The sequence below is a fragment of the Chanos chanos genome, chromosome 10 (genome assembly GCF_902362185.1).
Source record: "Chanos chanos chromosome 10, fChaCha1.1, whole genome shotgun sequence".
In the NCBI taxonomy this organism is placed as follows: domain Eukaryota; kingdom Metazoa; phylum Chordata; class Actinopteri; order Gonorynchiformes; family Chanidae; genus Chanos; species Chanos chanos.
This window is the reverse complement of record NC_044504.1, coordinates 909,844-980,850: the sequence shown is the minus strand read 5'-3', so window position 1 is coordinate 980,850 and position 71,007 is coordinate 909,844. Positions and strand designations below refer to the sequence as shown.

General features: G+C 44.5%; 3 protein-coding genes across 3 annotated transcripts; 1 reads left to right on the top strand and 2 right to left on the bottom strand.

The window, feature by feature from the left end:
* The first annotated feature begins 12,577 nt into the window (after window positions 1-12,577).
* Window positions 12,578-43,221, top strand: ppp1r9ala (protein phosphatase 1 regulatory subunit 9A-like A). Its single transcript, XM_030786516.1, has 20 exons — window positions 12,578-12,689; window positions 13,165-15,192; window positions 29,548-29,680; window positions 29,770-29,890; window positions 30,316-30,420; window positions 30,822-30,948; window positions 32,600-32,758; window positions 33,552-33,605; window positions 34,109-34,338; window positions 34,505-34,601; window positions 34,744-35,164; window positions 36,949-37,100; window positions 37,566-37,887; window positions 38,014-38,071; window positions 38,158-38,229; window positions 39,184-39,382; window positions 40,609-40,653; window positions 41,349-41,459; window positions 42,289-42,477; window positions 42,861-43,221. Exons 2-20 carry the CDS (start codon window positions 13,342-13,344, stop codon window positions 43,017-43,019), a joined length of 4,605 nt encoding a protein of 1,534 aa, XP_030642376.1. The 5' UTR covers window positions 12,578-12,689; window positions 13,165-13,341; the 3' UTR covers window positions 43,020-43,221.
* A 2,857-nt stretch (window positions 43,222-46,078) lies between these two features.
* On the bottom strand, window positions 46,079-51,273 carry pdk1 (pyruvate dehydrogenase kinase, isozyme 1). Its single transcript, XM_030785752.1, has 11 exons — window positions 51,083-51,273; window positions 50,807-50,948; window positions 50,622-50,693; window positions 50,026-50,210; window positions 49,460-49,555; window positions 49,273-49,350; window positions 49,109-49,185; window positions 48,913-49,011; window positions 48,108-48,218; window positions 46,671-46,784; window positions 46,079-46,543 (listed from the first exon to the last, which is right to left on the bottom strand). The coding sequence occupies exons 1-11, from the start codon at window positions 51,189-51,191 to the stop codon at window positions 46,403-46,405; spliced, it is 1,224 nt and encodes a 407-aa protein (XP_030641612.1). The 5' UTR covers window positions 51,192-51,273; the 3' UTR covers window positions 46,079-46,402.
* A 2,227-nt stretch (window positions 51,274-53,500) lies between these two features.
* Window positions 53,501-68,891, bottom strand: itga6a (integrin, alpha 6a). Its single transcript, XM_030786556.1, has 23 exons — window positions 68,832-68,891; window positions 67,679-67,925; window positions 63,987-64,118; window positions 62,871-63,084; window positions 62,407-62,600; window positions 61,968-62,062; window positions 60,305-60,432; window positions 60,135-60,224; window positions 59,984-60,045; window positions 59,727-59,896; window positions 58,863-59,006; window positions 57,615-57,739; window positions 57,168-57,327; window positions 56,997-57,080; window positions 56,782-56,861; window positions 56,431-56,508; window positions 56,173-56,275; window positions 55,826-56,002; window positions 55,612-55,713; window positions 55,384-55,494; window positions 55,189-55,287; window positions 54,872-54,997; window positions 53,501-53,665 (listed from the first exon to the last, which is right to left on the bottom strand). The coding sequence occupies exons 1-23, from the start codon at window positions 68,874-68,876 to the stop codon at window positions 53,501-53,503; spliced, it is 2,931 nt and encodes a 976-aa protein (XP_030642416.1). The 5' UTR covers window positions 68,877-68,891.
* Window positions 68,892-71,007: the final 2,116 nt, after the last annotated feature.

Here is a 71,007-nt window from a genome sequence, read left to right as displayed (position 1 = left end):
GAAGTGAAGGGAAAACTGTGATTGGAAGACAGTAAAGTGAAGGGAAAACTGTGATAGGGAGACAGTGAAGTGAAGGGAAAACTGTGATTGGAAGACAGTAAAGTGAAGGGAAAACTGTGATAGGGAGACAGTGAAGTGAAGGGAAAACTGTGTTAGGGAGACAGTGAAGTGAACGGAAAACTGTGGTAGGGAGACAGTAAAGTGAAGGGAAAACTGTGATAGGGAGACAGTTGGGGAAGGGAAAACTGTGTTAGGGAGACAGTGAAGTGAAGGGAAAACTGTGATAGGGAGACAGTTGGGGAAGGGAAAACTGTGGTAGGGAGACAGTGAAGTGAAGGGAAAACTGTGGTAGGGAGACAGTGAAGTGAAGGGAAAACTGTGTTAGGGAGACAGTGAAGTGAACGGAAAACTGTGTGAAGGGAAAACTGTGGTAGGGAGACAGTGAAATGAACGGAAAACTGTGGTAGGGAGACAGTGAAGTGAAGGGAAAACTGTGATAGGGAGACAGTTGGGGAAGGGAAAACTGTGGTAGGGAGACAGTAAAGTGAAGGGAAAACTGTGTTAGGGAGACAGTGAAGTGAAGGGAAAACTGTGGTAGGGAGACAGTAAAGTGAAGGGAAAACTGTGATTGGGAGACAGTTGGGGAAGGGAAAACTGTGATTGGGAGACAGTAAAGTGAAGGGAAAACTGTGATTGGGAGAGTAAAGTGAAGGGAAAACTGTGTTAGGGAGACAGTAAAGTGAAGGGAAAACTGTGTGAAGGGAAAACTGTGGTAGGGAGACAGTTGGGGAAGGGAAAACTGTGGTAGGGAGACAGTAAAGTGAAGGGAAAACTGGTAAGGAGACAGTAAAGTGAAGGGAAAACTGTGATAGGGAGACAGTAAAGTGAAGGGAAAACTGTGTGAAGGGAAAACTGTGGTAGGGAGACAGTGAAGTGAAGGGAAAACTGTGTTAGGGAGACAGTAAAATGAAGGGAAAACTGTGGTAGGGAGACAGTTGGGGAAGGGAAAACTGTGGTAGGGAGACAGTGAAGTGAAGGGAAAACTGTGATAGGGAGACAGTTGGGGAAGGGAAAACTGTGGTAGGGAGACAGTAAAGTGAAGGGAAAACTGTGTTAGGGAGACAGTGAAGTGAAGGGAAAACTGTGGTAGGGAGACAGTAAAGTGAAGGGAAAACTGTGATTGGGAGACAGTTGGGGAAGGGAAAACTGTGATTGGGAGACAGTAAAGTGAAGGGAAAACTGTGATTGGGAGAGTAAAGTGAAGGGAAAACTGTGTTAGGGAGACAGTAAAGTGAAGGGAAAACTGTGTTAGGGAGACAGTTGGGAAGGGAAAACTGTGGTAGGGAGACAGTAAAGTGAAGGGAAAACTGGTAGGGAGACAGTAAAGTGAAGGGAAAGCTGTGTTAGGGAGACAGTGAAGTGAACGGAAAACTGTGATAGGGAGACAGTGAAGTGAAGGGAAAACTGTGGTAGGGAGACAGTGAAGTGAAGGGAAAACTGTGTTAGGAAGACAGTGAAGTGAAGGGAAAACTGTGTTAGGGAGACAGTTGGGGAAGGGAAAACTGTGATAGGGTGACAGTGAAGTGAAGGGAAAACTGTGTTAGGGAGACAGTTGGGGAAGGGAAAACTGTGATAGGGAGACAGTGAAGTGAAGGGAAAACTGTGGTAGGGAGACAGTGAAGTGAACGGAAAACTGTGGTGGGAAGACAGTAAAGTGAAGGGAAAACTGTAGTAGAGAGACAGTAAAGTGAAGGGAAAACTGTGGTAGGGAGACAGTAAAGTGAAGGGAAAACTGTGATTGGGAGACAGTAAAGTGAAGGGAAAACTGTGGTAGGGAGACAGTTGGGGAAGTAAAAACTGTGGTAGGGAGACAGTAAAGTGAAGGGAAAACTGTGTTAGGGAGACAGTAAAGTGAAGGGAAAACTGTGGTGGGAAGACAGTAAAGTGAAGGGAAAACTGTAGTAGAGAGACAGTGAAGTGAACGGAAAACTGTGGTGGGAAGACAGTAAAGTGAAGGGAAAACTGTAGTAGAGAGACAGTGAAGTGAACGGAAAACTGTGGTGGGAAGACAGTAAAGTGAAGGGAAAACTGTAGTAGAGAGACAGTGAAGTGAAGGGAAAACTGTGGTAGGGAGACAGTAAAGTGAAGGGAAAACTGTGATTGGGAGACAGTAAAGTGAAGGGAAAACTGTGGTAGGGAGACAGTTGGGGAAGTAAAAACTGTGGTAGGGAGACAGTAAAGTGAAGGGAAAACTGTGTTAGGGAGACAGTAAAGTGAAGGGAAAACTGTGTTAGGAAGACAGTAAAGTGAAGGGAAAACTGTGGTAGGGAGACAGTAAAGTGAAGGGAAAACTGTGGTAGGAAGACAGTTGGGGAAGGGAAAACTGTGGTAGGGTGACAGTGAAGTGAAGGGAAAACTGTGATAGGGAGACAGTAAAGTGAAGGGAAAACTGTGGTAGGGAGACAGTTGGGGAAGGGAAAACTGTGGTAGGGAGACAGTTGGGGAAGGGAAAACTGTGGTAGGGAGACAGTAAAGTGAAGGGAAAACTGTGGTAGGGAGACAGTTGGGGAAGGGAAAACTGTGGTAGGGAGATAGTAAAGTGAAGGGAAAACTGTGATAGGGAGACAGTAAAGTGAAGGGAAAACTGTGTTAGGGAGACAGTGAAGTGAAGGGAAAACTGTGTTAGGAAGACAGTAAAGTGAAGGGAAAACTGTGATTTGGAGACAGTAAAGTGAAGGGAAAACTGTGGTAGGGAGACAGTGAAGTGAAGGGAAAACTGTGATTGGAAGACAGTAAAGTGAAGGGAAAACTGTGATAGGGAGACAGTTGAGGAAGGGAAAACTGTGGTAGGGAGACAGTTGGGGAAGGGAAAACTGTGGTAGGGAGACAGTAAAGTGAAGGGAAAACTGTGGTAGGGAGACAGTGAAGTGAAGGGAAAACTGTGGTAGGGAGACAGTAAAGTGAAGGGAAAACTGTGGTAGGGAGACAGTGAAGTGAAGGGAAAACTGTGTTAGGGAGACAGTAAAGTGAAGGGAAAACTGTGGTAGGGAGACAGTAAAGTGAAGGGAAAACTGTGATTGGGAGACAGTAAAGTGAAGGGAAAACTGTGGTAGGGAGACAGTTGGGGAAGTAAAAACTGTGGTAGGGAGACAGTAAAGTGAAGGGAAAACTGTGGTGGGAAGACAGTAAAGTGAAGGGAAAACTGTGGTAGGGAGACAGTAAAGTGAAGGGAAAACTGTGGTAGGGAGACAGTTGGGGAAGGGAAAACTGTGGTAGGGTGACAGTGAAGTGAAGGGAAAACTGTGATAGGGAGACAGTAAAGTGAAGGGAAAACTGTGGTAGGGAGACAGTTGGGGAAGGGAAAACTGTGGTAGGGAGACAGTTGGGGAAGGGAAAACTGTGGTAGGGAGACAGTAAAGTGAAGGGAAAACTGTGGTAGGGAGACAGTTGGGGAAGGGAAAACTGTGGTAGGGAGATAGTAAAGTGAAGGGAAAACTGTGATAGGGAGACAGTAAAGTGAAGGGAAAACTGTGTTAGGGAGACAGTGAAGTGAAGGGAAAACTGTGTTAGGAAGACAGTAAAGTGAAGGGAAAACTGTGATTTGGAGACAGTAAAGTGAAGGGAAAACTGTGGTAGGGAGACAGTGAAGTGAAGGGAAAACTGTGTTAGGAAGACAGTAAAGTGAAGGGAAAACTGTGGTAGGGAGACAGTAAGGGGGAGGCAGAGTTCTGGAGGGTTCTGTCAGTGGAACGCAGTGATGTGTGTAATGAACAAAATGTCCACGCAGCAGTCCAGAGGAGCTCAGGACGACCCAAAGTGCAGACAGAAAAAGACTGAGAGATATTGGGTGTCTTAGAAGAGCTGAGTACATCAGTACAACCAGTCCTGTGGAGCTGGGCTTGAAACCCGACCCTGTGACCCACAGTCAAGGTTGAATATTGGAAGGGATTTCAGAGAGCTGGAGAACCCTGCTGACATTATGCTTATTTCAGTATTAAAGAACAGTTAAAGAGTGTGGAGACAATCATCAACCTCCGACCATAAAATGAAAATATATAAAAATGTAGAAGTATAGAAGCCACACTGAGACAGAATTTAATACGCACAATATCTCTCTCTGCACCAGAAGACCTTTAACAGAGGAAGGATAAATCATCCCGGAGCGCAGAGGTGGTGTGAGTCCCTTTGCTGTTGGAAACGTTATCAGATGTCTGGAGAATACAGAAATGAGAGTGATGAGGGCAGCCAGGCCAGAACAATAGTGGTGAAATATGTATCCTTTTCTTTGCTTTTACCGTTGCCTTGGTGACCGGCCATAAACGGGTACTACCACTCGCTCTCGTCTTGTGTTGCAGGTTCGCTCTGAAGAGATACGGTCTGCATTCATTAACTTACCATAGTCATTTGTGTTCAAATACAGTTTCATAAACGATCGACCAAAGAATTACTGATCTGTGTTTCCGGTTCACTGACCATATCGATAAGCATTACCTACAATTATATTTTCTCCCAAAAATGAATCTGTTTTAATTCTTAAGATACAGTCGTGTTAAATATTTGTCCAGTCCTGGTCAAACCGTGTGTCTCAGAGCGTCAGGCTGTTAACAGACACTCTACAGCGTACCATCATGGTAAAGATGCTGTAGTTTTGCACATTTAAAAATGTAATCCTCTTTTTTTACATATTTGAAATAATGACAACTGATTATTATATATCATGACAAAATTTGGGCACTGCGTCAGGTGGGTAGTAAGTAATATAATCAGAACCACTTCCCAGTGTTTCCTGCTGCTGGCGTTTTTGCCTCTCTCCCTCCAGACTCATACATCCAGACGAATTCCCAGGTTTCTCTGCATGTGGCGTGTGTTTGAAATGGCTCACGGATATTTATTAGCATTACGTCTGGGGACTGCGGCAACCATCTCAGAACCCTGTTTGCTCCTGTATGTGCCGCGAGATTCGTTTTGAAGTTTCAGTTCACTGTGGTTTCAGATGGCTGTCTTGCATTTAGGGTTTGTTGATATCTGTTTCAGTTCATTCTGCTACTCAGCTGCATTATTAAACCAAAAATCCTGGTTCCAGAAAGCTTCAGAATTCTCGCGGCTTTCTTCTGCTCAGGGCAGGGTCTCCCTCTCACTCCTCGGCTGATCACTGGACTGGTGTGTGTGCGTGGACTGGTGTATGTGAGGACTGGTGTGTGTGAGGACTGGTGTGTGTGTCGACTGGTCTGAGTGTGGACTGGTCTGTGTGATCACTGGTGTATGTGTGTGGACTGGTGTGTGTGCGTGGACTAGTGTGTGTGAGGACTGGTGTGTGTGTCAACTGGTCTGTGTGTAGACTGGTGTGTGTGTGGATTGGTCTGAGTGTAGACTTATGTGTGTGCGTGGACTGGTGTGTGTGAGGACTGGTGTGTGTGTCAACTGGTCTGTGTGTAGACTGGTGTGTGTGTGGATTGGTCTGAGTGTAGACTGGTGTGTGTGCGTGGACTGCTGTGTGTGTGGACTGGTCTGTGTGATCACTGGTGTATGTGTGATCACTGGTGTATGTGTGTGGACTGGTCTGAGTGTAGACTGGTGTGTGTGCGTGGACTGGAGTGTGTGAGGACTGGTCTGAGTGTGGACTGGTCTGTGTGATCACTGGTGTATGTGTGATCACTGGTGTATGTGTGTGGACTGGTGTGTGCGTGGACTGGTGTGTGTGTGGGCTGGTCTGTGTGATCACTGGTCTGAGTGTGGACTGGTGTGTGCGTGGACCAATGTGTGTGTGTAGACTAGTGTGTGTGATTACTGGTGTGTGTGAGGACTGGTGTGTGTGAGGACTGGTGTGTGTGAGGACTGGTGTGTGTATGAGGACTGGTGTGTGTGTAGACTGGTGTGTGTGTGTGTAGACTGGTGTGTGTGTGTAGACTGGTGTGTGTGTGTAGACTGGTGTGTGTGAGGATTGGTGTGTGTGTGAGGACTGGTGTGTGTGTGAGGACTGGTGTGTGTGTGTAGACTGGTGTGTGTGTGTAGACTGGTGTGTGTGTGTGTAGACTGGTGTGTGTGTGTAGACTGGTGTGTGTGAGGATTGGTGTGTGTGTGTAGACTGGTGTGTGTGTGTAGACTGGTGTGTGTGAGGACTGGTGTGTGCGTGTAGACTGGTGTGTGTGAGGATTGGTGTGTGTCAGGACTGGTGTGTGTGTGTAGACTGGTGTGTGTGAGGATTGGTGTGTGTGAGGACTGGTCTGTGTGTAGACTGGTGTGTGTGAGGACTTTTTCAGTGATCTGTAAATTCTGTTTTACAGATCTGACCAGGTTTTACAGATCAGGTCCAGCAAGGGTTTAATTTTGTCCTCCAGATCCTGGCTTGTCTTTAACTTCGATAAAACTTGGAAATAGGAACTGATTATGGAGATACTTACTGTGTTCTCCAGCTTTTCCAAATTATCTTTCCATTATGTTTCCAGGACTTTATTACAAAATCGTATTTATTCTTCCAAACATCACAGTAGGAATTTTGTTTATCAGTTTTGCTTGGTATTTTCACACATTGAGGAATGAAACTCTATTAGTCACCAGCAGATGGCAGCACTGAGGGCGGACACGTGTGTACCGTCGTCTGACCAAAGCACAGCTGTGTGTCATGAACCGCTGACAGCACTACTCTGTAATACAAACACCTGGGTTTAAATCTTTATTGTTTAACTGCACCTCAGAACATAACAATGAAATTTACATTACAGATATGTAAGTGCACTGTGTATAAACAGTGTCGGAGCGGCTGATAGTTCATGTTATAATTCAGATAGTGTACCTAATAGGAACAGGATGAAGGGTGGAAGCTGTATTATAAAACTTTACAGTTGTTTTGCTATGATGATTAGTCTCATGTTGCACCCAGGCTACAGCAGCACTGCTGGCCCCTGTGTCTGTGGGCGGAGCCCTTCTGTGTGCAGGTACAGGCCATGCACCCAGGGCAATACGACACCAACACGGTCAGGAAATGGCTCATTTTCCCACTGCATCAGGACGCCAACCCACAACCCTCTGACAGCAACTCTGTCTCCCTAAACTCCACAGCACGCATGTCTCAGTTAAAACTCAGAGTGTGTAAGGTCAGGTCCAGTGACTGGAGACAGCTCAGAGAGCAGCTATGCATTGGAGCGAATGGTCACCAGCACAAATGGATGGAACAAATTCCGTGGTATGAAACAGCTCTGAACACGGGCGTAGTTCCCTCCCTCTGTCTGAGACAGGATCGGCAGAGTGCCAGGGGTCAGTCTGTCAGCCCTGCTCTGCTTTTCACGTCTCAGCCGACGATGTGAGGTCACTCTTCACATTCCATCAGCCATGTTCTCCCGCCACCACACAGAGGAGCCCGCCGCGCACACGCACACACTCACACAAACACACACACACACACACACACACACAGGAGACAACCACACAAACACACACACACACACACACACACAGAGGAGCCCGCCGCGCACACGCACACACTCACACACACACACACACACACAGAGGAGACAATGACACAAGCAAACATGTACACACAAGAGACTACCACACAAACACACACACAGGAGGCAAACACACACACTCATAGGAGACCTGAGCACCTTTAACACAGTTAACTACATTCGACCCAAACAACATTACAAACAGCAGGAGGAATATACTCTTAAAGGGGAAGCTGGCCTTTCTCACATCCGGGTCCATCTTACTCTCACACAGTGATTCAGTGCAACTGCTCTGATACTGTATTTCAGTTTACTCATTTTTACTCTCCATGACTCTGTTTTAAAATTAAAAGTGTTCAGCTATTCTATACCACAGCATCAACTGGTCAGAGTTTATTCACGGTTTGTTCAATTTGTTGCATTTGAGTATATATTAGGCCATGATGGAAAATGAGAAGTTTAGGTGTATGTATAGGGTTGGTGATAGTGAGAGAGGCCTAGATGTGAGACAGGGTTATCCGATGTGTATGTATAGGGTTGGTGATAGTGACAGAGGCCTAGATGTGAGACAGGGTTAACTGATCTGTATGTATAGGGTTAGAGTTAGGGTTAGAAGAAGGAAGAAGGGATAAAACATGAAGTTCGGTGAAATAACAGAACTTTGGAACCTTTTTTTTTTTTTAACATTGAAAGGTTCTTCCAAAGAACAGAGAAATTTCCAGACTCTGAGCCAGGAATGGGAATGTGGTCTGTGAGGTTTTACTGACCGGAGAGAGAGCAGAAAACACAATATCTGTTCCTAAGGAATTGGTACAAAAATATGTCAGATGTAAAACAGGATCTTTGACCAATGAAGAATTAAAGTGTTTTGCAGGAAACCAGTATAAACACCAATGTTGCTATTTTATGACATGAAGTCATTCACCACAGTCATTTGGTGTTCTCAAAATCAGATTTAATATTCTGTGTATGTGGGGTGGGGGTGGGGACTGGGGCTGGGGGTGTCTTTTGTGAAGAGCTAGCCTGAGCACATAGCTCTGATGTAAGACTACATCTGGAAACCAACCAAAAATGTGAAAATGTGTGCGCATCTCTAGACTGGGATAAAAAATAAACAAATGAATGGGTATGAATCCTTAATTAAAAAAAAAAAAAAAGATAATAAGCATGTGGTTAGAAGCACCTTTTTTTAAAAACTCTGTCATAATATACTTTAAGTGTGTAGAACATGACTCTGTCCTCACATGGTCCATCCATCAAATTCTATATTCGACAGTGGCGACACTAAAGATACAGTGTTTAAACAGAGCCAAAATCCACTGAGGTTTTGCTTAAGAGCAATGCACAATGGCTTTATGGGCACTTGTGTGAGAAACAATGTGAGGCAGGGTTAGCCAGTCTGGGTAAACACCAGGCTGTTCTGGCTTTGTGATGTTGAAGATTTACCACAGTGTGTGACTGTGTGAGGGGAGGAGCCCTGAGCGAACATGCCCGTGCGTCTCAGTTATGGTGTTAAGATCACTCACTGCACTGTGCTTTAAGGAGAGACTGTTTTTTTGTGATCATGTGAGTGCTGGGATTTTGTCTGAGTTTATGACATGATGTGTCCACAGGGTGGACGTTATCAGGCAGGTTCGTTTCTGTACAGAGAAACAGTGGGGGAAAAAATCAAAGGCAACTTAAATGTCCCCTTGTCTTCCCTCGCGCCCAAGGACAACCTCTCAGAGAAGGCAAAGAGGGATCATTTTTTGGGCATTGCCACGGTAACAGTGGAGGGAAAATGGGCCTGCACTCTAAGGGCAGGAAGGAGAGAGGTGGCCCAGTGATTGCCTGACTGCATTTCAGCCCCTGTGTGGTGGTTGCTAGGTGACAGCTGAACAAACCTGCTTTAGCGAATCCACGCTCGGTCTTACGGTGACGCTCAAAGTCACCACATACACCTAATGAAAAGTGTCATATCTGCATCTTGTCGACATGACGACCAGAGCGCCTCAGTTAAGACACTACAGCACAGCTGTTCAGAGAACACAGGACACAGTCCACCGTGTTTACACTACTTTTCTCATATAAACACCACTTATTATCCCATGAAACCAGTAAGCCCTCCCAAATTGAGTGCGTGTTTTAGTGGGTCAGACTATGAGTGTGTGAGTGTGTGTATAATTGGAGGAAATGATGATCGCATAGTGCATGTGAGGAGGTCTCTGATACACCCACCCTCAGTTCGATGGCCGAGAGAGATAACGCCAGGAAATGCCGAAGAACCAGATCTGGTTTAAGTGACGTCTGATGGCACGGACCACAGCCTTTCCTGTGGCAGTCGTAAGGACAGCACTGATACTGCTGTGCTGTATGAAGCTAAAACAGAAATCTGCCAGACGCTCTCCTGGAACAGTGACATGGTGACCATGTTTAGTTACTGCTGATTTTTAACGTAAGGGTCTGTGTAAGGGGGTGAGAAAGACAGTGTGGGCTGTGTATGTGTGTGTGTATGTGTGTGTGTGGAGGGGAGGGGTAATCACTTGTTGAAATAAAGCAGTGTTGCCAGGTCCTCTGAACTCACACTCTCTCTCACGGTAACAAGGGTTCATTTTCTATGTTTCACATAATGAAGTGTGTGCGTTGTGTTTTTCAAGGAGCAGTTCAGACTCAGAAACCCTTGCATACATGAGTGAGCAGAATAGACCTCCATCTGCTTGAGTTTCTCCAGCCAAGCTGCACTCACAACTCCTCCACTCCAGAACACAACTCCAGCATTCGACTGTCAGTTGTATCAAAGTGAACCTTTGGAAAAGTCAAAATTACATATGAGACCATTTTGTAGGTGATCACTTTATAGTGACAGCCCTGGGCATGCAGATGCTAAAGGCCATTTGTTGATCCTGAAATGACTCATCAGTTGAACTGACAATACTCATGAATGGGTATGTGACTAAAATCTTTTCTTTACATTAAACAATCTGGCTAACACACAGCGCGGTCGGCTACAGCTTTTACAGCATAGCACATGGCTACACGCTAACGTCTTCAAAACCCTGCCAATATACTCCACGCCACTATGAGGGGAGGTCGAGCAAAGTGAATTCTGCTATTAGTGCTTAAATGACTGTATTTACAGTTGAATATGTTGTTGAACGTGTGAATATTTAAGATCATTGCTGTATGTAGCCTACATATCATCCCAACATCATCCCAAAAGCGAGAGTCAGAAGTGGAAGATCACTGTGATAAAGTCGTCTTAACCACAGACAGCTCGGAGACAAAAGGTGGAGGATGGGTGGGTGGAAAGGCAAAGTGTGGATGTGTTCTATATTAAATACACTGTTTTGCTACCGAGTATTACTTCATTTGAGTTTACCTGATCTTATTTGCGCTTATGGACAAAAAGTACTCATTACAAGGTATTTCTGTCAAAACTGTATCTGTTCAAAACTCTCAGCTGAGTAACATCAAATGTATTCTTTCTTTCTTTCTTTCCTCTGTGTTTTTCCTGGGAGTGAAGGGAACTCACAGATGTCTTTTGTTTGTAAATACAGCTGGCAAACGACTGGGGGACAAAAGGCCATGGGGAGAGTTAAGGGATGACTGGACATTTTTCTCTGGCACCACAACCAACCTAAATTTTCATTTTTACCAATCAATAGATGTTTCTCCCAAAGCTGTGGCCAGATCCATGTGATTCGCCTCAGCCTGTTTTACAAATATTTCCCAAGGGAAAATAACGTCTGTCTTACTGCAAGACTGCTACATTTTAGTGTGTGGGGGAAAAAAAAAAAAACACATTCAATTCCTCTTCTCAGAAACCGCAAGTCTAATTAATGTGTGATTTTCAGTATTAGAACCTAAGCACTTTCACATTGACTGGCACAGGAATGTTGCCCCACCATAAAACTGCAAATGAATGTTTAAAGTAGAAAAGAGACGGATTGTAAAACTATATATATATATATATTAGTCTGTGTTTGATGTGTTAGTGTTCCGTGTAAGATCTGGCATATGTGTTTGGTAGTTGCGACTTTAGCTGTATTTACACTGAGGCGTTGATATGCAGTTCAGAGATTTTGCCCAAATCTGATTAGTTGACCTTTTCGATCAGATACACTCTCCACACTGAACCATATCACATGCCAACGTTTATAATTCACTACACTGTAAAACTGCTAACATTCTCAACTGACTAGCACTCAGCACATGCACACTCTGTTCCATCCTTGGGTTTTTTTTATTCTTGTCGCTGTGAACAGTATGGGAGATGACTGAACGTTTCCACGCCTCTTCTGAGGTCACTTTAAAAACCCTGCTCTTGTCGGAGATCTCTGTCCTTTGGAGCAAAATGACGATTGAAAAAAAAAAAGTCTGACAGTATCACATTGTAAGCAACGTCGTTTTCCAATGAACGTATTAATCTGTGAATTTATACAATGACATCAACGCCAAATGTTTTCCCGCGTTTTCTGAGGCGTTTACACCATACGCCATTTAAAAATACTGTAAAGCGCAACGTTTCAAATAAGGGTTTACACTTTCTTTGAAAAATGTTTTTATAAAACAGAATCTATATCACTATCCTCAGTCATTTGAAGCGTTGCTGCGGCAGATGTATTCGTCTGTGTCGAATGTGAACCCCTTTTAAAGGTAGTTTTAGATTGTGTAAGTGCGCTACTGAGCGATAAAACACACTAATCGGACCAAGTCCGGTTGAAATGAAAGTCGGCTAACTGCGATCATCGGTTTCTGTTTTTCTGGTCCTTCCATCGTTAATGCGCTTCTTGTTTCATCAAAAGGACTCGGTACCACTACAGAGAGGGGAAGACCATACGGAGAAAGGAGGCGTTCCTGTTGAAATTTTGATCCGTCGCCTAGCTGAGTTTTTAATATAGTATGGATAGCAGCAGCTGAAAATTTTCCCCAAAGTTATGAACTTTTCCCATGCCATTCCGGTCTCCCTGTGGCGTGCCTGCGCAGTCGTGCAGGCAGGAAGGGGGTTGGGGCTACAAGCCCTGGAATGTGTTCATGTGCGCGTTCCCGACCTTGTCTGATCTTACTGCGCGCCAGATAGCCGCGGTAGCGCGCTGTGGTAAGACAGGTTTCTGTGTTTGGAGTGGGCACTGAGAAGGGAGAAAAGTGCTGCAGAGGGAAGAATGATGGCGGTCAGGAAATGACAAGTTTTGGAAGTGTAAATCGCGGACAGATCACTACGAGGGAGCACGGATCCAGTGCTCAGGCGGTAGAACTTGAGTAAAGGTAAGTTAACGACAACTTTCATTGTTGAACACTCTGTGGAAATTTCTCAGGTTCGACTCGATCTCTGAAACTTTTTGGCTAATTGCTCTAATGAAATGATCACCCATTGAGACATCGCCTTTCAGAAATAGCTTATGCTATCGAGTAGGTATTCTGCCGTTGGACACGACAGTTCTCGGTTTTACGAACCCTAATCTTGTTCAAACCACACTTTATTACTAACCGCTGAACAGTACCATTCGTTGACTCGCGCTTTGTGTGTAGAAACATTGTACATTGAAAAGGATGAGATCACGGATACAACTCTTAAAGATGAATCACTTTGAAGTTTCTCACGAATAAGTGGCTTGGCTGGGGGGACGGTTTTAATACTCCTTGTGACAGCTGCAGTTAACCACGTCTGACTAATTCGAAGAAGCACAGATTGATATTTTAGCATTGTTGGCTGTAACATATATCTGCTATTCTTTTGTAGATGACCGCCATCTGCCTTATTTGATGTAAATGGTAGAGAGCACCTCGTCAGGATCCATGCCATTGTATGATAAACGGACAAAAAGACCACTGTAACAGCTCGCGCCGATCGGGAAATACAGTTTTGTGGTTAAATCCAGTCAGATTGTGCAGCACTGTACCTGATTAGTACGTAAAAATGATTAAGACCGAGGGCAAAGGAGAGAGAGCGCTGAGGAGTGCGTCTCCCCACAGAAATGCTTACAAGTCCGATTTCCACGCTATCAAGTGCTCCTTTGATGGGACGAAGACGGACAGCGCCCCCAAGTCCTACGCGAACGGTTCTAGTGACACCCGAGAGGAGACGCGGGGCAGACCGTTTGGCAACCGGGTGAACAAAATAAAAAACATTTTCCTGCAAATGGACAGTCAGCAACAGGACAATCAGGAGACAAAGCCGGTTATAAAAACAGATGGATCTCAGAGCACACAGTCAAAACTTGGTGTAAGTGCGCAAAGATCTAGCGTGAGCAGTGCTGCAAGCCTGAACACTGCGGCAAGTCCAGAACCACAGGGGTCGGATAGAACCCCAAAAGGAGAGGATGGGGAGATCGACAAAGCCGCTTTGGCAGAGAAATTCTCAGTGACAAGAAAGCTCTTTGAGAGGGGTATCAAAGAGCAGTCCAGTTCTGTGGAGAAGCAGCCAAGGGGCAGGATGTCTGGACGGCACGGGAGTGCGTCAGAGGAATGCAAAGGTGGGAGGAGATCCATCGGGTCATCAGAAAGCAGCACCAGCGGTGTCAAAACCGAGCGAAGTCCAGTTTCTCCTCTCAGAGCCGGGTCAGATGGGAACATGGAGAGTGACGAGGTTAAACAGACTCAGAAGTTGTCACTGAATGCAGGTCCCATTTCCAGGAGGCTGGAGAACTTTATGGCAGAGAATGACTGTGGAGAATCCATAAGAACTACCTGCAAAGGTCCAGAGTCACCCTCTACATCACAGTCACTCAGCTCCACTGAGGGCCCCACGCCCACATCACCTTTAAGAGAAAAACCCACTTCTCCTTTAAGAGAAAAGAGTGCATCTCCTTTGAGAGACAAACCCACTCCAGGTAGCAACTTACCTTGGAAACCCACATCTCCAGTCACCAATGTGCCTTACAAAACAACCTCCACAATTAGTGGTTCATCTTCCAAACATCCAACCCCAGCTTCTGCATTGTTTTACAAACCAACACCCCCATCTCGTGGAAGCGCTAGTGAGCCCCTCTCTCCGACAGACCACAGCTTGCCCCACCTGTCCTCCTCAGCAAGCGATGGCTGTATCACAGCAAAGGCAAGCAGTGATGGGGTGAAACTCACCAGTCAGCCCCTGAGGGACCCAAAGCAACCTTCACTATTCACCACAGGGGTTTCCAACCAGGCTAAGACCTCAGAGGTTGCCAAGAAAGGGGGAGAAGGCCAAAATTTGGCCAAAACTGTACCCCAGGATAATTCACCCGACAGCACCCCCCCAAAGTTGGATGGTGTATCCGCGGGTATGGTGCGGGCAGAGCTGGTGGTGGTTCAGAACGAATCCTCAGAAAGTGAAGAAAACGAAGATGAGCGGCTCGACGACGCCGTTTTTGAGGAGTCAAAGGTCGAGGAGGACATCTGTGACGAGGAACCGGACAAAGTTCTTCTGAACAAGGAAGAAAAGGTCACAGAACAAGAGGAGGATGAAGGTGGGATGCAAGAGATGAAACACAGATGGATTGAGCCTTTAAGGGGCGAGACCAAGCCGTTGAAAAAAAGTGGATGTTATGATGAGGAAGAGGAGGAGAGTGAACAGGAACATCAGGGTGGTAGAAGACAGGCCTCTCCACTTTTCCATGGGATAGAAAATGCCGCATTTATAGACGATAAGGACACAGACCACCAGCAAGCTGAGGAAGAGGATGAGCATGGTGAAGATCAGCTCGAGGAAGACTACATGGAATTACCTGGTCTGTCTGAGGAGGACGAATCAGCACCCAGAGGGAAGGTCCGCTTCTCTACTGCACCAATACAGGTAAGTCGCACTGACCATAACCTCTAGTACTGGTAAACAGTGGATGAATCACCCTCCTAGCGCTACAGTAGGGTTTGGAGTTTCTGGGGGGGGGTTGTTGGTTTTGGGAATAATAAACCAAAAGGCACTGTTAAAATCTGCATATTAATGACTTCATAAGGGCTGCAGGGTCTTCAGCTGAAACATTGTAAGTCTTAATTGACTGACACAAGACCTCTCTGCTCCAGCGCAGACTTGTGGCATATTTTGCCCCAACTGGAAAAATGATGTTAGTATTTCTAAGCTGTTTTTCTGTTTCACTAATCACGCTGGTGTTATGCTCTTCAAATCCAGGCTCAGTTCCAAACTCTTGTTTGTGGGTTTTCACGTGTTTTGAGGTGGTGTGACTGTCTTCGCTGATGGAAACTTGGGGTTGGTTATTTTGGTGATGTGTGCACGAGATACAAAGCTGATGAAGACCAGCAGAGGGTAAAACATTGCTGTTCTGTAGCCGACACAGTCTCTGATGGCTCTACATAGTCTCAGATGGTTCCACACTGTCTCTGTGTCTAACAGACGCAGTTTCTGATGGTTCCACACTGTCTCTGTGTCTAACAGACGCAGTTTCTGATGGTTCCACACTGTCTCTGTGTCTAACAGACGCAGTTTCTGATGGTTCCACACTGTCTCTGTGTCTAACAGATGCAGTTTCTGATGGTTCTACACCGTCTCTGTGTCTAACAGACGCAGTTTCTGATGGTTCTACACCGTCTCTGTGTCTAACAGACGCAGTTTCTGATGGTACCACACTGTCTCTGTGTCTAACAGACGCAGTTTCTGATGGTTCTACACCGTCTCTGTGTCTAGCAGACGCAGTTTCTGATGGTTCCACACTGTCTCTGTGTCTTGTGACATTATTGTTGCTTTAGAACACTTCATTTTGAGATCTCAACACCCAATACAAACTCTATGCCAAGACAATCGGACATGTTTCTCTGTCTAACCCAGCCTGTTGCTGCAGAACCCCTCACACACACGTCTACACAGCGTTAATGATCCACACAAGTCTACATGCATTCAGCTGTAGAAAGTCTGAAAAGGCAGAACAACATTCATCACTGCCTTGCCTTGTGTTTGTGTTTGTTTCTCTCATCAGGTTTAACGCTCATGTCCAGTGCAGGACACTGGGAGAAACCCAGCCCTGCTGTCCTCTGTAGTTCTGCAGATGTGTTAAGGATCTATGAATGGAATGGGATTGATTGTCACGATGAGCACCGAGAGAGGACATAGAAACTAATCTAGGGTCAGGTGCAGAAAAGTTGCAGTCTCTGAAAACTAAAAGGCTTAAATGGTGGATCAGAATATAATTAGCCTAAATTAATCTCTGTTAATCTCAGTGTCAGGCCTTGAGGCAGGATTGCCAACTTAGTGAATCACTAATAAATCCATTTGGATACACTAATCAATTTGTCGGCAAGTTCTCCTTAGAAACGGAAAGTGTGCTGCTTTTGTTTGTGTGTGTTTGTGCTGGTTGATAATCAGGGACAGGAGCACAAGTTCAAGCGGCCCAGAGCGCTGATGCAACCCATCTGCCGCGCTAGCGTGTCGGAGCGCCTCTGACTGGGAAACAGTCTCCTTCAACCGCTGCTCCTGTCCCAGCAAGAGCTTCACACCGTGTGTGTGTGTGTGTGTGTGTGTGTGGTTTCTGCGTATACATTGTTTTTCATGCTTTGAATTTTTTCTGGTGAGCTGAAAGTGGAAGAGTCATGCTTGGAACCGATGCTGGTGATGGTATGACGTCTGAGGTCATGTTTCGCTCGCTCTCTGTTTGTATGCAAAGCATTTTGGTAAATATTTTGAACTATCATTTCCATTTATACCAGCAGAACAGAAAACATTTCAAAGACAGCTAAGATGCTGGCATGTCTGGAATTTGTCCATGTCTAGCATGTGGAGTGGATGGGAGCAGAGACACTGAGGATGGTATTTATCCAGAGGAGGAGTCAGTGTGGAAACGAAAGCCTGACATGAAATGACAAAGGAACATAAACAGATATTCACCTATGAACAGGTTCTAACCTGACATTTACTCAACCCACAAAACCTACAGCAACACACAAAAACACGGAGCAATGTTTGGTCTTGCAGTCCCCTCCTACACACAGAAACACACACACACTCTCTCTCTTTCTCTGACACACACACACACACACACACACACACACACACTCTCTCTTTCTCTGACACACACACACTCACACACACACACACACACTCTCTCTTTCTCTGACACACACACACTCACACACACACACACACACACACACATGCACAAGAGGGTAAATTAGCACACCCTCTCTTTCCCTTGCGCTCTCTCTCTCTCTCCCCCTCTCTCTCTGTTTCTCACTCTCTTGCGTACACGCACGTACACACACACGTACACACACACATGCACCATCGAGGAGGGTAAATCAGCAGACGCTCACTCGCTGTTCTCACAGGATAAACGGTGTTCATCTCCATTTTCTGTTGTCTGTTTTCTCCCCTGTCACCTTTCATGCCTTTCATCTGTCCAGCTCCCGTGATTCTCCTGCCTTTACATACGTGTTACGCTGCAGGTTCACACTGGCTGTGTTGGTGGCAGTGCCTGAGCATCGTATTGAGCTGATTGACATGCTTTTCAGGGTTTTCTGTGGTCACTTTACAGACTGTGTCCTGCCTCACTTACACACCACCCTTCACTGACTGGGTTCTCAGAACAACACTCTCACGGCAGAACTGACCCGATGATATGGCCACAAAAAACCCAGACCAAACCTTTCCACTTGGCCTCGTTTGGTTGGCTGCTGCCTTATCGAACTGAGGACTGTAATGGCCAGTAGTTTCTCTGAATGGCCAGTGAGTAATTGGTCTGTTAATTAGAAGTGTCCCCTGGTCTGAGGCAGTATCAGTGGACACAGTAGAGGTGAACTGTAGAGGTGTGTGTGTGTGCGTGTGTGTGTGTGTGTGTGTGTGTGTGTGTGTGTGTGTGTGTGTGTGTGTGTGTGTGTGTTAGTGAGGCAGTATCAGTGGATACAGTAGAGGTGTCCTGTAGAGGTGTGTGTGTGTGTGTGTGTGTGCGTGTGTTAGTGAGGCAGTATCAGTGGATACAGTAGAGGTGTCCTGTAGAGGTGTGTGTGTGTGTGTGTGTGTGTGTGTGTGTGTGTGTGTGTGTGTGTGTTAGTGAGGCAGTATCAGTGGATACAGTAGAGGTGAACTGTAGAGGTGTGTGTGTGTGTGCGTGTGTGTGTGTGTGTGTGTGTGTTAGTGAGGCAGTATCAGTGGATACAGTAGAGGTGAACTGTAGAGGTGTGTGTGTGTGTGTGTGTGTGTGCGTGTGTGTGTGTGTGTGTGTGTGTTAGTGAGGCAGTATCAGTGGACACAGTAGAGGTGTCCTGTAGAGGTGTGTGTGTGTGTGTGTGTGTGTGTGTGTGTGTGTGTGTGTGTGTGTGTGTGTTAGTGAGGGTCTATGAAAGGGAAAGAGCTTTGTTGTGCAGGTCATGTGACCGGTTACTGGATTGTGTCTTTTACGGTAACGTGAAGTCCGGTTCTGCTCAGGGGCTTGTCTGTGACAGAGAAAGTTTGTCTTCATAAACTTGTGACTGGTGTCTCTGCTGGTTATTTACCTGTACACATCCGTTGACCTAAACAGAGACTATTTGATATTCAAATAAGGAGGCCTGAGCGCAGGGGTGCACTGTGTTATTAATCCAAACATTCTGTTGGGTTTTCCTGACACGGGTCACAGTGGATTCTGACGGGCGACAGACTCGCATGTCACAAACAGACAAACACTTGTTAACGACTCCTTATGAAGCGTGACGTCATTGCATTGTGGTCGGACTGGGTGTTAATGGCCCAGTTTGTGGAGTGTCTCTCTCCCCACTGGTTTTTCTGAAAGGCGGTGTAAATGTCACACAGGCAGCTGTGTCAGCGTCGGAGGTAGTGCGTACTAAAGATATTCTATAACCCGCCACCAGTGGTGTGAAGCATCTACAAATAGCTATGTGCATTCTGTAAATGGATAAGGAGTTTAGCACATGTGTCAGGCAGTCAGGAGATGGAGCTTTGGCTTTGAACGATGATGCCTGTCATTCTGCTGCAGCTGTGCCGTGAAGAGTTCAATTTTGCATTGTGGAGAAAGGCTTGTTTTTCTAGGTGTTTCCTAATCGGCGGGAAAATAAGTGGTAACAGGACATATGAAACCAAAGTTGTCTCTCTCTGTCTCTGTCTCTCTCTCTGTCTCTCTCTTTCTCTGTCTCTCCCGCTGTCTCTCTCTCTCTCTTTCTCTCTTTCTTTCTTTCTCTCTCTCCCTCTGTCTCTGTCTCTGTGTCTCCCTCTGTCTCTGTCTCTCCCTCTGTCCCTGTCTCTCCCTCTGTTTCTGTCTCGCTCTCTCCCTCTGTTTCTGTCTCCCTCTCTGTCTCTGTCTCTGTGTCTCCCTCTGTTTCTGTCTCCCTCTCTGTCTCTGTCTCTGTGTCTCCCTCTGTCTCTGTCTCTGTCTCTCTCTCTGTCTCTGTCTTCGGAGGGTCTCCTCCCCACCTGCGACTCTCATTCACTTTCACATATGCTGCAGAGAATTATTTTTAGCAACGCGCCACAGCGAGAAAGGTTTGTTTTTCCTGATTACAGAATACAATTGTGGGAGTGTGTGTGTGTGTGTGTGTATGTGTATGTGTCTGTGCGCGTGCGTGCGTGCGTGTGTGTTTGTGTTTGTGTGTGTGTGTCTTATTTAGGGGTGATGACTGGGTGTCACTTGCCCTTCAGAGCAGGACAGATCACTTTATGGGCTGAGCAGTGTGGAGCATGCAGCATGTGTGAGGTGGACTCAGTGACACTGGTTTTTGGATGGATCTGTGGGGTCTCTCACAGATGGAACCGTGTGTTGGGTTGAACCAGTGCTCTCTGATTGGTTCCTGACTCTGTGATGTCAAATTTGAGCACTGTGGAGATTTCTGGGAAAAAAAAATGGTTTGGGGCATAAGTGACGTTCAGGGGTGAGGTCAGAGGTTAATGTTAGGGTACAGATATAGGTCTGCAGGGTTAGAGTGTAGGATTAAACTGTAGGGTAAGGATTAGTGTTAAACTGTAGGCGTAGGATTAGGGTTAGGTTGTAGGGTTAAGATTAGGGTTAAAACTATAGATTTAAGATAAGGGTTAAACTGTAGGGTAAGGATTAGTGTTCAACTGTAGATTTAGGATTAGGGTTAATCTGTGGGCATAGGATTAGGGTTAAACTGTATGGTCAGGATTAGGATTAGGAGTAGGATTAAACTTTAGGATTAGAGTTGGGCTGTGTGAATAGTTCAGTCAGTCAAACCTTAGAGCAGCTCTGACGCCACAAAAATCCAATGTGTGAAAACAGGGGAGTGTCTCCTCCTTCCTCTCTGTGTTTCCTGGGATGTTTGGAAAGGGGAGAAGGGTGGGGTAGGCCCAGTCATACATGTCTCTCTCTCTCTCTCTCTCTCTCTCTCTCTCTTTCTTTGTCTGTCTCTCTCTCTCTCTCTCTCTCTCTGTTTGTCTGTCTGTCTCTCTCTCTCTCTCTCTCTCTGTCTCTCTCTCTCTGTCTCTCTCTCTCTCTCTCTCTCTCTCTGTCTGTCTCTCTCTGTCTGTTTCTCTCTCTGTCTCTCTGTCTGTCTGTCTGTCTCTCTCTCTCTCTCTTTTCTCTGTTATTCTCTTCATTTCCTATCTGTGCTCTTTTCCTCTGCGCGTCGCCGGAATGTGTCAAACATGTTCTGCCCTCGTGCAGTTACCATGGCGACCTCGGCAAACTCTGGGCCTCTTTCCCAGGCACCTGGGCTGGCTTACACACAGCAGTTCTGTCTCCGCTGCTCAGTGCTCTAGCACACAGCGTCTGCCTGCGTCTGCTCTAGCACACAGCGTCTGCCTGCGTCTGCTCTAACACACAGCGTCTGCCTGCGTCTGCTCTAGCACACAGCGTCTGCCTGCGTCTGCTCTAGCACACAGCGTCTGCCTGCGTCTGCTCTAACACACAGCGTCTGCCTGCGTCTGCTCTAACACACAGCGTCTGCCTACGTCTGCTCTAGCACACAGCGTCTGCCTGCGTCTGCTCTAACACACAGCGTCTGCCTGCGTCTGCTCTAACACACAGCGTCTGCCTGCGTCTGCTCTAACACACAGCGCTAGATTCTCAGATCTGCCTGCGTCTGCTCTAACACACAGCGTCTGCCTGCGTCTGCTCTAACACACAGCGTCTGCCTGCGTCTGCTCTAACACACAGCGCTAGATTCTCAGATCTGCCTGCGTCTGCTCTAACACACAGCGTCTGCCTGCGTCTGCTCTAACACACAGGGCTAGATTCTCAGTAAAAGATCAGATCTGCTCTGTTATCTGGGTTTGATGGGATCCTGTTTTTTGAGTCTGGACACAAATGGAAAGTTTTTCTGGGCTGGCTGTGTGTGCAGGTCAGAGGGAGGCGCATTCGCTTTTGTCTGCCACCCACCTTTCTTTTCTTTTTTTCTTTTATAAACCAGTTTAACCTGTCTTTTCATTCACTCCTGCCCCATCAAAACACTAACCTACTTCCTTCACCTCTCCTATCTGGCTATGGGATTTTTTCCTGCCCCCCCTTTCCCTCTCTCTTTCTCTCTTTGTGTGTGTGTCTATGTGTGCGTCTGTGTGTTAGTGTATGTGTGTGTGTCTGTGTGTGCGTCTGTGTGTTAGTGTGTGTGTGTGTGTGTGTGTGTGTGTGTGTGTGTGTGTGTGTGTGTGTGTGCGCGCGCGTCTGTGTGTTAGTGTATGTCTGTGTGTGTCTGTGTGTGCGCGCGCGTCTGTGTGTTAGTGTATGTCTGTGTGTGTCTGTGTGTGCGTCTGTGTGTTAGTGTATGTGTGTGTGTCTGTGTGTGCGTCTGTGTGTTAGTGTATGTATGTGTGTGTGTGTGTGTGTGTGTGTGTGTGTCTGTCTGTCTTTGTAGAGCTAATGACCTGTTCCTATAGGGTGGCTCTGTTTTCTGTGTTAGTTCTCTGCTCTGTTTTCCTGCTGCAGATGAACCACTTCTCCTCACTCACTCACTCACTCACTCACTCATTTACTCACTCACTCACTCATTTACTCACTCACTCACTCACTCACTCATGTGCTCCTGCACACCGCTGTTTGCTGAGTGAGGAGAGGTGTGGGTGCGCGTGTGTGCGCACCCGCATGTGTGTATACATGTGGGTGCATATGAGAATGTGTGTGTCCACACACACGCGTGTGTGTGTGTATACATGTGGGTGCATATGAGAATGTGTGTGTCCACGTGTGTGTATGCATGTGGGTGCATATGAGAATGTGTGTGTCCACACACGTGTGTGTGGTAGAGCGTGTGTGTGTGTTTGTAGTACTGTAGTTGGTATGTTTGTAGTTAGATGGAAGCTTGTTTGGCTTGGCTTGGCGTGGGGAGAATGCAGGATCAGTAAAGAGAAACATGGAGTCTGTAGGGTGGTCATTTCTCACCCACAGATCACAGATGAGATTAATACTCCAGAGGAGACTGATGAAGAAGAAGAGGAGAAAGCCAGTCAGTGATGTGTCTATGAGACCGGAGTGTTCTGAGGACGCTGTAACTCTGGGTTGATCTCCGTAACCTTTCACAGACACAGTTTCCTCTGACGGAGTCAAAGCTGAGAGCTGACAGCATCACTTACCTGAGCTCAGACAGAGGGAAGTGTTTGTTCCGGAGTTGTAAACGGAGCTCCTGAAAAGGAGGAGTATCCGTGCTTTTCCTGGACTCATAAAGAGATAGATTTCTCCTTCTCTTTCTACACGACGGAGAGTGGAGCTCTAGCTCTGGACTGATTGGGTTTCGACAAAGAAAGGAACATTGTTCAGATGACTGAAGTCGTCCATAGCAACAGGAAAGTGAGACAATAAAAAGAGAGAGAGAGAGAGGGGCCAGGGATATGGACTGTGGCAGAGAGAGTGAGAGAGAGAAAGAGAAAGAGAGAGAGAGAGAGAGAGAGAAGCCAAGCCAAGCCAAGCATAACCACGGTGGCAGAGAGAGAGCGAGAGAGAGAGAGAAAGAGAGAGAGAGAGAGAGTAAGAGAGAAGCCAAGCCAAGCGTAACCACGGTGGCAGAGAGAGAGAGAGAGAGAGAGCACTGTGACACATCAGCGTTTCATGTGCCCAGCTCCTCTGTTCTGTCCCAAAGCACAGACGCTCTCACACTGAATGGCTTTTCAGTCTGGACTTTACAGCATCATTTTGTTGGCTCTACTGCTTTTAACTCATCGCTCCACTTCACTGACACACACACACACACACACAGAGAATGGGCACGTGACTCTGAAGTTCTCCTGAACTCATAAATCCTCTCCCACTCAGGACTTACTGCCCAGCGCTCATGGACCTTACACACTGCTCACCCTGCTGCTATGCTGGCTAAACTCAAAGAACAAAAAGCTTAGAAGGTTCTAGAAAGTCTTTGCTCGAGAGGGTATGGACAAGAGTGATTCAGCCATGCGACAAGCGGAGAAGATTAGTCGAACTGGTTTTTCACTGAAGGAGAGAGAGAGATGAATGGAATGAGGACAAGCCATAGACAAATACAGTTCTCTGCTGTAACACAAGGACACACCATTTGGTGTCCCCCTCTCGCTCCCTCTCTCTCTCTCTCCCCCCTCTCTCTCTCTGCCCATTGTGCAGTAGTCCTAAGACGTGTGAGTCATGGTTTGTAGAGAGATGAAGAGTGTGGGAGAGTGGGGTCGTGCTGCAGGATCTGGACTTTAGACTCAGAGTGGAAAAGTTTATGAAGTTACATCATGATTCTCAGAGCTTCCAAAAGAAGCCACTAATCCCATACTCTCTCTCTCATTTGGTCTCTCTCTCTCTCTCTCTCTCTCTCTCTCTTGCTCTCTCTCTCGCTCTCTCTCTCTCTCGCTCTCTCTCTCTCTCTCTTGCTCTCTCTCTCTCTCTCAGTAAGGTATGTTTTACCCGCTCCAAACATCTGGAGACCACTTGGTTGGATCACAACCTCAATGAACTCCAGTATAAAGAGAGGGTAATCCTGCCCAGTCAGTGAAGTGTGGAGCTGAATGAGGGGGAGATGGGTTTTGTCAGGACATAGACTACCCCAGTCAGCCAGTCCACTCAGGGTCCACTGAGCCTCACGGATAGAGCCGACGGTCACTGATTGGTCAGTCGGTTTGGACTATCTAAACCATCGGTCAGGGCATGCTGTTTGGAGACTGTGTGTGTGTGTGGGAGAGGGAGGGAGGGAAGCTGTCTTGTTTTATTTTACTAGCTCTAAATCTCACAGTCCAGCAGGAGAAACAGACAGAGCTGATAAGAGTGTAGTATGGAGTTGATTTGTTAAAGATGGAGAGTCATACAAACATGCTTTTTCTTGGCACATTAACACCCAATGGTACTGACACATCCAGAAAAGCCCTCCCACTGAATCTGAAGCCTATGATTGGTCTATTTCATGAGATCAGAGTTACAGATGGGGGAGGGATCACACTTTCCTTCAGACTTCTGTCAGCTACACCCAGCCATTTTTAATTGGTCTCTTAACTTTTCATGATCCAATAGAAAACAACTGACCCTTTATGAGATCCTGCCCATTGTACTCATTGGTTACTGTTGCTCCATGCAGTCAAACATTCAAATCCACAGTGTCCTGGAGCTGAGTGTGTTTTGTTTGGCAGCAGAAACGTTTGAAGTGAACTGAACACGCTGAAGAAAGTTTGCTGTGTTAGCTATGCCGCTCTGGTCATGTCATTACTGTAAATAAGTTTCATCGAACTCACTCACTTAACACAGCTTCCACCCGCTTTTAAAAGATACTTTTGAAGTAGCACTAATTGCAGAGTGAGTGAGTGAGTGAGTGAGTGTGTGTTTGTGTGTGAGAGAGAGAGAGAGAGAGAGAGAGAGTAGAGTGTGTGAGTGAGTAGAGTGTTGAGTGAGAGCAGGACCAGGCTCAGAACCTGTGGACTGAAAGACTGTGATGTTTCAGTGAAGCGTGACCCTTGACCTGTAGGTAGTTTGAGTAAACTCCGCTGTTGGAGGTTCATGAGTGGAGAGTTACAGAAACAGGAAATGGCTGCTTACTGCATTTGCAGGAATGGCACAAGAGTTTAATAACTGAAATTTAATTCTTCATTGGATTAATCAGTTTTATTCAAGCTGATCCTAGTGTGTGTAGTATGCAAACGTGCTTTGCTCAGTGTGTAAGTGTGTGTGTACAGTGTGTAAGTGTGTGTGTACAGTGTGTAAGTGTGTGTGTGCAGCGCCTAAGTGTGTGTGTACAGTGTGTAAGTGTGTGTGTGCAGTGTCTAAGCGTGTGTGTGCAGTGTGTAAGTGTGTGTGTGCAGCGTCTAGGCGTGTGCGTACAGTGTGTAAGTGTGTGTGTGTGCGCAGCATCTAAGCGTGTGTGCGCAGCATCTAAGCATGTGTGTGCAGCGTCTAAGCGTGTGTGTACAGTGTGTAAGTGTGTGTGTGTACAGTGTGTAAGCGTGTGCGTGCAGTATGTAAGTGTGTGTGCAGCGTCTAAGTGTGTGTGTACAGTGTGTAAGTGTGTGTGTGTGCAGCGTCTAAGCGTGTGCGTACAGTGTGTAAGTGTGTGTGTGCAGCGTGTAAGTGTGTGTGTGCAGCGTCTAAGTGTGTGTGTACAGTGTGTAAGTGTGTGTGTACAGTGTGTAAGTGTGTGTGTGCAGTGTGTAAGTGTGTGTGTGCAGCGTCTAAGTGTGTGTGTGCAGTGTGTAAGTGTGTGTGTGCAGCGTCTAAGCGTGTGCGTACAGTGTGTAAGTGTGTGTGTGCAGTGTGTAAGTGTGTGTGTACAGTGTGTAAGTGTGTGTGTGCAGCGCCTAAGTGTGTGTGTACAGTGTGTAAGTGTGTGTGTGCAGCGCCTAAGTGTGTGTGTGTACAGTGTGTAAGTGTGTGTGTGCAGCGTCTAAGTGTGTGTGTGCAGTGTGTAAGTGTGTGTGTGTGCAGTGTGTAAGTGTGTGTGTGCAGTGTGTAAGTGTGTGTGTGCAGTGTGTAAGTGTGTGTGTGCAGCGTCTAAGTGTGTGTGTACAGTGTGTAAGTGTGTGTGTACAGTGTGTAAGTGTGTGTGTGCAGTGTGTAAGTGTGTGTGTGCAGTGTGTAAGTGTGTGTGTGCAGCGTCTAAGTGTGCGTGTACAGTGTGTAAGTGTGTGTGTGCAGTGTGTAAGTGTGTGTGTGCAGCGTCTAAGTGTGTGTGTGCAGCGTCTAAGTGTGTGTGTACAGTGTGTAAGTGTGTGTGTACAGTGTGTAAGTGTGTGTGTGCAGTGTGTAAGTGTGTGTGTGCAGCGTCTAAGTGTGCGTGTACAGTGTGTAAGTGTGTGTGTGTGCAGCGTCTAAGTGTGTGTGTGCAGCGTGTAAGTGTGTGTGTGCAGCGTGTAAGTGTGTGTGTGCAGCGTCTAAGTGTGTGTGTGCAGTGTGTAAGTGTGTGTGTGCAGTGTGTGTGTGCAGCGTCTAAGTGTGTGTGTACAGTGTGTAAGTGTGTGTGTGTGCAGCGTCTAAGTGTGTGTGTGCAGCGTCTAAGTGTGTGTGTACAGCGTGTAAGTGTGTGTGTGTGCAGCGTCTAAGTGTGTGTGTACAGTGTGTAAGTGTGTGTGTGCAGCGTCTAAGCGTGTGTGTACAGTGTGTAAGTGTGTGTGTGCAGTGTGTAAGTGTGTGTGTGCAGCGTCTAAGTGTGTGTGTGCAGCGTCTAAGTGTGTGTGTGCAGCGTGTAAGTGTGTGTGTACAGTGTGTAAGTGTGTGTGTGCAGTGTGTAAGTGTGTGTGTACAGTGTGTGTGTGCAGCGTCTAAGCGTGTGTGTACAGTGTGTAAGTGTGTGTGTGCAGTGTGTAAGTGTGTGTGTGCAGTGTGTAAGTGTGTGTGTGCAGCGTCTAAGTGTGTGTGTACAGTGTGTAAGTGTGTGTGTGCAGTGTGTAAGTGTGTGTGTGCAGTGTGTAAGTGTGTGTGTGCAGCGTCTAAGCGTGTGTGCGCAGTGTGTAAGTGTGTGTGTGCAGCGTCTAAGTGTGTGCGTACAGTGTGTAAGTAGTTAAGTCTTTAAGTGTGTGTATGGATGTTTAATATTGTTAGTGTGTGGGGTCGGTTACAGGAAGCTGGTCCTAAATAGACTAACATTGTTTTGTCATGTTTTACAGTAATGAAAACTTGTCAAAATGGATTTCTTAAGTTACCCAACAACTTGTTTGGAACTCTGATCCTCCGATTCAGCTTTCCAGATGCTGGAGCACCAGCCCTTTCAGATGACTAAGAGAAGGCCGTTTATCTGACGGTCCCAGTTAGTGCTGATGGTGCTGTTTTGACTCGGGCAGGGCAGTCTATAATGTGTGTGGTGCTGTTTTGACCGGGGCGGGGCAGTCTATAATGTGTGTTGTGCTGTTTTGAGTGGGGCGGGGCAGTTTTTCTGGGGGCAGTCGTTGTGTGGTCAGACACTATGCTTAGAGGACTCTGCTCATGGCGGGGCCTAGGGTGTTTCAGAGGAAGGGTGGGACACTTGCTCACTGTCAACTGTTTATCATATTCCGCTCAGCGGACCAGCTATGAAGGCTGACCTCTGTTATGTTTTACAGTCATGGCTGGAACTGACAGCTTGACGTGACGAAATGAGTTTTTACTTGGAGTGTAACGGTTTTGTACCGAAAACGAAAACTGCAGTACTGTTGTCCTGGGACAGTTCACGGCATGTCAACCGCTGAGTGTGACCTCATGCCACACCAATACATATTCATAGTATAGGAGAACATTCAACACTGTTCGCGCTCTTGATAATTAAGAAAAATGTTAATCTAGCCTTCCTTTTCTTCTTCTTTTCATTTGTAACCGCGACAAAATATATGTCTCGTAGTTATCAAACAGTGCACATATGTTTTAACAGCACAGACGATTATAAAAGTTTAAATGCAAAACACATGGTGCCATAAATATTATGGGTTATACTAGAATAAATGAATCCACAAAACAAATAAAAAAAGATCTAATCCTCAGGCTTCTCAAAACGGGAACTTGTTTTCTCTTCTGTCAGAGTGGTCGTGTGTTGTTCTGAGAAAGCGCAGAGTGGTCGTGTGTTGTTCTGAGAAAGCGCAGAGTGGTCGTGTGCTGATCTGAGAAAGCGCAGAGTGGTCGTGTGTTGTTCTGAGAAAGCTCAGAGTGGTCGTGTGTTGTTCTGAGAAAGCGCAGAGTGGTCGTGTGCTGATCTGAGAAAGCGCAGAGTGGTCGTGTGTTGATCTGAGAAAGCGCAGAGTGGTCGGTCGTCATTCTGCAGGGGTTGTTTTTTGTTTTTGTTTTTGTTTATTATTTATTTCCCCTGCTGATACCATGCGATGAAGCGACAGTCCTGGGACTGAGGACCCTCTGGCCCTATACAAATGGCTGATGTGGTAGCACTTTGGTTTTGCCCTCACATAAGAGAATGGAAATCTAGCCTTCATTTTCTTGATGAAAAACTGTGAAAGGTACTGATGCTTAGATTTCTTCCACTCATTTTCATGGAGAAAAAGCCTGAAACTACCTGTTGCTCAAGTTCGGTTTAGATTTTAGTTCTTTTTTTCTAAAAGAGGAACCTTAATATAGAAGGTGCTGCAGATTTGTCATTACTTTTATGAAGTTTGTTCTTTTTATGTTAAATAAAATAGGTTTAAAGAGAAAGAAAAACCTTCGGTTTTGAATGGGTTCAATTTTCTTCCAACCCAAACCTTGATACAAACCAAATGATGGCCCAAAAACTGAGGTCCAAACTAAAGTGTAAATGGGCAGAACCGCTCCACCTGTGGCACTGAGGTGTGACCTTAACCGTGGGATTATTCATTACTGTACAGAGACAATGTGACATGCCAGCCAAGTGATAATTATCCTGATGTATTCACACACACACACACACACACACACACACACACACACACACACACACACATATCCTGGACTCCTCTGTGATGAAGAGCTCTCTCCTCTTCAGTGACATCAGGAACGGTGTCAGTCTGAATGAGGGCTCCCGACCTGTCTGAATAGTTCCATGCTTCATCGGCTGTGTTTCGTCTAAACGTTTTATGGAACACGGTCATGTTCTCTGTCCTAAAGAAGACAGTGGCTCTGTTTCCAAAGTAAGGGGAAGATAAACCCTGGGTCCCTCCAGGGGTCTCTGTTCATATTCCACGCAATGTAATTACAGGTCTTAGTTAAACCCGGCTCCCAGAAAACTGTAGTTGTATTGTCATTTTGAGTGGTTTAATATAGAGAATGATCAAATGCCACAATATCAAACAGTCATTTAACCAAGTCTGGAGTGAGGTCACGTTCCAACGAAATTACTGACTCTGACTCTAGTATGTGTGTTTGTGTGTGTGTGTGTGTGTGTGTGTGTGTTACAGGTGTTCAGCACATACTCAAACGAGGACTATGACCGGCGTAACGATGATGTGGATCCAGTGGCAGCGTCTGCTGAGTATGAGCTGGAGAAACGGGTGGAGAAGATGGATGTGTTTCCGGTGGAGATGGAGAAAGGTTGGTCTGTCTTTCTCCGCAGCCCTGTTCTCTGTATCTCTCTCCCCTTCCCTCTGCTGATCTGCCCCTCTGCTCCTTCCCGTCAGCAGGAGATAACGGCCTGGGTATTAGTATTATTGGAATGGGAGTTGGCGCTGACCAGGGACTGGAGAAACTGGGAATCTTTGTAAAAACCGTCACAGAAGGGGGAGCAGCGGAGAGAGATGGCAGGTAAGATGTTGAACCTTCTTCAGGGGTGAGATTTGTTGGGTTTACAGACTCTTCAGGCTTCTCTCCCATGAGCAGCACCTCAGTCCACGTGGCATGTCCCCTCCTGCTCTTCCCAACCAAACCCTCTGGTTCTCTCTGCTGCCCCATCTCCAGCACTACACATGTCTCTGGTCCCAGTGCTGGTTTCTAAACAGGCAGATGTATTTATAACCTTTTAAATGCTCTGGAGAAAAAAAAAGAACAACTCGTCTTCCCAGGGAAGTGAGTCCTCTGCTCTCTGCTGCCAACTGTTAAAAAAAAACAAAGACGTGTTTCTGTGAAGTTTTCTGTGCTGTGTGGAGAGCGCTGAGACGGAACCACCACGCCGATGGCCCCCAGGGACCCTTACGCTGCTGGTTATGGTGACTGTGTGATCTTGTCGGCAGGATCCAGGTGAACGACCAGATCGTGGAGGTGGACGGTGTCAGTCTGGTAGGCGTCACTCAGCTGTTTGCTGCCACAGTGCTGAAGAACACAAAGGGCAAAGTCAGGTGAGCTCTTTCTCTCTCTCTCTCTCTCTCTGGCCACAGAGATGAAAAAGGAGCTACCTTATCGCTCCTACTCCTGGGTGTGTCAGTGAACACTCATTAACTCATTACTTTTAGTTTCCTAAAATACTTTGGCAGCAGAATAGGTCCTTAACTGGCCTTTATTTTAAAAGTGAAGTCATGATTCAGTCTCCGTTTGTATTACGACACTGAGTCTCTCTGTATAGCTGACTGTTAATAATTGACCGCATGCAAATCAAACACTCGCCTACATATCCTCACTCACAGCCAACAACCCCACAGTTGGTTCACCTCTTCCCTGACGCAGACAGAGAGCAATGTGTCTGTGTGTGAGGAGGAAAAGCTGATCATTGTGGGGCTTTTTTTCCCTCCCCGTCCTGCAGTTTCCTGATTGGGCGGGAGAAGCCGGGCACTCAGAGTGAGGTGGCGCGTCTGATCAGCGAGACGCTGGAGCAGGAGAGGAACCAACAGCAGCAGCTGGACGACCCGTATGAACCATCGACCGAGGAGGTGGGTGTCAGGAGCCGGGCCCCAGGGTGGAGGAGGGCGTCAGGGGGCTGGGCCCCAGGGTGGAGGAGGGCGTCAGGGGGCCTGGACTGGGGAGGGGGCAGATGGGGTAGGCCATGAGAGGGCTCAGTGTGAATCATCCCGCGTGTGAGACAAGCCGGCACTGGCTTGATTTGAGTGGTGCCAGAAACTTCAGGGATACTGCTGTTTGTAGATGAGTAAAGTTTCTGTTTGGCTGTCTGATGAAAAGAGAGGACAGTAGGGGTTAGTGTTAGAGACATGTGTCTGATGAAAAGAGAGGACAGTAGGGGTTAGTGTTAGAGACATGTGTCTGATGAAAAGAGAGGACAGTAGGGGTTAGTGTTAGAGACATGTGTCTGATGAAAAGAGAGGACAGTAGGGGTTAGTGTTAGAGACATGTGTCTGATGAAAAGAGAGGACAGTAGGGGTTAGTGTTAGAGACATGTGTCTGATTAAAAGAGAGGACAGTAGGGGTTAGTGTTAGAGACATGTGTCTGATGAAAAGAGAGGACAGTAGGGGTTAGTGTTAGAGACATGTGTCTGATGAAAAGAGAGGACAGTAGGGGTTAGTGTTAGAGACATGTGTCTGATTAAAAGAGAGGACAGTAGGGGTTAGTGTTAGAGACATGTGTCTGATTAAAAGAGAGGACAGTAGGGGTTAGTGTTAGAGACATGTGTCTGATTAAAAGAGAGGACAGTAGGGGTTAGTGTTAGAGACATGTGTCTGATGAAAAGAGAGGACAGTAGGGGTTAGTGTTAGATTCAAATGTGGCCAAATCTCAAAGAAAGGTCTAGAACCTTCACATGGTAATATAGTTAGATATCTTTAGGCAGGAGTGTTTACACCATGAGGAGCTGACCACGGGTTCACTGCCTTAACACAGCCCTGTTGAGCGCAGTAATGTTGAGTGAGGAGGGAGGTGGAGCTCAGTGCTGAGTGATGTGTGTGTGTGTGTGTGTGTGTGTTTGTGTGTGTGTGTGTTTGGTGGAGTAGCATGGTGAGAAGGTTCTTCCTGTTGAGTCAGTGTGTGTGGGCAGAGGGCCAGGGTGTCACCTTCTGATGTTATATGACTGTGTGACTGGTGCTATATGACTGTGTGACTGGTGCTGTATGACTGTGTGACTGGTGCTGTATGACTGTATGACTGGTGCTATATGACTGAGTGACTGGTGCTGTATGACTGTATGACTGGTGCTGTATGACTGTGTGACTGGTGCTGTATGACTGTGTGACTGGTGCTGTATGACTGAGTGACTGGTGCTGTATGACTGTGTGACTGGTGCTATATGACTGAGTGACTGGTGCTATATGACTGTATGACTGGTGCTGTATGACTGTGTGACTGGTGCTGTATGACTGAGTGACTGGTGCTGTATGACTGTGTGACTGGTGCTATATGACTGTATGACTGGTGCTGTATGACTGGTGCTGTATGACTGAGTGACTGGTGCTGTATGACTGAGTGACTGGTGCTGTATGACTGTGTGACTGGTGCTATATGACTGTATGACTGGTGCTGTATGACTGGTGCTGTATGACTGTGTGACTGGTGCTATATGACTGAATGACTGGTGCTATATGACTGAATGACTGGTGCTGTATGACTGTGTGACTGATGTGTGACTCTTTCAGGACGAGCATTACGAGGAGGAGGAAGAGGAGGAGGAGGAAGAGGAGCGTGTCCTGGGCTCCAGTTTCAGTGGAAAGGAGATTTTTGACTTGCCGGAGAGCGAGGGAATGTTTCTGCCATCAAACATGGACTCCTCCCAGCTCAGTTTCCGATTTAAAGAGGTTAGTGCGAAGTGTCCACATGGTTGCCAGAGATTAGGTTTTACTAGAGATTACACTTTACCATGGGTTACGCTTTACCAGAGATTAGGTTTTACTAGAGATTACACTTTACCACGGGTTACGCTTTACCAGAGATTAGGTTTTACTAGAGATTACACTTTACCACGGGTTACGCTTTACCAGAGATTAGGCTTTACTAGAGATTACACTTTACCACGGGTTACGCTTTACCAGAGATTAGGTTTTACTAGAGATTACACTTTACCACGGGTTACGCTTTACCAGAGATTAGGTTTTACTAGAGATTACACTTTACCATGGGTTACGCTTTACCAGAGATTAGGTTTTACTAGAGATTACACTTTACCACGGGTTACGCTTTACCAGAGATTAGGTTTTACTAGAGATTACACTTTACCACGGGTTACGCTTCACCAGAGATTAGGCTTTACTAGAGATTACACTTTACCATGGGTTACGCTTTAGCAGAGATTAGGTTTTACCAGAGATTATACTTTACCACGGGTTATGCTTTACCACAGATTACACTTTACCATGGGTGACACTTACTGGCCTCACCTCTGCTGAGCTGCCAAGATTCTCTTATCAATAGTTTGACTTTTTTTTACACCATATATGAGACATTTAGCTGGGTATTGGGTTAAATAAGAAAGAGTTAATCTGAGACATCCCCAGTGTGCACAGCTGGCTCAGAGAAAACATGACTTGCACATATGCTGTGCTTTCCTGACTGTGTCAGCAACTTTATTCTTATCTCTCTGTTGTGTTTCAGCTCCAGATCAAACACAGCACGGCCACAGCTGAGATCAGCCAGCTTAAAGAAAAGGTACATTTATTTTATCTTTCATTTCCTCTGCCGCACACTATCAGATACCCTGCTTTAGTTACTGGAATGAGCAGGGAAGTTCTGAGTATGGATAAGGACTGACTTCTGAGTACTGGTATATGCATGTGGAGAATGAATGGTGTTTGTTTTGAACATTATACTGTTCAGAATCAAATGTCAGGGTTTTAACGCAGTCCCTTCAGTCCTTTAAACAGAGGAAAACATAATAGACAAATTCTAGCCCATGCTTTATGTAAGAGATATGATTTTACTGATTACAGATTTTCACACTTTTTTTCTATTTTGTATGTGCAAATGAATCACCGTACCAGAAGTCCATATAATTTTTTAATCGGTGTAACCAAATATTTAATACGTAGAGGAGCCTCATTAGACTAGGCCATAGGAGAATGGTCATAGAGAGGTAGTGATGTGTGTAAGTGTCTGAGGAGGAGTTTAAAGGGACAGCTCCTCCATGTGGAGTGACACTCTGTGTTGTGCAGCTGAAGGAGTCAGAGGAGGAGCGTGCGGCGTGGACATTGAAGGAGGCGCAGCTAGAGAAGTGTGTGCAGGAAAACGCGGAGAAGATCCTGCAGATGGAGAAGAGCTGGCTGGAGGCGCAGGCTCTGTGTAAAACCCTGACGGAGCAGCTGGGGGAGGCGCAGGAGCAGAACGAGAGCCTGGAGAAAAAATACAGCAAAGCCAAAAAACTCCTCAAGGAGTTCCAGCAGGCGTAAGTACCCTCAGGCCAAAACTGACCCGGAATAAAACACCATCAGTGACCGGGCAGGGTTGTCCTGCTGGTGTGTTAGTGGTGAATATTCTCTCCTGCAGTTTTGTGTGTATGTGAATTAAAATGCTGTTGTACGTGTCTGACCTAAGCTGTGTGGTTTCTGCAGAGAGAGTGACTTTGAGAAGAGAGAGGAGGAGCTGAGGAAAGTTTATGATGAGAAGGAGAGTTGGTATAAAACTCAGCTGGACAGTCTACAGGAGAGGGTAAGCACAGAGACACATCCTCACTCCGTCAGCACAGAGACAGAGAGTTCACCTCAGAAACAGGAGAAGATAAACAGACCCCCCACCCCCCCCCGTGTCTCTCTCTCCCTGTTTCTCTCTGTCTGTCTCTGTGTCTGTTTAGGTATCAAAGTTGGAGTCCATGTCTGTCTGTGGTGGAGGAGGTGATCAGAACTCTGTAGAAGAGGGACGGGGAACAGGCCAGGAACCTGCCGACTCCAGCAGAGACTCACTGTCAGCAGACACCTCTGTCCAGGGTAACTGTCTCTGTAGAGACTCACTGTCAGCAGACACCTCTGTCCAGGGTAACTGTCTCCATAGAGACTCACTGTCAGCAGACACCTCTGTCCAGGGTAACTGTCTCCATAGAGACTCACTGTCAGCAGACACCTCTGTCCAGGGTAACTGTCTCTGTAGAGACTCACTGTCAGCAGACACCTCTGTCCAGGGTAACTGTCTCCACAGAGAGTCAGTGTCAGCAGACACCTCTGTCCAGGGTAACTGTCTCCACAGAGAGTCAGTGTCAGCAGACACTTCTGTCCAGGGTAACTGTCTCTGTAGAAACGTGTGTCGGTGGTAGTGTGGAAGTCCTCTGTGGGTATGCCTGGATATGTCTAGAGTATAATCAGACAGATTTAAACAGATTTAAACCTGAGATCTGTGTATGAGATCTTTCTGTTACTAATTACTAATTTAACTGTAATTAAGCATTAGAAATCATTAAACGTTAATTAAATGCTGATTAAAAATAATGAGGATTACTTTCACTAATCCCTTTGTTAAATGTTAAGTCTGTGGGCAGATTTCATATGTTTGTAGCGCTGGATTTGGTGTCATTGTGTCATTAAAACTCTCTGTGTTTTGGTTCAAACTCCTACACACCCAGAGTTTCTGCGTCACTTGTGGAGTTAGTCATAGACTGACTGAGAGACCAGTCACACCTTACAGCCCTCTCTCAGCACACATTCCTGTTTAGCCCTCCAATATGTAACCCAGGGCTCACTTAGCAACTTCATCCTGTTCTAGACTCTAACCTTACCTCTCCATTCATCATGTTCTAGACTCTAACCTTACCTCTCCATTCATCCTGTTCTAGACTCTAACCGTACCTCTCCATTCATCCTGTTCTAGACTCTAACCTTACCTCTCCATTCATCCTGTTCTAGACTCTAACCGTACCTCTCCATTCATCATGTTCTAGACTCTAACCGTACCTCTCCATTCATCCTGTTCTAGACTCTAACCGTACCTCTCCATTCATCCTGTTCTAGACTCTAACCTTACCTCTCCATTCATCCTGTTCTAGACTCTAACCGTACCTCTCCATTCATCCTGTTCTAGACTCTAACCTTACCTCTCCATTCATCATGTTCTAGACTCTAACCGTACCTCTCCATTCATCATGTTCTAGACTCTAACCGTACCTCTCCATTCATCCTGTTCTAGACTCTAACCGTACCTCTCCATTCATCCTGTTCTAGACTCTAACCGTACCTCTCCATTCATCCTGTTCTAGACTCTAACCTTACCTCTCCATTCATCATGTTCTAGACTCTAACCGTACCTCTCCATTCATCCTGTTCTAGACTCTAACCTTACCTCTCCATTCATCCTGTTCTAGACTCTAACCTTACCTCTCCATTCATCCTGTTCTAGACTCTAACCGTACCTCTCCATTCATCCTGTTCTAGACTCTAACCTTACCTCTCCATTCATCCTGTTCTAGACTCTAACCTTACCTCTCCATTCATCCTGTTCTAGACTCTAACCTTACCTCTCCATTCAGTGGCTAGTTTGGCTTTATTTGTGTCAGTACAGCACAGAGAGAAACTGGTGTGTGGGACAGTGGCTCTATAGAACTGAGAGAAAGACAGACAGCAGCCCTGGTCTGGTGATGTGTTATATAGCCCTGGTGTAGTGTTAGGTTAGGCTGGTCTGGTGAAGTGTTATAAAGCCCTGGTGTGTTAGGTTAGGCTGGTCTGGTGAAGTGTTATATAGCCCTGGTGTAGTGTTAGGTTAGTCTGGTCTGGTGATGTGTTATAAAGCCCTGGTGTGTTAGGTTAGGCTGGTCTGGTGATGCGTAATAAAGCCCTGGTGTGTTAGGTTAGTCTGGTAAAACTGCACTGTGATAGAGCAGATCTGATTGACAGTGACTGTGTTGTAATATAGCCCTGGTGTAGTGTTAGGTTAGTCTGGTAAAACTGCACTGTGATAGAGCAGATCTGATTGACAGTGACTGTGTTGTAATATAGCCCTGGTGTGTTAGGTTAGTCTGGTAAAGCTGCACTGTGATACAGCAGATTTGATTGACAGTGACTGTGTTGGCCAGTTGCAGACTGGAGCGACCTGGGGCTTGAGACGGAGAGACTGGACACCAGTGCCCATCGTTCCAAAGCTTTACTGGCCCAGAAGGCCAAGCGGCAGCTCCCATCCCGTAGCAGGCTGAGGGAGATGCTGGGCAGCCCTGCATGCCACCCACAGGTCAGACATTTAGTCTTCACCACCCAGATGACCTCATCCTCTGAGGGCCAATACAAATGCACATAACTCATTTCACATGTAATTTGCACACATTATAGAGCTACATCGTAAATTATATTGTATTCTATTTTTTTTTTATCTTTATCCAGTAGCATGGTAATTCTTGTGTATTGTATATTGTAGTCTTTGTATATTGTAAGCACGGTGTTTCTTACCTACCTGATACTGTGTTTTAGCACTGCAATTTCCCCTTAGGGATTAACAAAGTAATCTATCTATCTATCTATCTATCTATCTATCTATCTATCTATCTATCTATCTATCTGTCTATCTGTCTGTCTGTCTGTCTGGCTATCTATCTACTCATCCTCACATTCAGAAAGTGACTCACATAATGAATATACACAGTAAAAAATAAAAGTCTGATCAGTTTGTTTTTTTTTTAATAATTTTCTCTGTCATCAGGATGATGGTGATGAGGATGAGGAAGAGGAGGAGGAAGGCTCTCAGAACCCAGAGCCTCCAAGGATACGGAGGCCGTCCGTCCAGGAGAGTCTGTCTCTGCCCGTCCCAATTTCGCCCCCGGCCAGTGAGAAGAAGCGCAGCCTCTCCGGGCTGGGGAGTAGTCCACCCTGCTCCTCACCTGAGAGACAGACAAGCAACGTGGAGAACGCAGAGAGCTCCGGCCTGCCCGCACCCAAAGACACCTCCTCTCCACCGCCACAGACAGTCCTCCTGAGAAACGCCAAGAAGAGGGAGTCCAAGGGAAAAGGCAAGGAGGGCAAAGGTGAGCTTGGCTGCAGACAGACTGACAGCTGAGTGATATGGCTTGTGTTTGACTGTGTGGTATCAGCTGCAGAAGGTCTTTGTGGCCCGTGTACATGGTACTGATTCTCCATTCTCTTTATTTTAGATGAATCCAGTGAGGTGTCGCCAACAGGAAAACCCAAAAGAAGATTTCCAGACTTTGGGTAGGTTTTGTGAATTGAACAGTTTACTGTACACTGTTACATGGTTAATGAAACAATCTGAAAACTAGAGTATTTCTCTCTTTCAGCGGGCTTCGCAAGTCTGGGGGCAAAGGCAAGAAACATGACAAAGAGGCCACACGCGCATCCCTGGACAGCAGGTAACTGTTAGCTTATGCTAAATAAGTAAGACAAGAGATTTGTCATTGAATCTTCATGCACTGTGCTATTCGAGGTAAGTTAGCAAATATTGTGCTAATGACTTTAGCATGTCTGACACAGTGGGTAAATGACAGCCCAGAGTTTGGTCAAGTTAATGGACTCTGTTAAGATAGTTGGTAAATCTAATGCATTCTGTTTGGCTAACACACTCTGTGCTAACATAGTTTGTTAATCTGTTACACTGTGTTAACACAGTCTGTTAATCTAGTACATTCAGTGCTTGGCTAAAAGGCTGTGTTAATTCAATCTATGAGGCTAGTATTAGTAGACTATGAGTTAGCATAGCATGCTGGGCTAATGTATTTAATATAGCCTGCTAGGCCAGTGTACTATAATTTACTGCAGTCTCTTAGGCTAGTGTACTATAATTTACTACAGTCTGTTTGGCGAGTGCACTATAATTTACTGCAGTCTGTTAGGCTAGTGTACTATAATTTACTACAGTGTGTTAGGCTAGTGTACTATAATTTACTACAGTCTGTTAGGCTAGTGTACTATAATTTTCTACAGTGTGTTAGGTTAGTGTACTATAATTTACTACAGTCTGTTAGGTTAGTGTACTATAATTTACTACAGTTTGTTAAGATAGTGTACTATAATTTACTACAGTGTGTTAGGTTAATGTACTATAATTTACTACAGCCTGTTAGGTTAGTGTATAGCTATAACTTATTACAGTGTGTTAGGCTAATGGAGGCTATGTTAAGTGAATAAAACCTGTTTAGTGCAGTTTTAAAAGCTAATGGAGCAGGTATGCCGTACACCCTGTGTTGAAATAATAATTATTCACTCTTGTTGTTCTGCTGTGATTCTATGTAGTGCTTTGTTTTCAGTGTTGCCTAAATGACTGTCTAAATGAGATATTTCAGTAGTCTTTTCTTCCCTGTGTCTAGAGGGTCAAGGGACCTGCTAGAGGAATCGGGGGCAAGTGTGTCCCCCTCTGAGTCTGTAAGCTCCATACCTACCTGCATGCCCTTCTCCTGGTTTGGCGATAAAGATCGAGACCGCGATAAAGACCAAACCTCATCCTCCAGCAGTCTGCCGTACACTGCCACCGAGGCGGGAAACCAGAGCCATGAGCGCAAGAACAAGGTAAAGAGAACCGCCGCTACGTTCTCACGCACACCATACTCCACTATGATAATAAACACAGTACAACTCAGCCCCCCTCCGCTGTAGACCAGTACACCAGTTCTCTGCCTCCTCTGAGGGGGGGGGAGCGGACGATATTTAAAGAAACCGGTTCCTCTCTCGCTGAAGGCATGTGTTCTTTAGCTATTCTGAATCCTTTGTTGCATAATTTGCAGTTTGAAAGGCTGGGTTGAGTGTACAGAGCCAGTGAGGAGCAGAACATAAAGGAGTGGTGAGGTTTTTTTTTCCCCTGTGTGGAGGCCTGATGTGGCCATACAGCTGGGGACTGCTCACAGAGCCTGGGTACGGCCAGCAGAACATGGGCATCTGGACCTACTCACTAATCAGAAAGAGAGTGTGTGTGTGAGAGAGAGAGAGAGCGAGAAACCAGAAGGTGTGTGTGTGTGTGTGTGTGTGTGTGTGTGTGTGTGTGTGTGTGAGTGTGTGTGTGTGTGTGTGTGAGTGTGAGAAAGAGAGAGAGATCTGAATTATGCATTTATGTTTGTGTGTATTGGAAAGAGACTAACAGATAGAGGGGCGGTTTAGTAGCTTAGCAAACAGAGAATTAACTACGTGAAGCACACCTACTGAGGAGAGAAAACAGAGAATTAACTACGTGAAGCACACCTACTGAGGAAAGAAAACAGAGAATTAACTACGTGAAGCACACCTACTGAGGAAAGAAAACAGAGAATTAACTACATGAAGCACACCTACTGAGGAAAGAAAACAGAGAATTAACTACGTGAAGCACACCTACTGAGGAAAGAAAACAGAGAATTGACTACGTGAAGCACACCTACTGAGGAGAGAAAACAGAGAATTAACTACGTGAAGCACACCTACTGAGGAAAGAAAACAGAGAATTAACTACGTGAAGCACACCTACTGAGGAAAGAAAACAGAGAATTAACTACGTGAAGCACACCTACTGAGGAAAGAAAACAGAGAATTAACTACGTGAAGCACACCTACTGAGGAAAGAAAAAAACGTTAATTTGTTAGGCTGCCGCTTAGATCCAACATCAACGAAGCTTTGCAGAGGTTTCAGGAATACTGACCTGCATGTTTAAAATAGGATCGTGTGCTGAGTGGCACACGTACATCTGTGAGTGGAGAGGCACAGAAATCCCACCCATAAAAGCACACGGATGATGTCTCTTACTAACATTCCTTCTCTTAAACAGACAAACTTGCCATGGTCTTCTCTGTTCAGTCGATCCTTAGATTTGGTACAGTATTACTTTATCTCTCAATCCTAAATCAGTAGGGTATTCCAGAAAGCGAGTTTAGTGAAAACTCTGAGTAAAACTAGTAGTAAATCTGAGTAGTAAGTCTCCTAATAGAAGAGCCCTTTGGCTTTGTTTTGCCAGGAGAATGAAGCCATATGGCTCCTCTATTAGATTTACTTCTTACTCTGGGTTAACTAACTCTGAGTTTTCACTAAACTTGCTTTCTGGAATACCTCCCAGATCTGTAGATCCTAGTTCACATTCTCTGTCTTTTCTTTACTAATCACTACTAATACCTGCCTGTTTGTGTGTGTGTGTGTTTTATATACAGAGATATGTGTACAGTGTGTGTGTGTTTTTGTCAGTTAGAACTACTCTAAAGTCCTGTATATAAGGAGACTATTTTTGCGTGGAACTAATCAGGTTTTCTTAGACTGGTGCTGTGTTTTGTAAACTCCTCAGTAGCTGACCTTTTAAAGGTCTGTTGACCCTCCATTTTCCCCTGGCTAAACGACCTGTCACCATGTGGAGTGTGGTGTCACAGTGTTTAGTTTGTTGTGAGGATGGAGGTTTTTCTGGTTGTAGTGTGTGTTGGTGTTGTCGTTGTGTAGTTGTAGCTAAGTAGCCCTTTGTTCGTCTGTCGTTGATGTGAATTGATGGCTTTATTGATGCATCCCTTGTTTCCATTGTTCCAGAGTTTGTCTGGTATCGATGATTCGAACCCAGGCAGTCCTGAGTTATCTGGCTTAGTAGCTGAGTCAAATCTCTCTGGTCGCACTCATACTCTAACCTTCTCTTCCAGCGAGGTGAGTTGGCTTTCCTGTGTGTGTATGCTGTACACTCACTGTGTGGGTTTTTTTTTTCTATGTGCGCCTTGTTATTTTAAACCATAACTGGACTATTAATAGGTCACAAGGGAAGTCAGGCTTTGTCTTTGAATGATGACCCCCCCCCCCTCCTCCCCCAAGGACGTGGCCCCTCCCCTTACAGCTCCTGCCGGGTTCCTGTGTAGACATTGGCTCTGCATGGCTGTGTTGAATGAGCTGCTGTCTGGCCGGTGTCGTAGCCAGAGTCACACTCCCGGCTTCTGAAGCTTGTCTTGAGCCAGCTATGCCCTGTGAAGTCAACTCCACGCCAGGGTGCTACACGCAGCCCCCTCAGCCTTCTGCTATAGCTCTCTCTCTCTAGAACTTTCCCTCTCTTCATGTGATTGTCAAACAGCTTGTCTGAGTAGCGACTTCCTTGACTGAAGTGGTTGAAAGGATGGCAGTGACAGGGTTGTCATGGTGCAGGCAGCTGCTGTCCTGGGGAAGAGGTGCATGAGACCTGCTGTCTCACTGCTCTGCTATGCCCTTCAGGTTCTCCTCACGGCAGGCAGCTAGTGCGCATCCACTATCTGCATGGACCATTTTTATTTTCCTCTGAGAATATGCCTGTTTTCATCAGCAGTGCTGGAAATCAATGCATGTTTCAGCAGAAAATGCATTGATTTGTTTAGTTTTTTCCTGCTTGATGTTTGCTGTGAAACCACATGGCTGGAGTGCTGATGAGAGCAGTGTGTGTAAGGTGTAGACCGTCAGGTCGTGGTGGTGTCTGACAGGTGTGTGTGTGTGTGTGTGTGTGCGTGCTACGCAGACGCTGGATGACGTGCCGTATGCTCTGGGGAAGGAGTACCAGTGGCAGAGCCGTCCTGTGTCAGAGTGGACCACGCAGCAGGTCTGCCATTGGCTGATGGGCATGAACATGGACCAATACACTCCAGAGTTTACGCTAAAGGGCGTGGACGGACTGCAGCTCCTGAATCTAGACAGTGATAAACTCAAGGTGTGTCCGCATCACACTCAATGGTACAGATATGCACAGTAAAGATAATAAATAGGTCTAATTCTTCTATTGGCAGTAGGCCCATATTATATGAGAGATGGAACTGAATGCATGGGTGAGGAGGTGAATATTGTGAATATGATTTAGAGCAGAAAAAAATATGGATAATAAGATTTTCTTTTTTAGTAGTCTTCACTGCCACCCAGTGGACTGGGATGGTATGGCACTCCAATGTCAGCGCTTCACTGCTAATTACATTCACTTTAACTAAACGTCAAAGACAGTGAGTGGTTGCCTTGGAACTGAAGCTACAGAGATCACAGTTTGTCGTGACACTTTGTGTGATCTGTTCTGTGTGTTTGTTTGTTTGTTTTGTTTGTTAGGCTCTGGGAGTGTCGAGTCAGAGTGACAGGACCACCATTAAGAAGAAGCTGAAGGACATGAGGAAAGCGCAGGAGAAACTGGAGAAACAGCGGGAGAAGCGGGAGAAGGAGGCCAGGCGGAGTGGCAGAGCGCTGGGGAATGATGACTCCGTGTGTTGAGGGGGAAAAACCTGTGTGTTCTCTCTATGGCTGGGCCACAAAGCCTGGGGAAACATAGGTCACCATTTTCAGACCTTCGACTAATATGCAATATGTCTCTCTCTCTCTCTCTCTCTATAGATATATATATATATGTTATTTTTCAGCAAGCTGATATAATGTCAAGGCTTTGTTCATTATACCTAATTGTGAATGAGTGCACAAAACCAAAACTGCAGCACAGGTGAAGGTGTGAATGTCCAGATGTGAGGCCATAGTGTGTGTGTGTGTGTGTGTGTGTGTGTGTGTGTGTGTGTGTGTGTGTGTGTGTGTGTGTGTGTGTGTGTGTGTGCGCGCGTGTGTGGAGTCTAGCCTGGGACAGAGCAGATTCAGATGGGCCATGATTAGTGATGATATATCAGTAATGAAATGTCCTGCCTGGCTGAACAGGTCACTGTGTGGCAGAGTAAGGCTGTGTTCAGCTCAAACATATGAGTCCCTGTGTCTGACTGCATAAGCTTTCTTTACATATAATCACCACAAGCCTTAGTCCTCATCTCTGCAGTAATGTAGATTTTACCAGAAGGTACTTTCTCTCTGTCACGCTCCGTTTTTCAACACTGCACCAGATGTCCAGCTGGAGCGCAGTGTTCCAGCGTTAAGTTCACATGGCCTTGACTCTCCTCTGCCCGCCTCTGTGGAACCACGGACCATCTGACAGACTAACACGTAAGATTCCAGACTGTGGAGAGGACTTCTGTGTCAGACCATCTGAAGGACTAACACGTAAGATTCCAGACTGTAGAGAGGACTTCTGTGTCAGACCATCTGACGGACTAACACTAAAGATTCCAGACTGTAGAGAGGACTTCTGTGTCAGACCATCTGAAGGACTAACACGTAAGATTCCAGACTGTGGAGAGGACTTCTGTGTCAGACCATCTGAAGGACTAACACGTAAGATTCCAGACTGTAGAGAGGACTTCTGTTTCAGACCATCTGACGGACTAACACTAAAGATTCCAGATTGTGGAGAGGACCTCCGTGTAGAGTGTGATGTGAATATGCCGAATGTGATTTTGACCAAATGGATTTTTGTAATACCACTACGGAGGGTGGGCAAACAGGACTTAACTGTTTAAGGCGTTTGAGGTTTTGATAGCCTGGATGTTAAATGTTTAAGGCGTTTGAGGTTTTGATAGCCTGGATGTTAAATGTTAAAGGCATTTGAGGTTTTGATAGCCTGGATATTTTCATATGTGTTTTTCAATGTGGAATGCATAGAGTTTTCATACCTTTTGTATTTTATTTTTGTTAGTATGACGTTGCCTGTGGCCATGAAGAGTTGTACTGCTGAACATTTTGTTCAGTTTTTCACAGCACTGTTATCTTTTAAAGGCACAAAAGGGTGGCATGGGTTTATTTGTGTAAACAAAACAAACAAACAAAAAAAAAAAAACAGATTTTATACTTGCCTTTTAACTGCATAGCTTTTGAAAAAGTGAATTACTGATTTTACATTTGGATACATTTTCTACTAAGTAGAATAGCCTGTGGTTTCCCACCGTTTGGCAAACTAAAAATGCAAAAATAGCGATGTGCTACATTTCCTCCGGTTCCCACTGCTGACACTGGTTCTGTGTGAGGCAGCAGAATGAGTGAGACCAGTTAATCTGTGCGTCACTGAACTGGTAGGAAAACGAACAGCAGTCTGTGTTATTCATCAGCTGTGTGTGTGTGTGTGCTGTAGAAACGTTGATTTTGATACAGGATTGTGGAACGTTAACTGTAATCCTGCAGGACTCTGTTCTCTACCTGAGTCATGTGGGGGTAAACACAGGTGGCATCCTGCCTGCATGATCCTGTATGGGCGAGTGTTGTGTTACCTGAACGTGAAGACGAGGTGTTGGACTCAGCTGTCCAAACTGAGCACATACTCTACAGCTGGTGTAGCAAGGGCCTGGTACCCAGTCATGTCTTTGGCACAAACCTCTTCTACATGTATAAATAAACACCTTATGTTCTCTGAGGGTTTTGTGAGCGTGTGAATTAAATGCAGTTGCTCTTAATCACCACCGAGAGGCAGTGTGGGGATGATCTGGACCCTTTATTTGAAGGACAAGAACAGGAAAACAACCACAATTTATTTCTCCACGCTAAAGGCAGAGTCAGCAAGATGACATCACAGTCCACAGCAGGAGCGCTTCCTGCTCACAGACACAAAATAAATACACGTTTGATCTGATGCTGAAGGAGAACTAGTGTGCTACTGGTTTCTTTCATGATTCAAATGAATGTAATCCAGTCTAGATGAGCCAATGTACACTGAAGCATACTCTCCATGACATAGACCAGCTTCTCTTCAGTCAGAGAAGATATTCCCTCATCACATCACAGTCAGTCACTTCACATCCAACGGTAGAAAACCAAAAAAGCATGTCTCTCCCTTAATCGTACCTTTACACTTATCACACAGAGAACCATAGGAGAAAGTCAGAGAGGGGGAGTTTTATAAAAGCAGTTATTCAGCACGTCTTAAAATGACAGGTGATGTTCCTCAGAGATCAAAATGTGTCCCGGTGCCTGATACTGAAATAAGAAAATCCCAATCAATACTTTACATTTGTCCCTTATTTGGCAGAGCGAACAAACCCTGGTCTGACTCCTGTATGTGTTACACAGACACTGGGTCTGACTCCTGTATGTGTTACACAGACACTGGGTCTGACTCCTGTGTGTGTTACACAGACACTGGGTCTGACTCCTGTAACAGACTCCTGTGTGAATGACACAGACATTGGATCCCTGTGTGAATTATTCACACACTCGGCAAAACGCAGACAGCCTGCTGCACATGGACAGAGACTGCAAACACAGAGTGCATGGCTTTATATAAAGAAACACTCAAAATTCATTTGACCCTTTTTAAAACAGCAAGCACACTGTACAAAGTTCACCACTTAAGGTTTAGGTTTAAATTCTAAGATTGCCACAGTTTGTCATGATTAGAATCACCGGCTAAAACACTGCTGCTCATATTGTGTAACAACACAAAAAATATGTGTGTGAATATCTGAACACCTCATTTTGTTGCAGGATTGACATAAAAATCAAACACAAAGACTGTTGTCCAAAGCTCAGCAAATACCAGTAAGGCATTGAAAGCCGTTTTCAGGAAAGTTCATTTGTAATAAAGCAGGCGATTTGACCTACGCTGACACGGCAGGGCCTCTACATGGCACTACAACCTCAGAGTAAACTTGAGCTATTTTTTTAAACACAACTCTTAAATGCCCGAAAGGTTTAGCCCTCTGGCTCCATATGGTAGAGTAGTCTCTTCAACCAAATCATCACGCCATCGAGATAAGCATCCCGAACGCCTGAACACAGGCGTGAACTCAGACCTAAAAGCTGCGAAAGGTGGTCATGTCTTTGGGTTCTTTGCTTGGCACACACCAGTCATCGGCCTCATGGATCGTCCTGTAATGTTTCCATGCCGACTTGTTGTACACAGGCAACCTCTCAATCGACTCTGAGGACAAAGCCTGGTAAGCAGAGCAAGAAAACAAACAAACAATGTCTTTGTTAAATGTGAGAATTACAAAGGAGATAACCTAAATGACCTTCAGGATGAACGTTTGTGAACGTCTGGTGTTTCATGGGGAAACTCACTCTAATGTAAATAACGGCGTCTGTCCCGTAGCCCTCCAGGGAATAGAGTTTCAGGTCGCCCTGGAAATACCGCGCATACAGTCTGGAGATCGGCAGACCATAGCCATACCCAGCCTGACACAGAGGATCAAACACACACACACACACACATATCATATACCAAACACCACAAACATTACACACACACACGCATCTATCACACACCACACAGCCATATCCAGTCAGAGACAGGATTACACGCACACACACACACATCATATACCAAACACCACAAACATACACTATACCAAACACCACAAACATCAAACACACACATCGTATACCAAACACCACACACACGTCGTTCCGTCCTCTGTACGGCTGGTATTTGCTGATGGAGTTCAGTAGGGGTGTAATGATTCACCAACACGAATCGGAAACCGGTTTTAAACATGCGACTACATCGATACGCGGGCCCCTTGATCGGTCTAAATGTATCATGAACCTGTCGATGGCACGATTCTAGGGTTACGAGTCGGCTGACTGAAGGTTTGCTGCTAATTCTACTTTAGTATTTATCCGCTGTGGAAGACTCACTATTCTAAAGTTACAAGTCATGTTACTTTCAAAATAATAATGACCGCCTCGCATTCGCAAACAAATTTGCACAGCGTCTGCGTTGACCTTTTACTTTTTAGGAGAGTAACGTTAGCCTTACGCGGTAACACAAGAACAAGGTCCGGCATTGCTGAGACGGTTTACAGTGCACCGTCAAATCTAAAATCTAAGGTTTGGAAGACATTTGGTTTTACAGGAAGGGAGGAAAAGCACGACAGATCTTACCACTGGCCTGGTGAGACAGCATGGTGAAACATATGCGGGCGATGAGGGATCTGTGAATGCTAGTGCAGCTAGTACAAGTAAGAACACGCAATACAAAAACATTTGTCCAGCCACGACTTAGCCACAACTCGGCCAGGTCTAAGGTAACCACGGCATCTATAGACCATTTAAAATGTCTGCTCATACAGTTAGTCTTTTTTGTCTGTGTCTATTGGAAAAGTAATAAACACAATTACATGTAATTCTGAAATGATTTGTTTTCCAATTTTCCCCGTGCCATAAAGTAACACAAATACTTGGGATTCCCTGGTCATTTATAAAATGTCTATTTGAAGGTAAGCAATGCCACGTGTATAAAATTGGCTTATTTTAATTTACAATCGAAAATGAATGTCTACATTAAACAGATGTTAAGAACTGTATCAGACTGCATCGTGTTACAATCGCATAGAGTCGCGCCGAATCGAATCGCGCCGAATCGTTCCGCATTAAAACGTGTCGTCCTTGAATCGTATCGTAGCCCCTGTATCTAGATACGTATCGGATCGTCTTATAAGAGAAAGATGCACACCCCTAGAATTCAGGTACAGAGGTGCGGAGTGGGTGTAGACTCACCAGTGGTGCAGCGCGGGCTGTGTCCATCTGGGGAAGTGGTGCAGTGGAGTAGGTGTAGGTAAACAGTCTGTCAATCTTTCTCAGTGGAACTCCACCCCCGCGATCGCTCACCTACACACACCAACCAACCAGAACAACATCCCCAGCTTTTACCAAAGACAGACCAGCAAAGATTCAAAACCATTTCACTAGTCACAGATCATGCCTAGACTCAACACTAAGCTCATACATTACTCAACACTGCCCAATCAATTAATCAGTACAAACTCAACCAACACTACCCAACACAAAGCTCATCCATTACTCAACACTGCCCTATCAATTAATCATTACAAAGTCAACCAACACTACTCAACACAAAGCTCATCCATTACTCAACACTGCAGAAGCATTACCATCATACCTGAAAACAGGACCACAGCACAAGAGGAGAACAGGTGGGAGGGGCAAGGGTTTCATCTCACTGTGGTGTGTGAGTGTGTGTAGAGTGTGTGTCCAGCTTTAAATCTCACTGTGTTGTGTGAGTGTGTGTAGAGTGTGTGTCCAGCTTTGAATCTCACTGTGTTGTGTGAGTGTGTGTAGAGTGTGTGTCCAGCTTTGAATCTCACTGTGTTGTGTGAGTGTGTGTAGAGTGTGTGTCCAGCTTTGAATCTCACTGTGTTGTGTGAGTGTGTGTAGAGTGTGTGTCCAGCTTTGAATCTCACTGTGGTGTGTGAGTGTGTGTAGAGTGTGTGTCCAGCTTTGAATCTCACTGTGGTGTGTGAGTGTGTGTCCAGCTTTGAATCTCACTGTGGTGTGTGTATACCTTCACGGTCAGATCCTCGCTGCCCAGGGCGACCTGAACTTGAATCGGTGGGTACTCCATGGCATCTCCATACAACTCCATGGTGGCCCTCATAGCATTCTGCACAAAATACACACCACAAACCCATATTTACACACAAATGCACAAACTGAAAAACAACTAAACTAGATTTCCTACTGAAAACAGGGTATTTTACCTTGAACAGTTCAAAGACCATGTGGTACAAATGAGATGGTACATAAACCACAGCAACGGGTTTGTTTGACTCTTTCACTGCAGAAAAAAAAACAACACAGAACTTCACTCAGTACAAAATCAGTATTATATCAATAATGACCACACTCAGTGGATAACATTTACCGTTGAATGCCTCCAGTATGAGCTCAGGTGAGTTCATATAGTATCGATCGCAGAGATTCCTGGCGTTTTCATATGCATCTGAAACACACAGGATTACAGAGTCATTCGGGATCACGTTTCATCAGCACAGACTCATTCAGGACCATAAATCAGACTCTCTTGACCTCTGACACAGAGTGTGACTCACCTTTCACCACATCAGTGACCTGACAGTGGGGGTCAATGCTGCCGATCTGTTTGGGGTGAGCAGGGTTCATCCGCACTTTCCCTCCAAACAAGAGAGCTGCAGATTACAAAACACCCACAGCCAACAGTCTGCTTCATAATCACAGAACCACAACACGGAACTCAAACCACTATATACAATACAGCCGTGTGTGTGTGTGTGTGTGTGTGTGAGAAGCAGTAACAGTGTGTATGTGCCTGTGTGTGTATGTGTGTGTGTGGAGCAGTAACAGTGTGTATGTGCCTGTGTGTGTATGTGTGTGTGTGTGTGGAGCAGTAACAGTGTGTATGTGCCTGTGTGTGTATGTGTGTGTGTGTGTGGAGCAGTAACAGTGTGTATGTGTATATGTGTGTGTGTGTGTGTGTGTTTGGAGCAGTAACAGTGTGTATGTGTGTGTGTGGTGTGTGCGTGTGTGGTGTGTGCGTGTGTGGTGTGTACGTGTGTGTGTGTATGTGTGTGCGTGTATGTGTGTGTGTGGTGTGTGTGTGTGTGGTGTGTGTGTGTGTGTGTGGGGGTCAGTGTCTTACTGTGCTGGTTGAGTAACATTCTGATAGATATACGACTCATGTAGAAGCGGTCCAGGAAATACTGCATGTTCTGGCTGGTGATTGGGTCGGTACCATAGGCTTCTTTATACTCCACCACTCCCTGGGCCATGGTCGGAACCACGTCATTGTGCCGGTTACGGATCTTTATGACCGTGTCTGTAAAGCTTCATTGAGTAAAGGCACATTAAGACAAGGACAGAATGGCACTGGGGCCTTCTCCTACATAAAGCTTTCTGTAAGTTCAGTTCTCACTGTGTTATAACCATATAATCATCTCTCTGCATCTGGGCTTATGGCAGTCTCACTGTATTGCATTGCTGTCATTTTTCTTCTAATGGTATTATGACTAGATTTGCATCTCAGCATAACTCCGTATTGTCACGGCATGAACTAAACAACAATCTTATCCCGCAGTTTTACAAAGATAAAAAGTTGTGTTTGTGCCTTAGTTATTGTCAGGAACGACAGTCATGCTGATACACTGTGACCTTTAGTAGGCTGCTCTGAGCGAAAGCATCTCAAAACCATTATCTATAAATCTACTCATCAACTTCCAAATATGCTCATATACTCACTCAGATGTGACTGTTTCATCGTCTGCGTTTTTGTCCTTAAACTCCAGGATCTCTTCGAAACTTTGCATGTACCTGTTAATAAATGACAGAGACGGTCTGTCTTGTAGTCTTAAGTGTTTACCATTTAAGCTTCATGAGAGATTCTCTGTGTCCGGTTTAGGCAGTTTAAAAACCGCCGGTCTTACCAGCTCTGCACCAGCCGAACGGAGGGAGTCCTTAGCAAATTATCCGGTAACAAGTTAATTTCTTTCATGATGTTCGCCAGCCTCACAGGAAGTTCCTGTCGTAGGAAAACAAACGACGTTCTCTCGCACGCATTCTCCGATCCTGTCAATAGGAAACAATAAAAGGTTGTGGATTTTTTTAAGTAGGTGAAAGGCGTCAAAATATTAAGAATTGTTACAGACTGATATCAAAAGATTACGAATTAATTTCTGGAGATTAAATAATCATAAATTTACCAAAATCCAAAAACTGTTTCATTGACAGTGGTGACGGAGAGAACCTCGAATAGAAATCAACATGTTTCCCGATGGCGGCGTTGCTCAGTAAAGCTCGCAAAATCCTCATGTTGGCCGGTTTCTGTTCCGCGTCTTAACTCTGCCAGTTAACTGTCTAACTGGATATAATCCGACCCAGTAATGCGACTGATCATTCACCAAATTGACGACGAATTAGTGATTATTCGTGGTACAGCGACTGATCTTAAACATAGTAGCTGACTGATATACAAACCAAATTTGACGCTACCATATGACATAGAGTGAAAATTTCCAGGGCAGGTCTGGAGTATAACCAGAAAGTAGCATATATTAACTTTGGCAAGCTTGTATCATTTTATGGTGCTGAAACACTTTGTTCCAGTTAAACCTGATAATAATCCACTGGATTACAATGGCTGGACGGACTAGCTCAGGAGAGCTAATAGCCTAATTCCTAACGATTGTTTAGCAATGAGCAGGTAATTAACCTGTGAGCTGGCTCGTGAAGTGTCTGGCTAGCAAAAAAAAAAATGCTGTATTCTACCATATACCACAGTGTCACCGATTACCGGATTACCCCGATATCTGTCCAGCACAGAACCTGTCAAACGAACGTTATTTAAATACAATGTTTAATTTATTTCGTCCTTTACATCAGTTTCAAAAGAGTCTGATTAGCAGTATGACAACATATCAAGCGGACTCTCATTGGATAGTGTTCATCTTTGTCTCCTCGTCATTTAATGTAAGACCAACAAAGGCGCATTACCGACCCCAACTGGAACGGAGTGGAGACGGCGCACATCGCTACCTAAATAAAGCCGTGTTCTCAAGCAGAAATAGTGCTGCTACTACTACTAAGTCTACTACTAAAATAGCGATACTTGCAAAGTATTCTTCTTTTTATCTTTACATTTACTGAGAAGACACAGAGCAAAACACAACTTAGGCAAAAATGTAAACTCTTTATTGCAAGGTGTGCACTTTCTCCACAGGCCCTCTAGACATTTTGACTATGTACAGGGTGTACACCTGACCAGTAGTCAGATACTGGTTCAGTTCATACAGTATGATGAGGTCATTTCACTCCACTCTTTATTGATCATCTTTAAATACTAACAGGTTCCCATGGCTCTCTGGCTCTGATTGTACAGTAGATTGTACAGGAAAAAACAAACAAACAGTTAATAGAGTACAATAAAACTGAGTTGAGTCATCTATTCAGCACAGGCATGCATCAGAGGGGAATAATGGACAGCCTGGTGTAGCCACAGAATCTTTGTTCAGTATTCCTGTTTGTTCAGCATTGCTCATAGCCTCGCTCACCCAATGCTTTTCAGCCATATCAGTCCAATCTTTGGCTGACAGCAGAACAACAGTTTATGCCCTGATTTTCTCTGGAGACTTTTCAGACACGTGTTTGACATTACAATAGTAGGAATATTAAAGAGATAAAAGTATACAGGGTGGGCATTTACAGAAAGTCCCTCACATGTTCCCTGCAGGCTAAAGGAATCACTTTGTGAGGCTCTCACTGTATGAGAGGACAGAGGCTATGCGTGTGCAGCTTTTCTGTATGTGTGTGAGCCTGTGCATGCATGTGTACACATGTGTGTAAATGTGTGTGTATGTTTGAACATGCATGCATGTGTGTGTGTGTGTGTGTGTGTTTCTAACAGTAGTCAAGACATTGTCTTGTACATACAGTACCAGTTTCAGTCTTTCAGTCCTCATGTAAACCGATGATGATATATGATGATGATGATGGTGATGATGAAACACAAACTTTACTTAGGCTGAATTTCAGGGAAGCACAAAGCGTCCAGAAGCATTTTTGCATATTTGCTGTTGCTTTTCTTAAATAAACTCAATGAGGGATAAAGCCAATATGAGTAATTTTTTGCAACAAATTACAAAATTATTTCCAACATTGAAAACACTAGCCTTTAGGTACTGCTAAACCAGATTTTCTTTTGTTTTCATAAAAATACATACAAAACCCCCCCCAAAGAAATGGAATATATTTTTGACAGTTCATGTACAATAACACTTTCTTTGAAGAATTTTGAAAAAATAAATTAAAAAAAAATATTCAAACCCTCTCAAATATATACAAAAGAAACAAAGGAGAAAAATCAGTATATTTCAAAGACCTGACCATAACAGAAAGGGCTATAAAGCCCAGTAGAAATCAATCAGAAAATGCAGAACGGGCAAAACGGTGAAAAAAGGATTGCGTAAACAAGACGGCGTGTACATTCTGTATCCATCTCTTCTCGGACAGAAGGAACACAGCTGATGTTTGCTAGAAAAGGTCCTTCCCATGGAGCGGCAGTGATAAGATCTGTGGTGAAAGTCTCCGTGGTAACGGGGGCTGTGACAGGTTGAGCGATTGTCTCATGAGTACGACTCATTCTCCATCCACGTCGTCTTCCACTGCTTCCTCCTCAGAGGGTCGCGCTGGACGTTCCCCTCTTCAAACTGCTGAGTGTCTTTCCTTATCCGCACGGCATGATATTTAGGCACACTGTCGTTTTCCCTGGAGCGCTTGAAAAATCCACACTGATGGAGAGAAACCACAAGATACTTGATTTTAGAGTCTTTACTGGTTCAGAAGCACACTGTGAACAAATAAAGTGTGTGACTAGAGAAACGTGAGAAAGGGTATATATTGAAAGAGCATGCTGGAGAAAATAAAGACAGTCTCTGATTGTCAAACTGGCAAAACAGTGAGTCAGAAAACAAAGAATTTTTAAGGATAGAGAAACATGGTCCTCAGGACAGGGGCAACATAACACAGTCTTCAGGTAAGAGAGACACACAAACTCTTTAGGACAGATATGCACGCGAGTGGAATACATTTTTGCAGGCAAACGTGTTGGAGAGGAGAAAAGAATGCGCAAGCTGAAAAAGAGTCAATACAGCTGAAAAAGAGTCAATACAGCTGAAAAAGAATCAATACAGCTGAAAAAGAGTCAATACGGCTTAAAAAGAGTCAATACAGGTGTAAAAGAGTCAATACAGCAGCTTCAGGACTGGGGTGAGAGGCTTCAGCCATCTGTGTCCTGCCAAAGGAAGCGTGTTTGATGTTGCTGTGAAAGCGAGCAGTCAGTGGAGTGAGTGTGTGTTAAGCTCAGAGGCCATGTGCATACATGGAAATCTGTGTGGCATTTTTACCCAGCCTGAGGCCCTAAGTGTCAGCCGACAGTTTCTCCTGGTCGGAAGGCTGGACGTGAATCTGAGCCTTGTGATATGCTGCATCATACTGGTCTTTGTGGGCTCGCTTGAAAAAACCACACTGTAACGGGGCAAGACGCCAGATCATTTAAACCACAGCTTCAACAGTTCTCAGTCATATTATACATGTTATCACAGTTCTCAGTCTTCTCATACGTGTTATCACAGTTCTCAGTCATATCAAACATGTTATAAACTGAACTCTAAGTCAAAGAAAGGCACATGTGGAACAGCTGAACTGCTTTAAGTGTAGTGTTGGAGTGTTTTGGGGTGTAGATTTGGGCATTGTGTGGAGTGATTTGGGTGACATTGTGTGGAGTGTTTTGGGGTGTAGATTTGGACATTGTGTGGAGTGTTTTTGGGGGCAGATTTGGACATTGTGTGGAGTGTTTTGGGGTGTAGATTTGGACATTGTGTGGAGTGTTTTGGGGTGTAGATTTGGACATTGTGTGGAGTGTTTTTGGGGGCAGATTTGGACATTGTGTGGAGTGTTTTTGGGGTGCAGATTTGGACATTGTGTGGAGTGTTTACCTTCCAGAGGAGGAAGACCAGGAGCCCTAACATCAGCATCCCTGCTAACACGGCCACAAGAATAATCCACCACGGCACACCTCCGAACTGAGCAAGGGTGATCTCAGGAAACACCCGGATATTAACCTGCCCCCAGTTACAGTGGAAACACACTCTGATCAGACACATGTCTGTAACATCTGTAATATCTCTCATATCTTTTTTTTATTCAAGGTCATACTGATTCTTGGCTTTAACACAGATTACACTCGGCCAGAGTGATCAGTTATAACTGAGGGCTTACACTGGTAGTAATGGGGTTATTCTGGTGAGATTACCTGAGTCCCATGGTTTTTGAGCACAATGTTCCTGGCAGACACATCAAGGCTCAGCCAGGCCTTCACTGTCAAGTCAAGGTAGTGAAAAGATGCATAGTCCTGTCAGAAAGAAAGAAATAGAGTTAAATAACACAAAACCTACATCAGAGTACAGAGGAGGTTGAAATATTATGTGTCATGTTATGAGTCACTCACTTCCAGGAAAGTAGAGTTCCATAGACGAGCGCGGAGAATGACGGCTGCAGTACGGTCCAGTCCCTGTAGAGGGCACCTTATCTGCACACATCTGGCCTCATCCGGACAGCTCTGACAGGAACAACAACAATTTTCTTCATTATACGTCCTGTTTATCAGCATTTATCGATATTTCCTTCTCTTTTTACTTAAAACAGAGGCTGATAAGAGGAGTGAGGGCAGACTCACCAGGGTTCGGTGTTTTTTCTGCTCTGGGAAAAGTGAGATTCTGCTTCCCTCTGATGCTCTCGGATCCTTGGTTTCACGTTTTCTTCTCACTGGTGAAGATTCCTACAAGCATTCAACACTATTTAAAGTTGAAGGTAGTGTACATTTCTTAAAGAGAAAGTCAAATCCACAGGCCCGTGAGAGATGGGGCGGGGGGGGGGGGACAGAGGACTACCTGGCTGAGGTTTAGAGGGTTGATCTCAGTCTCAGGAGAGCAGGTGATCTCCTCCAGGTTTTCTGCGTTAATCTTTACCAGATACAACAGCCACTTGCCCACTTTAGTCTCCTTTGGCCACATGATGTTCAGAAACGCTGTGCCAACAGACTTCAAAGACTTCCCTAAATTTGTTACCTAAAAACAGTTTTAACAGGGTCAAAAGTAGGCGTTTAAAAGGATACTGATGACACATCAGTTAGGTAATGAATGAATCATGGGCCTCTCCAATCAGGAACATTCCCAAAATGGAAGCATTTTAGCTCAGTTTCTGAACACGCGTTTAAGCAAAGGAATCATGAACTTACTCTAAAGTCATATTCAATCAAACTCCCAACTTCACTCTCAGACTTCATGGCACTTTCTCCCTTTATTTCTCCTCCAAAATTCACTTGAGAGGGCTTCGCAAAACTGACCAATAAAAAGGCATCAAATAAGACAAACAAACAAACAAACAAACAAACAAAGGAGACAGGTAGGACAAAATGGTGTGGCTGCTGTGTGCGTTTGTGTGTGTACTGTGAGGCTGTAGACATGTTTCTGTGGTAATGAAGAATGATTCCTACCCTTGGACAGAAAGCAGAAGCTCAATGACTACATTGGCTCTGGCCTTCACGCTCCCCAGCGCCTCCTGCTGGCTGGTCCTGAAACACACAGGGAATTATGCCTTAAAAGGGCCAAGCTGTTAAGGAAATCCGTCTATAACAACACAACACACTCCACAATTTGCTTTGCTGTTTTGATAAATTTACTCTTAATATTTTACAGTTGAGATAAAACATATAGACGCATTGCACATTTACATTTATTCATTCAGTAAACATTTAGTAAACTTCTATAAGGACAACATACACTGCACTCATGCATTATAGCACTGTCCTGTGTGGTAAACAATCTTAAACTGTATGTCTGCTTACGTCTCCAGCTGAAGACTGATTTCAACTTCTGTGGTGTTCAGTGAAATACCAGCCGTGCTCAGGATGATGTAAAAAGTCACCTAGGGAACATTTTACCCAGATATTTTTACCAAATGCCACAGTGCTTCTGAAAAATTTTCATCTCACAACCTGACAAACAGAAGTGACAGCAGACTGACACTGGTAGTTTAATACTGCCCAGTCAAACTGCCTACCTCAGAATCTCTCCTGAATGGGTTCCCCAACTCACATTCTGCCTGGGAACCATTTCGATTGGCTGTACAGATCACCTGCTTGTCCTGTGGAATACAGAAGAGCCAATAACGTCCCTGCTTTTGAAATGAGATCAGAGAGCGTGTGAAGCCGGAGCTCTGCTAAATACTCACTGTAGTCCTCAGAGACCGGTGGCCAGAGTAGGAGAGAGAGTCAGGGAACACGCCCACCAGTTTGGCTTCGTGGGCGTCGTCTCCGTGGCGGTTGGTCACGTTCACCTCCAGGGCGATGGCCCTCTGGTCGCTGAGAGAGATGACCGGTACTCCATTCTCCCTAGTGGACAGATCACAGAGTTTCTTTTCTTAAAGGAGGAATAGTCCTCTTTCACAACCAACACAACACAACAGGAAACACAGGAGTGGAATATCAAAAGGCTGCACAAAACACTTGTTTTGAGTATGAAGTAAGAATACATGTGTATGCATAAACAATAGGCATATTCATAAACAACTTCTTGTGACATATCATGAAAAATACAGTTGACTGTGAGGGTTAGAGGTATGACGTCTAAAGAAGTAGTGTGACATAGGATGGGAGTTTGAGTTTGTCCTCATCCTTACACTGGTAATGGACGGAAAACGTCCTGGTTGGACTCTTTGGTCTCTCTGTAGCAGAACCTGTACTTCAGCTGGAGGTTACTCTGGCAAACGTTATCGGTTCCACATCCCTCCTTCAGAAAGTTTACCTAGAACAAGAGCAATGACCTGAGCAAACATGACTTTTATGAATTTTATTGTTACTAATAATCCAACTTTGATTGTAAAATAAGATTTAATCTTGAATTCATCTGATTAAGTACAGTAAAACTAAAAGTGTGTGCACTCAGAAAGGTGTAAAAGAAACAAAAACACACGCTAAAACCGTCAGGCAGAGTCAAAGTCTAAACCTTTACAACACACTAAAACCATCAGGCAGAGTCAAAGTCTAAACCTTTACAACACGCTAAAACCATCAGGCAGAGTCAAAGTCTAAACCTTTATAACACACTAAAACCATCAGGCAGAGTCAAAGTCTAAACCTTTACAACACGCTAAAACCGTCAGGCAGAGTCAAAGTCTAAACCTTTACAACACACTAAAACCATCAGGCAGAGTCAAAGTCTAAACCTTTACAACACGCTAAAACCATCAGGCAGAGTCAAAGTCTAAACCTTTATAACACACTAAAACCATCAGGCAGAGTCAAAGTCTAAACCTTTATAACACGCTAAAACCATCAGGCAGAGTCAAAGTCTAAACCTTTACAACACGCTAAAACCATCAGGCAGAATCAAAGTCTAAACCTTTACAACACGCTAAAACCATCAGGCAGAGTCAAAGTCTAAACCTTTACAACACGCTAAAACCATCAGGCAGAATCAAAGTCTAAACCTTTACAACACACTAAAACCATCAGGCAGAGTCAAAGTCTAAACCTTTACAACACACTAAAACCATCAGGCAGAGTCAAAGTCTAAACCTTTATAACACGCTAAAACCATCAGGCAGAGTCAAAGTCTAAACCTTTACAACACACTAAAACCATCAGGCAGAGTCAAAGTCTAAACCTTTACAACACACTAAAACCATCAGGCAGAATCAAAGTCTAAACCTTTACAACACGCTAAAACCATCAGGCAGAGCCAAAGTCTAAACCTTTATAACACGCTAAAACCATCAGGCAGAGTCAAAGTCTAAACCTTTACAACACACTAAAACCATCAGGCAGAATCAAAGTCTAAACCTTTACAACACGCTAAAACCATCAGGCAGAGTCACTGCTGAATGAGAAGTGTGTCGTGCTCCTGGGTCTGTGCAGGAGTGTGTTACCTCAGTCGTGACCTTGTTTGGCTGTGTGGAGTCCAGGACAGGCTGGAGTGGGGACAGGGAGCCCTGTTTGGCCCCCTGCCGCGGCCCCTGAATGGCCACAGAGACCTCAATGGGAATGACACGGAGTTTGTCCTTTATGTTCTCCTAAGAATGAGAGACATTAACACTGAACATTCACTGTATTCACTACACATTCACTGTATTCACTGTACTCACTGCACTCACTGTACATTCAGTGTACATTCAGTGTACATTCACTGTATTCACTGTATATTCATTGTATTCACTGTATTCACTGTACTCACTGTACATTCACTGTATTCACTGTACTCACTGTACATTCATTGTTCATTCAAAGTATTCACTGTATTCACTGTATATTAACTGTACATTCACTGTATTCACTGTACTCACTGTACATTCACTGTACTCACTGTATTCACTGTATATTAACTGTACATTCACTGTACTCACTGTACTCACTGTACATTCACTGTACTCACTGTATTCACTATATATTAACTGTACATTCGCTGTACTCACTGTATTCACTGTATATTAACTGTACATTCACTGTACTCACTGTATTCACTGTATATTAACTGTACATTCACTGTATTCACTGTACTCACTGTACATTCACTGTACTCACTGTATTCACTGTATATTAACTGTATATTCACTGTACTCACTGTATTCACTGTACATTCACTGTACTCACTGTATTCACTGTATATTAACTGTACATTCACTGTACTCACTGTATTCACTGTATATTAACTGTACATTCACTGTACTCACTGAAAACAACAGTGTATTGGGAGAAGTAATGAAAGGAAGCAGTGCTTGGGCCGTAACAGACACCTGTAGTTTGAGTTGCGTATCGTAGCACGCTCTCCTCCTCTGGCCACGCAGATCCTTGCTCCCTGTGTGCTGGAATTCCTGATCTGTCTCCCTCTTATCCAGGAATGTTACTCGGGAAGGCAAAGCCTGACTTCTACGGTACGATTCCACCTCAAACATGCAGGAAATTGCTGCCAAATACAGCCATGTACAGTTTCAGTGGTCCAGTTACTCTGAGAGGTGTAACTTTAGGCAGGGGAAGAAGAGGAGACACTTACTCAGCCTGGGGCTGTAGGATGAAGGTTTGGCCTCGTAGCTAAAACAGGCCTCTACTGTCAAGCTGCGAACAGGAAAAGATGGTGAGTGGATTAGCCACAAACGCACTGTTCATGGTTAGCCTCTTAGATGGTGTCTTCACTTCGAACATACCAGATACTGTTGCCGCAGGTCTTCTTGGTTAGGTCAATTTCCTTTGGGGTGACCTTGACTTCCATCTTAATGCTGACAACAGGCCTTGCCCTGCACAGAAACAGACTTTTACTGAGCTGTAGAGCACGGGTGACAGGGCTGTGTAAGGACTGGCAGTACAAGTACAGTACCTGTAAATAAACACAGCATCTGAGAGAGAGCCAACAGCCAGATCCGGGTAGGAATTCTCATCCAAGTCCATTTTCCCAGCCAGGGAATAGCCAAAGGTACGGACATTATGCTGCTTTCCTTCCAGAATCTGATGTAAACAAACAAAAAATCTCTGTATATTGTAACAGTGAATGTTAAATCATCAAACACACACTAAACTAAACCTCTTTCATTTCTCAGAGACACTGACGGCCCAGTTTTTTAAAACCAAAATGTGTTGATTTATAGTGTTGTAATGGCTGTGTATCATTTGACATGTGTTGATTTATAGTGTTGTAATAGCTGTGTATCATTTGACATGTGTTTCTCTTTCTTCTGTTTTTTTTTCAACTAGTGATTGTTTTGTGTGGACACAGGTGACTTCATCTCTGATGAATGACTACAGCATATAAATACTGTGATATTGTCTCTAATGAATGACTATAGCATATACACACTGTAACACTGTCTCTGATAAATGACTATAGCATATACACACTGTAACACTGTCTCTGATGAATGACTATAGCATATACACACTGTAACACTGTCTCTGATGAATGACTACAGCATATATACACTGTAACACTGTCTCTGCTAAATGACTATAGCATATACACACTGTAACACTGTCTCTGATGAATGACTATAGCATATACACACTGTAACACTGTCTCTGATGAATGACTATAGCATATATACACTGTAACACTGTCTCTGATGAATGACTATAGCATATACACACTGTAACACTGTCTCTGATGAATGACTATAGCATATACACACTGTAACACTGTCTCTGATAAATGATTACAGCATATATACACTGTAACACTGTCTCTGATGAATGACTATAGCATATACACACTGTAACACTGTCTCTGATGAATGACTACAGCATATACACACTGTAACACTGTCTCTGATAAATGATTACAGCATATACACACTGTAACACCGTCTCTGATGAATGACTACAGCATATATACACTGTAACACTGTCTCTGATAAATGATTACAGCATATACACACTGTAACACTGTCTCTGATAAATGATTACAGCATATATACACTGTAACACTGTCTCTGATGAATGACTATAGCATATACACACTGTAACACTGTCTCTGATGAATGACTACAGCATATACACACTGTAACACTGTCTCTGATAAATGATTACAGCATATACACACTGTAACACTGTCTCTGATGAATGACTATAGCATATATACACTGTAACACTGTCTCTGATGAATGACTGCAGCATATACACACTGTAACACTGTCTCTGATAAATGATTACAGCATATACACACTGTAACACTGTCTCTGATGAATGACTACAGCATATACACACTGTAACACTGTCTCTGATGAATGACTACAGCATATATACACTGTAACACTGTCTCTGATGAATGACTGCAGCATATATACACTGTAACACTGTCTCTGATGAATGACTGCAGCATATACACACTGTAACACTGCCACATTGTAACATTCTCTCCTACACTCACACACATATGTCCTATTTATGATAGCACCCAACACTCATACAGAGACGTGTATAATGCCTAAACATGCTGGCCTAATACTCTACACATACACACACACACACACACACACACACACACTGACCTGTGCTGGTTTGGTGTTGATGCCCAGTGCCGTGCCGTGGTACACATACACTCTCCCCCAGCCAGAGTCCGCATATGGAGCTCCCACGGCAATGTCTGTGTGAAAGGAGTCAAAATGATATAGCGTTATCACACACCCTCACACACACATACTCCCTCTTCAGAAAGTCTTTAAAACACACACAGACCACAAACAGACATCATCTTTATCCATTCCTCTCTCACACACACACTCCCATCCTTCAACTGTCTCTGTGTTTTTCCTCTGTCCAACACACTCACACAAACAAGTGCACACACACACAAGCACGCACATACATACACACACACACACACACACACACACACACACACACACACACACACAAACACACACACACGTGCGCGCGCACACACACACACACACACACACATGCACACTCACACAAACACACACACACCTTCAAAAGAATCCTGATTGATGTCCCCGATGTTCTCCACAGCCAGTCCAAACATGGAGTCTTTGGTTCCATTCAGACGAATGGGAGTGACGCTGTCCCAGTTCCCAGCCTGGTTAATGTAGACATACACTGCACCACCCACCCCTCCATCTCTCAGGAAAAACTGAGGGGCTCCAACCACAACATCCTGCCACCTACAACACCAGTCACAGTATCTCTGCTTCAGTCACATCAATCACATCATGTGAAGGCTACAGGACTGACCAGTGCTGCTGTTCTCCTCACATCTCCTACTCTTTCATTAATGTCTTTACACTCAGACATCAGGATTCGCTTAGTTTAACTGGTGAATGACAAAACTGAGCATGGTGTCATGACAACGATGACCTGAACGTTAAGTCGCCTGTGTGAGGGGTTTGATGGACCATCTGCGGTTCTGAAACCTGTGGTGATATGAGCCGTACCCGTCTCTGTTCAGATCCACTACGGCGACGTCATAACCGAAGGAGGAGGCCAGTCCGGGCCCTTCTAGAATGTACTCTGGAGACAGCATAGTGGTGGACACGCCCTCTTTCCTCAGGAAGACCACTGCTCCGCTGTGATTGGCTCGCGGTGCTCCTGACACCACGGTCAGCTTGCCTCTCTCAGTGATACTGTGACCTGAGTCCACGGAGAACCCTTGGGTCCGAGAACATATAATGAATATGAAAAATTTGTTCATTTATTGGTAATGAGGTTATAAAGAGAATATGGACATGGAATTAAGAGCTGATGAACAGTAAAGAGATTAGAATTTCTCTCCTGAGGCACAGAGAGGATGGATAGGTGAGATTCAGATGGATAGGTGAGACATGAATAAATGAGATGATTTGGATGCTGAACGTTGAAAACTGTACGTAACTGTAAACCAGCATATAAACATTAAAAAACAGCATGTAAACAGGATCAGACAGACAGGTGCAGACAGACAGGTGCAGACAGACAGGATCAGACAGACAGGTGCAGACAGACAGGTGCAGACAGACAGGATCAGACAGACAGGTGCAGACAGACAGGTGCAGACAGACAGGATCAGACAGACAGGTGCAGACAGACAGGATCAGACAGACAGGATCAGACAGACAGGTGCAGACAGACAGGATCAGACAGACAGGTGCAGACAGCGGGTGGGGGGGGGGGTGTTGTCAGAGCAGGGTGTGGAGAATAGAGTCCAGGCAGGATGGAGTGACATGGTGTTCAGGAGCCGGACTGAACCGGACTGAGCCAAAGCTGAGTTTGTATTTAGGGCTGATCCACATGTCATAGTGCTGAAGCCTGGTGACATCAAGCATGGAGGAAACACCATGAGGATTAAGTCAGGGGGTGCCGTCATATTTTGATTTGACTGTTGTGGCCTGTAAAGCCCTTTGAGCCCAGTGATATTGGGCTCTAAATAAACTTGAACTTGAACTTGAACGCACAGACACTAGGAAAACTGCCAGTAACCACACCCCCCAGAAAGCTGAAAAGTCATGTACAGACAACATAAAAAGCACAAATATCATAGACTAGGCATATCCAGTCGAAGACTTCACACCCACCTAAGTAACTGTTGGCAGGTACAGGCACCAGATTTGGGTCCAGACGGTTCTCATCTCCTACTTCATATGGCCCGTCATCATACATACCCATCTCTAGCAATGTCGCGTTCTTTTGCTCTGCCCGCACAATGCCTGGACAGTGGAGAGAGCAGAGTTAATGAACAGGGTGTGTAATGTGTGTGGTATGAGGTGGACAGTGGCGAGGGCAGAGTTAATGAACAGGGTGTGTAATGTGTGTGGTATGAGGTGGACAGTGGCGAGGGCAGAGGTAATGAACAGGGTGTGTAATGTGTGTGGTATGAGGTGGACAGTGGAGAGGGCAGAGTTAATGAACAGGGTGTGTAATGTGTGTGGTATGAGGTGGACAGTGGCGAGGGCAGAGTTAATGAACAGGGTGTGTAATGTGTGTGGTATGAGGTGGACAGTGGAGAGAGCAGAGTTAATGAACAGGGTGTGTAATGTGTGTGGTATGAGGTGGACAGTGGAGAGAGCAGAGTTAATGAACAGGGTGTGTAATGTGTGTGGTATGAGGTGGACAGTGTGAGGTGTATAGTGTAGGTTATAGGTATATAGTGTATAGAGTAGATTTTTAATTTTGTTTAATTTTGCTCTCACTACCAACGATGCTGGCTTACCTGTATGGCTGATATGTGGCGAAAAATTAGCAAACAACAACAAAAAAATCTAATGCTGTAGGCCTATTGTATTTCTACAATTTCATAAATGCATTATAAACGATAGTTTTTGTATATAGAGTATAACTATATACAAAATTCAATAAACTGTGTTATCTTTATTTTAAGGGTCAAATAGGTTTAGCAGCTCAAGATGAATTTTATTTGGTGGGAGGGGGCAAATATGGCTCTTTTGATAATAAAGGTTGCAGGCCCCTGGGCTAGTGTATAGTGTAGGTTATAGGTGTATATCGTATAGTGTATAGTGTAGGTTATAGGTGTATATCGTATAGTGTATAGTGTAGGCTATAGGTGTATAATCTTCCGCAGGAAACTGAAAACCCACCTCTTTAGAACCCACCTGTCCCCCACTGCCTAACCCTCCCTTTCATTACAAAACCCCCAAAAAAACCCTTGTCTTGTCTTGTATCTGTGTTTGTCAAAGTATTCCAGGGGCGCAATACGAAGGGGCAAATTGACGCTCAGTCTTATTGTGATCTCTGCTCACGAGGTATTAGAAATCCGACTGATGCACTGATTGTAAGTCGCTTTGGCTAAAAGTGTCTGCCAAATAACAAAATTGTAAATTGTAAGTTGTAATGTATAGTGTATAGTGTAGGTTATAGGTGTATAGTGTACACTGTAGGGTTATAGGTGTATGGTGCATAGTGTAGGCTATAGGTGTATAATGTATAGTGTATACTGTAGGTTATATGTGTATAGTGTATAGTGTATACTGTAGGTTATAGGTGTATGGTGTATAGTGTAGGCTATAGGTGTATAGTGTATACTGTAGGTTATAGGTGTATGGTGTATACTGTAGGTTATAGGTGTATGGTGTATACTGTAGGTTATAGGTGTATGGTGTATAGTGTAGGTTATAGGTGTATGGTGTATAGTGTAGGCTATAGGCGTATAGTGTATACTGTAGGTTATAGGTGTATAGTGTATACTGTAGGTTATAGGTGTATGGTGTATACTGTAGGTTATAGGTGTATGGTGTATAGTGTAGGCTATAGGCGTATAGTGTATACTGTAGGTTATAGGTGTATGGTGTATACTGTAGGTTATAGGTGTATGGTGTATAGTGTAGGCTATAGGTGTATGGTGTATAGCGTAGGCTATAGGTGTATAGTGTATAGTGTATATTGTAGGTTATAGGTGTATGGTGTATAGTGTAGGCTATAGGTGTATGGTGTATAGTGTAGGCTATAGGTGTATGGTGTATAGTGTAGGTTATAGGTGTATAGTGTATAGTGTATACTGTAGGTTATAGGTGTATGGTGTATAGTGTAGGCTATAGGTGTATAGTGTACACTGTAGGGTTATAGGTGTATGGTGTATAGTGTAGGCTATAGGTGTATAGTGTATACTGTAGGTTATAGGTGTATGGTGTATAGTGGAGGCTATAGATGTATGGTGTACAGTGTAGGCTATAGGTATATAGTGTATAGTGTATACTTTAGGGTGTAAGGTGTATAGTGTAGGCTATAGGTGTATAATGTATAGTGTATACTGTAGGTTATAGGTGTATGGTGTATAGTGTAGGCTATAGGTGTATGGTGTATAGTGTAGGCTATAGGTGTATAGTGTATAGTGTATACTTTAGGGTGTAAGGTGTATAGTGTAGGCTATAGGTGTATAGTGTATACTGTAGGTTATAGGTGTATGGTGTATAGTGTAGGCTATAGGTGTATAGTGTATAGTGTATACTGTAGGGTGTATGGTGTATAGTGTAGGCTATAGGTGTATAGTGTATAGTGTATACTGTAGGATATACTGTAGGTTATAAGTGTATGGTGTATCAGGATTGGTTTGACTCATGCTGCAGTATTAAACGGTGATATGATAAACATTTTAGTTATCATCTCATACTGCTGCTTCATCGAGGCTGAGCACATTGAGGCAAAGAACCACACTCAAATAAAGGGTATTTTGACATATGTGTCAACTCAATAAATTTCAATTTCAATTTAAACTCTACTACTAAATAACAAAGTAGGACTTGTTTTTTTTAAAGGTTTTCTCATTAGTTGTTAAGGGTCAGGTTGGCTTTTGTCTCTCTTTTTCCATTTGCCTGGGCCCGTTTTGCCATATGCTTCTCATACAGTTCTGTGTTGTCCCAGATATAAGTGATAAAACCTGTCGTAATACATGAAAATGGTGAATGAGGCAAAGATAAAGAACTCAGCGTGTCTATTGTGTTCCTGTATGGAAACACCTCAGGAGGCCACTCACCAAAGACTAAAATGCAAATACAAACTTGGATGTGAAAATCCAGAGTGAAAAGACACGTCATATATGTTTAAAACTGTCATATAAGGAGAACTGCAGTGCCAACATTGGGGCTGATGTGTGACACCATTTTGGCTCTCACAGACAGGAAATCGACTGCATTACCAATCCTGAGCCTGCACTAAGTGCAGCAGTCTAAGTGCATCTGCATTATACACGGTCTGGACACAAAATGTCACAGAGAGACCAAAAACTCTGGCACTGTTTTCTGTGATGCCTCGCTAAAAAAACATCCACACGCGTCCAGCGCCAGACAGACTCGGCTTAGGGTTACAGAGACAATGCACCCAAACCAGTCCGCCGGAGTGGAGATACTGGCAAGCAATGAAGATTCACAGCACTGTGTACTCAAAACTCAACCTTGCAAGTATTCATTCATCCAAACACCTTTCGGGATGAATTTAATGCTATAACCTTTTTAATACTTCACAATACAGAATGTTTAATAAACAAAAGTCACTACTCATATCACTGAGAATTAACTGTCTGCAATAGATAACTCCTTTTATGGATGAATTCTTTCGAGTGAGCAGAGGAAGAAACACAACACAGGGTTCAAACTGTTTTGATTTGTCAGTTTTTTTTTCTACCATCAATGTTTCTCCTAAAGAATTTTGTAAACTTAAAAAAGTGCACCATCTCTGCCAACTTGACTGGTTTTTCTTTCACAGTTGTTCGGAGATTTCATTTGTTCCAGTGCAGTGATGTGTTATGTCCAAATACCTTTCCAGTTGTAGGCTCCGGGGGCTCCAAACACTATGTAGTGATAGTCCTTTGTGAAGGTGGCAGACACACCCTGCTGACACACCCCAAACCTCTCATGGCTCCTGGGTCGACCTTCACAGAACTTCCAGTCTCCACCATCCTCATCCGATTGGCTGTCTATCGTCAGGTCCTGACTCAGGACGTAGCAGCGGCCAGTGATGTCGTGTGAGTCAAGCACACGGCGCTGGTAACGGTGAGCACACGTCTGTGACGGAAAACCAAGCTCATCATTTTATCATAACACAGAGCTATTGTGCATGTGTCTTATGTTTAGCCACAGAGAACAGCACATCCACCAGGCCGAGAGCACAACACACTCCACAGTCTTCATATATTGCTATAAGAACACAACCGTTTATTCACAAAGGGCGGACGTTCCGAAATGCCTACTTGCATCGTTTTGCTGAAATACATCAACATGTATATAACAGTAACATGTGTATCTAAGTAACATGTATATATCATTAACATGTAAGTATCAGTAACATGTATATCTCAGTAACATGTATATAACAGTAACATGTATATATCAGTAACATGTATATCTCAGTAACATGTATATATCATTAACATGTAAGTATCAGTAACATGAATATCTCAGTAACATGTACATATCATTAACATGTAAGTATCAGTAACATGTATATCTCAGTAACATGTATATATCAGTAACATGCATATCTCAGTAACATGTAAGTATCAGTAACATGTATATCTCAGTAACATGTATATAACAGTAACATGTATATCTCAGTAACATGTATATATCATTAACATGTAAGTATCAGTAACATGTATATCTTACTAACATGTATATCTCAGTAACCTGTATATCTCAGTAACATGCATATCTCAGCAACACGTGTATCTCAGTAACATGTATATCTCAGTAACATGTATATATCAGTAAATTGTTGCAGTGATTGACTGTGATGATTTAACCCTATTGCAGGATTTTCTGTGTGGGTGTTTGTGCAGCTGAGCCATGTTGTAGGGTTTACAGTGTTTAAACAGAGTGCGTTTAGGTCTTTAAACAGAGCTGGTTACAGAGGTAAACGTGCATGCTGTTGGAAGACCAGCTGTGGACCACACACCTTTGTTCCTGACTTACCACAATCTTCCCCCCAGGTCCCTGGCTCTTCACCGTCACACCCATCCACTGGTTCTCTTTGCTTTCCACTGAGGTGTCAGCTGTCAGTCATACGGACAGACAGGAAAATAGGACTGTGATTCACTGACATGTATCAGTATGAAACTTTAACACAGAACATGTTTAAAATGATATGCGCAGCCAGCACTCACTGGCTCCTGTTACTGTACACTAGTACTGTACTCAGCGTGTCAGGGTACTATAATGTCACTGTACACTGGTACTGCCCTCAGTGTGTCAGGGTACTATAATGTCACTGTACACTGGTACTGCCCTCGCCGTGTCAGGGTACTATAATGTTACTGTACACTAGTACTGCCCTCGCCGTGTCAGGGTACTATAATGTTACTGTACACTGGTACTGTACTCAGCATGTCAGGGTACTATAATGTCACTGTACACTGGTACTACCCTCAGCATGTCAGGGTACTATAATGTTACTGTGTACTGGTACTGCCCTCAGCGTGTCAGGGTACTATAATGTTACTGTGTACTGGTACTGCCCTCAGCGTGTCAGGGTACTATAATGTCACTGTACACTGGTACTGCCCTCAGCGTGTCAGGGTACTATAATGTTACTGTGTACTGGTACTGTACTCAGCATGTCAGGGTACTATAATGTTACTGTACACTGGTACTGTACTCAGCATGTCAGGGTACTATAATGTTACTGTACACTGGTACTGCCCTCAGCGTGTCAGGGTACTATAATGTCACTGTACACTGGTACTGCCCTCAGCGTGTCAGGGTACTATAATGTTACTGTGTACTGGTACTGCCCTCAGCGTGTCAGGGTACTATAATGTCACTGTACACTGGTACTGCCCTCAGCGTGTCAGGGTACTATAATGTTACTGTACACTGGTACTGCCCTCAGCGTGTCAGGGTACTATAATGTTACTGTACACTGGTACTGTACTCAGTGTGTCAGGGTACTATAATGTCACTGTATGGAACTTACAGTACAGTGGCACTCAGAGTAAATCATACCTTTTCTGAAAGAATGAACGAGAGAGAAAGAATGGGACATATAACACTCACCTTCATTGTCAAACTCAATACGTTTGCAGTCATCTGATTGGGTGGTGATGTCACAGCTGTACAACCCCCCTGTTATGTTTGCTTTCTGATTGGCCAAAGCTTTGGCCCTCGGAGCTCCGATCAGCAATCTAAAAAAAAACAAAAAACAAACAAACAAACAAAAAAAGACAACAGCAAATTTTTCAAATGCCTTCGACAGCAGTGTGTTCACACATTATCTTTACTAAGTTAGGTAAATGTTACTCACTTATCCCATGTTCCATGTGCATAATCTCAAACTTAAACAGGAGAAGCAAAAAAAAAAGGTTTGTAACTTGATTTCTTCAAGTAAATGAGTTTGCATGTTTTTGCATATTTTACAGTCTATAACAGTTTAATGTTTATTGTTTAATATTTATTAAATACATATACAAAAGAAATAAACCTCCAGTCAATAACTTTAATACAGCATGCTTCCCAAACAGTGGTTGAGAATGCAGGATGCTAAATGCTAAAGGCTACTCATTTGACTTGATTGTCAAGTGAATATGGTCAGCCATGATGACGCATGGCTGACCTAATCTGAGGGTAATGTCGCTTGACAGCTCATTTCAGCGTGTGCTGTCTGCCCTGTCCACTGGTCAAATCACGCAGCTGTCAGCTCTAAATAATTCATATCCAACACAGCCATCAAACCAGAACCATTCTCATGTATCTCAGACTACACATTAGATGACAAACTCATATCCACGGTTTTCATTATGGCCTTTGGCTGTTACTGTCCATCACATTAAGGTCCCTCTACCTGGACCATCCCTTGAGCAATTCAATCCATAATTAAAACCTAATTTTTCTGTAACATTTGAAGACTACACTTAGCCTATATTGAAATACAATGCAATTTCCACCATGTATGTGTTCAAAATGATTAACATCCTGTCAGGTCATTCACATCAGATAATTATTAAAACAATAATTATCCATTTAAGTAAAATGTGATCAATTTTCTGTGTGCTTAGATGGTAATTTCTACAGAAAGTTGAAGGAATTGCGGCATCTGTTTTGGGAATTTAATGTCCCTATGTTTTACGGTGGACATGAAGGCAATACCAGGTGA

Coding starts and splice junctions, on each gene's coding strand:
- itga6a (XM_030786556.1), bottom strand. CDS start 68,876: ATGGGTGTGACGGTGAAGAGCCAGGGACCTGGGGGGAAGATTGTG. Junction 62,601..62,870: donor GTGGATCTGAACAGAGACGG/GTACGGCTCATA, acceptor CTGGTGTTGTAG/GTGGCAGGATGTTGTGGTTG. Junction 56,509..56,781: donor ATCAGTCTTCAGCTGGAGAC/GTAAGCAGACAT, acceptor TGTGTGTTTCAG/GACCAGCCAGCAGGAGGCGC.
- ppp1r9ala (XM_030786516.1), top strand. CDS start 13,342: ATGATTAAGACCGAGGGCAAAGGAGAGAGAGCGCTGAGGAGTGCGTCT. Junction 33,606..34,108: donor TCAGCCAGCTTAAAGAAAAG/GTACATTTATTT, acceptor TGTGTTGTGCAG/CTGAAGGAGTCAGAGGAGGA. Junction 34,339..34,504: donor CTCAAGGAGTTCCAGCAGGC/GTAAGTACCCTC, acceptor TGGTTTCTGCAG/AGAGAGTGACTTTGAGAAGA.
- pdk1 (XM_030785752.1), bottom strand. CDS start 51,191: ATGAGGATTTTGCGAGCTTTACTGAGCAACGCCGCCATCGGGAAACAT. Junction 50,949..51,082: donor GAAACAGTTTTTGGATTTTG/GTAAATTTATGA, acceptor TCCTATTGACAG/GATCGGAGAATGCGTGCGAG. Junction 50,211..50,621: donor GATGAAACAGTCACATCTGA/GTGAGTATATGA, acceptor TACTCAATGAAG/CTTTACAGACACGGTCATAA.